We start from the raw sequence: 72,089 nt of genomic DNA on the forward strand, positions 1-72,089 counted from the left end.
AATCACTTGTTGCCTGTCAATGACACAATGGGCCCTATTTTAACGATCTGAAACGCAAGTGTCAAAGCGCAAAGCGCAATTAACTTTGTGGGCGGGTCTTGGCACTGTTGCTATTTTCCCGGCGGGATAAATGACTCTTGCGCCAGGCGCAAATCTAAAATGGGTTGGTCTGAAGTAGCTTCATTACTCATAGGTGTGGTTTGGGCGTAACGTGAAATAAACCAATCAGAGCGTCATCTCACATTCCCTTTAAGAGCAGGCGCACTTTTTCTAAAGCGGATTCCTATTATAACGGCGGATTTGCCAGGCGCGCGCCAGGATCGGTTCACAGCCGAGGAGAGCAACGCTCTCATCAGGGACGTTGGGGATGGAGAAACCCACCCAAATTAACTTCGGTTAAAAAGGCGTATGATAATTTGGGTAAATGTGTAAGCTAGATGTGTATGCTTTTATAATAAATTGTCTGTCTATCTATCTATCTATCTATCTATCTATTAGGGCTGGGCGATTTAAATCGCGATATTGTTATGCGCATCTCGTCAGTAAAGCCGGTTCCTTGATTAGTAGTAAATCACCATCACCTGCTTTCAGATGGAGCGGCATTTACTACAAAGAGCCGTAGTTAACTGACAAGCTGAGCCAAATCACATCAATATCGCGGACGTATCGCCAGCGATATTTAATGCGATATGGCTCAGCTTGTCAGTTAACTACGGCTCTTTGTACACAGCGAAACATCCAGTGTTAAATTAACACTCCTGGGAGTGTATGAGTCCACACTCAAGAGTGTTTAAGTTAATGAGATAACTAAGTGATTAATTTAGTGATGATTGAGCATTATTGAAGACACCTGATGTTAACAAGCAGAATCACAGAAGGAGAAAATCACAAATTGTAAGTTACCATTATTGTGATGGGTAGTTGCTTTAGTTGGGCTCTGACCCTTTTATGTGTACTTTAAATTTTGTTTGGCGGTTGTAACTGAGTTAAAACTGCCAGTTGAATAAAGAATAAAAAGTGACCTTATGATGTTGGTTCTATTATGACAATCATCATTTGAACTTGATCACTGAACTCATTAATATCCATCTTGCTGACTTCGATTTATGTTGTTGGTTATAGCATAACTGAATCTGAATAAATGGCCAGAATTTTTGTAAATCAAAGGATTTCTTAAAAGACGATAAAAAAAATCAGTATTTTAGGCACACACAGATGTCAAGATTCAGTCTATGCATCTCAACAATGGTGAGGAGCAGAATATTCAATGAGGAAAAGTAAATTACATAGACAATTCAGATCATAATTTATTCATACCACAATGCATGATGGGAGCCATTAATGAGTTGTGAATGGTGGCAGCCACTGCAACATGCTTTATTATTGTCACCATTGTTGAGATTCACAGGCTGATTATTGATGTCTATGTTTTAAATTAATATGTCTGAATGTCTTTTTGATCAGAACAATGTTTATTAAATTTGAATTATAAGTAAAGTACTGATAATCATAGGCTGAAGAATCACTAAGCTGCTGCTAACAAGTTGAGCCAAACTATCTCAATATGTTTCCTTTTTCAGATCACAGCATGATTATTTCAAAACGTAGCCAACACTATAAGATAACATTTTACTTTGGTCAGTTAAGTGTTATAAAGCAATAACAGCAGACGAACAACAGTAAAAATAAAAGTAAACATATAATGGTCTAGAGCCCAACTAAAGCAAACACCCATCACCTTAATGGTAACTTACAATTTGTGATTTGCTCCTTCAGTGATTCTGCTTGTTATCATCAGGTGTCTTCAATAATGCTCAATCATCACTAAATTAATCACTTAATTATCTCCTCAGCCCTAAATGCCGCTCCATCTGAAAGCAGGGGATGGCGATTTACTACTAATCAAGGAACCGGCTTTACTGACGAGATGCGCATAACAATATCGCGATTTAAATCGCCCAGCCCTACTATCTATCTATCTATCTATCTATCTATCTATCTATCTATCTATCTATCTATCTATCTATCTATCTATCTATCTATCTATCTATCTATCTATCTATCTATCGTCATAATGTATGATTTGCAAAAATGAAAACTGCTGCTTCTGAGAGAATCAAAGGTGAATTCGCATTGTGCAGATGCTACATTGATTATGGCCAAGCATGCGCCCTTAAAATAGCATATGAATAACATGCGCAACGCGCCACTGACTTTAAGCTATTTTTTCCTGGTTAATGGCGTAATTGTTTTCTAAACCTGCAAAATAGCATGAAGGAACGTTTGCGCCGGAACACGCCTCCTTTTTTGCGCTGAACCGCCCAGGGAGCGCAAGTTCACTCCCTAGTTTAGCGACGTGCTTCTGTGGAGGGAAAGCGCGCTTTGCGCGGGTGCAAAATAGGAATGACACATGCGTCGGTGTACAAAGTCAATTGCGCTGGATGCAAGATAGGGCCCCATATCCGCGTTAGCCCAGGATTCCGCTCGTTCTGCCATAATAAACATGGCGACAGACGTTGAGAACTGCGTTACGTCTAGCGCCGCTCTTGTTTTGTTCATACATTATGGACCATGGCAAGCGGACTTTGGGACAAAAGGAGAACTAAAACGAGGATCAATATCAGCGTGGCGTTTTCGCGATGGTCGGCGACTTATATTGTACACTCAAAAAAATGCTATTTTGGCTTTAATTAACTTTTTTATGTCAACATGAACATGAACCAAATATGTTTTTGGTTGAATGTAAAAATATAAATTTTCGGATAATTGAACTTAATTGTTTTGGATAAAATGTATACTGTTAACCTTATTTAACTAAACAGTATTGGATTAACCTTATGTAATTAACTTAAGTTATTTGAAATAAATAATGCTACATAAATCCAACGTAGTTACTGTTGACATAAAAAGTTAATTAAAGCCAACATAGCATGTTTTTGAGTGTAGTTTTATGTCACATACTTTAACAGTCACCCACACAATCTCACCTGCTTCTCTTCAGTGTTGATAATGATCAGATCAGCTCCTCGATCTCTGCAGAACTTCCTGCTCTTAGACCAGCTCATCGGCTTATTGGACATGAAGAAGCCATCTAAACTACACAGATATCCTAACAGAAACACACACACTAAAGCTGTGTACATGAAAGATAAAGAAAAGTAGGAATACAAAAAAAAATGGATTCTAACCTTCTTTAAAAACTTTTGTCATTTCCTCACTCAAAGACGCGACTCTGGTCTCCAGTTCCAGTTTCTTCTGATTCAAAGCATCAGCACTTCTCTGTAACTGGCCTTTCTCAGCGCTGAGATCATTGACTCTGGTCTCTAACTCCAGTTTCTTCTGACTCAAAGAGTTGAAGTTGACTTTTTCAGTCATTAGATCAGTGTTCTTGTCCTGTAAGCTGATGATAGTGTGATTGAACTCTTCAACTGTGTTCTTGTATCTCTTTAACAGGTCTCTCTCTGCTGTGATGGTGATGTACCCACCCATGGCCGTAACCAGGGTTTGAAAATTAGTGAGGTCCGGGGTGAGGTGCAGGGCCGGATTAAGAATTCGGAGGCCCCCCTTAGGCAGGCCAAATGTATAGTTTGTCGAAGGATATTTGAATTTTGCATTAACAGTTTTAGTTTACTGACTTAAAAGGAACTTTGTTGTACTATGCTGGAGTAAATTTCATAAATGATCGTTCTTTCCCATAGGATTTTGTAAAACTATGATGGGTGGACCTCTGTCCCTCTAGGGGGGTTCGGGGGCATGCTCCCCCGTAAGAAAATTTTGTACATTTTAAGGCTAAATGCATCAATCTGGTGCTCTTTGAGAGCTCAAAATTAAGAGCTTCAACGGGCTTCAACCCATGAACTGTGCAAAAAGAAAAAACATTGACTTGTACCTGGACATTAAAGGGGGCTCAAACTTATTTTTTAGTTATGATATAGAGTTTGTCTACATTACATTATCACTGGTGTTTTAGTATGCCAAACAATTAGTGATATATATATATATATATATATATATATATTATATGTATATATATATATATACTGTATAAGAATATGACACATAGGCCTACTGATGATGAATAAAGTATAAGGCTATTAAATAGCAGTTCCAAAATAGTTTTTGTAAATACAAATAAGTTGGTATGTCAGACCACAATCATTTAGAAATATAGTGCAAAAACACAGTGAAAATAAGTGGCATTTTTGGGTTAAGGAAACAACAGTAACCATGGTAAATACACAATACTAACATGAGCTGTTAATGAACATGACCACTGATCCTGATGAATAGAATGAAAATTGAATGAACATAAACCTGCATGTAAATCATTCCAAACATGAAGTAAGTTGCGGAATTTATTGGCACTTTTTGGTAATTTCATGACTTACAAATTGACATCAACTACGATGTTGTTGCATCATGCTTGTAGTTTCTTTTGCGCTTTATTTATAATAAAGTGACATAAAGCGCTCTGCCGCATTTGCGCGTGTAATTGAAGAGGACGCGCAACGAGACTGACGGGACAGGAAAGTACGTTTTTTTTAGGTGAGAGACTTTTTATTTCGTAACAAGTTACAAATAACGTTAGAATAATGATACAGATCTGTATTATGCTATTGTTTTTGATAGTGTTGTAGCCTACATTTCTTACAGATAATCATGATCATTGCGTTTGTCTTACCGAATTTGGTATCTTCCTGTCAGCAATTACAGTTTGTCTAAGCTTCTTCTTTTTATTAATGCCACGAAAAACATTAAAAAAAAAAAAATAATAATAATAATGAGAAAAAAGTTCAAAGCTTGTGTTTTGGAAAAGAAAATTAATATATCACTAGCCCTAACATTCAACTTTCCACTTTATTAACGTCCTAAAGTGTCACAATAAATGGGAAAAACGAGTCCAAAAGACGTATAATAGGTGGATCTGGCAACACAGAGGCTGCACCCGCGCCCTCACTCACAACCATAGACTGTAAGCTCACAACGCGCTCTCAAGCCCCGTTCACTGTTCCTTCTCTCAGCGACATGAATTGCAAACACACATATGACGTAGCTTAAACGGCTAATTAATCATTCAGAGAGCTTGAAATTTTATTTTTGAATATAAAAAAATGACCGAGGTCCGGACCTCGGTGACCTCATAGCTGGCTACGGCCACCCAACACGTTTATCTCACAGTGATCTCTCCATATGACCACAATGTGAGTTCACAGTGAGCTAAAAGTGTAACCGCACTGTGCACTCACTGTGTGCTCATATTATGGACACTAGGGCTGGGCGATTTAAATCGCGATATTGTTATGCGCATCTCGTCAGTAAAGCCGGTTCCTTGATTAGTAGTAAATCACCATCACCTGCTTTCAGATGAAGCGGCATTTAGGGCTGAGGAGATAATTAAGTGATTAATTTAGTGATGATTGAGCATTATTGAAGACACCTGATGTTAACAAGCAGAATCACTGAAGAAGAAAATCACAAATTGTAAGTTACCATTAAGGTGATGGGTGTTTGCTTTAGTTGGGCTCTAGATCATTATATGTTTACTTTAATATTTACTGTTGTTTGTCTGCTGTTATTGATTTATAACAGTTACATGAACAAAGTAAAATGTTTTGTTATAGTGTTGGTTATGTTTTGACATAATCATGCTGTGATCTGAAAAAGGAAACTTATTGAGATAGTTTGGTTTAACTTGTTAGCAGCAGTTTAGTGATTCTTCAGCCTATGATTATCAGTACTTTACTTATAATTCAAAATATTTAATAAACATTTTTCTGATCAATAGACATTCAGATAAATTCATTTAAAACACAGACATCAATAATCAGCCTGTGAATCTCAACAATGGTGACAATAATAAAGCATGTTGCAGTGGCTGCCACCAATCACAACTCATTAATGGCTCCCATCATGCATTGCGGTATGAATAAATTATGATCTGAATTGTCTATGTAATTTACTTTTCCTAATTGAATATTCTGCTCCTCACCATTGTTGCGATGCATAGACTGAATCTTGACATCTGTGTGTGCCTAAAAGAATGATTTTTTTTTTTTTTTTTTGAACAACTTTTAAGAAATCCTTTATATTGTCATAACATAATCAACATCATCAGATCACTTTATTCTTTGTTCAACTGGTGATTATAATTCAGAAACAACAGCCAAACAAAATCTAAAGTTAATAATATATGGGCCTAGAGCCCAACTAAAGCAACCATTGATCGTCATAACGGTAACTTACAATTTGAGATTTTCTCCTTCAGTGATTCTGCTTGTTAACATCAGGTGACTTCAATAATGTTCAATCATCACAAAATTAATCACTTAATTATCTCATTAACTTAAACACTCTTGAGTGTGGACTCATACACTCCCAGGAGTGTTAATTTAACACTGGAGTTTTTGCTGTGTACAAAGAGCCGTAGTTAACTGACAAGCTGAGCCATATCGCATTAATTATCGCTGGCGATACGTCCGTGATATTAATGCGATATAGCTCAGCTTGTCAGTTAACTACGGCTCTTTGTAGTCAATGCCACTCCATCTGAAAGCAGGTGATGGTGATTTACTACTAATCAAGGAACCTGCTTTACTGACGAGATGCGCATGACAATATCGCGATTTAAAGCGCCCAGCCCTAAGACCAAAGAGCCCAACTACAGCAAACACTGACCTCTACAATGGTGACCAAACTCTTCAAACAAACTTCAACATGTAAACCTCTTAAACATAATTTCTAAACATCGAAACTTCCCGCTATAACTGTCTAAGAATGTTAGGGGGGATAATGTTCTATCAATGTCATCACTAAACATGTTTGAAATGTTTATAGAGAGTGTTATCCTACCTTTTAGGAGAACATTCTGGTTACAAAAATAAAATTAACTACAGAAAATATTATAAGAACATAACATAATGCTCTCAAAACATTCATAGAACAATAACATTTCTAGCTGGGATGAGCTCATATTGTGGTCATAGTTTGAGCACACAGTGAGAGCGCTGTGCGGTTACACTTTTAGATCACTGTGAACTCAGATTGCAGACGTTGTGACCACATGGTGACATCACTGTGAGATCATAGTGTTGACTGGGTACATTGTGATGAAGACCAGCAGAAGAACACACATGAGCCCGAGACACACTGTCATCAACACCAAACACCTGCGTCCTCCTGACAGAGAAAACACACACATATCAGTGTACACAGCAAAAACTCCAGTGTTAAATGAACACTCCTGGGAGTGTATATGAGTCCACACTCAAGTGTGTAAAGTGTTAAAATTAGAGGTGGGCATAGATTCATTTTTTTAATCTAGATTAATCTAGATTCATTTTGAAATGAATCTAGATTAATCTAGATTAAAATGGCTCATTTGAATTCTGCCGAAGGCATTCAGAATATGTGTGCTACCCAAATAATGACTATAAAAGTAGGCTAAGTCTTTGAGAACGGGTTTCTCAAGCCAGGTGGCGCATTAGACCAGGGGCTCATCTCCTGTTTCCAAAATGCATCACAAACTGCTTGAGAAAGCTGTTCTACTCATAGACTGTAAAAGTTACTACTGTACTGTTACCGTCCGTAGGCAACATTAGGTAGGCCTATGTTATTATCAACTACTATAGGCTATCGATTAGGGATGGGCGATATGGCCTTAAATCCATATTGTGATATACACTGCAGCCTCTTGCCATAACAATATATATTATAATAAAACCATTTCAGAACAGGTTACACAGACCCTGCTAAACAACTGCTAAATGTATTTTTTTAAAGGGTGTATGTAGTTTTGAGAACATATATTGTGCAAAACTGTAAGTATACAACATAATTTTGCAGATAAATAAAATTTAAGTACACTAGCGGCAGAGACTTAAGTGGGTCTAATGTTTATTATGGCTTGGAGCTTATGAAACCCCAAATTTAAAATTAGAATATTCTAACTGATGTCTTTTCAGTTAAAAAGAAACACAACAACGATTCTTTAAATCGGGCGCAGACAGAGATTATGTTCTACACCACTAAGACATGTTGGGAATAATACGCGCGCGCTGGTTTTCAGTGATATGTTTCGTTTTGAATTTGAGGTGGTAGAACGGATTAGTCGTGTGTTAATTTACCGAACTGTTACACCACACAGTCTGCGTCGGACGGCTTAAATCCGAACCAAGTCCAAATAATGGATGTTGTTCTGATCTTTTACACCAACTTTAACTTTCAGCCGTGTTTACTTAAGATGACGACGAATATGATGCGTTGCAGCCGGGTGTAGCTCGCGGCCACGGGTAGATTGCGTCATCATAGCAGCTTGTGTAGCTCCAACTCAACTTGGAGAATAGATTAACGGCGAAATTTTTTTATCACCCGATAATAGACCCTTTTACAGTTGGTAAACACGGTGACGTATTTGTGTGGGCGGAGCTTAGCTGGAGGCAGAAAGATCTCTCTGGCCGCTTCACTAACGTTAGTTTGCAAGTTTTGTTAGCTTGTTTTTTATCAATGACTGGAGAAAATCCGATTTTGTCTTAATGTGCAAGGTCACTCACTGTCCAGGACGCCGATTGTTATTTGCAAAAGTTAATTTTAACGGACGGAACCAGATGACGGTACACGCTCAGTCAATGGACGAACTGACAGGATTAACGTTAACGCTACCCCCGGTTGAGTGGCCTGACTTCTACACCTGCCCGATAGAGAAACCGAGGGTAAAGAGAAAATGAGGACATATAAATATATTTAGATGCCTATAATATAACTATGTGCTGAATGGTCATGTAAAGACTTGTGTGGTTCAATCCGCAGTTCTGCCTAGCCAGCGCCAAGACGACAATGTAAAGAGTGACATACGGTGCAATTTGAATGATATGAATATTTTCTAGAAATAAAAATTCCAGATACAGCATACTCATTTTTCATTGATTCTTGCACCCAAGAACACAACAAGATGACTTTTAATAATAAAAATAATAATTTAAGCTCCTTATTATGTAGCCGAATCTGTGCTGGTTTGTATTGGCCGCCTCCAGTTTTCCGTTTGTTTTGCCTCCAGCTAGCGCCGTGACGTAGGCGCAAAAGGGGTCTATAGTCTCGCGTTAACGCAGCACATTGAAGACACCTGGTGTTAACAAGCAGAATCACTGAAGGAGAAAACCATAATTAAAGTTACCATTGTGGAGATCAGTGTGTGTTTTAGTTGGGCTCTTGACCTTAAATTATTAACTTGAAGATTTGTTTGGCTGCTGTGCATGAGTTCTAACAGCCAGATGAACAAAGGGAAATGGTGATCTGATGGTGTTGGTTGTGTTTTAACATAATCATTAATTCACAATCATTTGACCTAAATCACTGAACTCATAGAGTCCAATATATGAGTTAGGTGTACTTTATTAACTATAGCAGCACTGGCCTTGTACAGCATAATATTTTTTAACTTTTACAATGTAAGGCAAATAATTTCTAAAAAGTTTATCTGACATAAAAAGAAGACACACAGACATTAATAATCAGCCTGTGAATCTCAACAATGGTGACAATAATAAAGCATGTTGCAGTGCATTCTGGGTTCCACCAATCAAAACTCATTCATGGCTCCCATCATGCATTGCTGCATGAATAAATAATGAGCTTATGTTCAGAGGTGATCTGTTTGTCACCATTGCTGAGATTCATACGCAAAATCTTGATGGGTGTTTGTGCCTAAAAAAAACCCAATAAAACATTTATTTATTTTTTAATATTGAATAGATCATTTGGATTTCATTGACAAGGCTAAAAATATTACACTGCTGTAATTAATAAAGTTAACTTAACTCATAAATTGGACTCTATATGAGGTTCAGCGATTCAGGTCTAATGATTGTGAGATAATGATTGTGTTCAATCACAACCAATACCATCAGATCACCTTTTCTCTTTGTTCATCTGGCTGTTATAACTCAGGTACAGTAGCCAAACAAAACTTAAAGTTAATAATTTAAGGGTCAAGAGCCCAACTAAAACACACACTGATCTCCACAATGGTAACTTTAATTATGGTTTTCTCCTTCAGTGATTCTGCTTGTTAACACCAGGTGTCTTCAATGTTGGCAATAAAAGATATTTTGTAAATTTTACTCATTTTAAATGGTTAACTTTTAAGGAATTCATTTGATTAATTATTACTCAATTCTAATTTGTTAAATTTAATTAATAATATTGCTTGTAATCTGTTGCCTCATTTTTATTAATTAGATATTAATAAAATCAATGTATTCTTTTTTACAGTGTAGTTATTTTAGTCGATAAAGTTTTAAATATGGATTTTTTTTTTTTTTTTTACAAAAAACGCACTTTGGCACTTTATTCACTTCGGAAGGCTTTTATTAACCGCCGGTGATGCGTGGAACACTTTAATCATGAATGGATGCACTTTGATTGTCTTCAGAAAATATATGGCCATTCACTGCCATTATAAAGCTTGGAAGAGCCAGGACATTTTTTAATATAACTCTGATTGTATTCGTCTGAAAGAAGATGGCTTCAGGGTGAGTAAATCATGGGCTAAATTTAGAGCTGCTGTACAGCCAAAATGAGCTTTGTTGTATTCTTTTCCTGTAAACAATGTAAAGCTTCTTTATAACAATCTATATTGTAAAAAAAAAAAAAACTAAATAAAGGTGTCTTGACTTGAAATAAGTTTAGTGTTTTGTTCTTCCCTCATATTTTAAAATATTTAAAAAATATAAATCTAAAAATATTTTCCACATAATTTGATGGTTTTAGCAAACTTCATTTAAATTATCACTTAATTATCTCATTAACTCTAACACTGCTTCAGTGTTACTTTTAACACCCTGCTGGTGGTTCCCATATGAACATTGAGCAGTGTTAATTTAACACAGGGGAATTTACTGTGTACAGTATGTTTGCTGTGGTTAGTGTCACAAAAGCAGAGGTGTAAAGTCCAGGTTCAGAAAGTAAAAGTCCTCCTCAGTATTTTGTTCCAATCACCTGGATTTGCTAATTAGCACAGTTTTCCAGCCAGGAGACAGGACTAATTAGTGAAATCAGCTGGATGAGTTCATGGGTGGAATAAACAAATGGCAGGACTTCTACCCAGATAGCAACATTGTTTCGGCCCGGATCCGGCCCATATCTGGCACTTGTGGAATGCGGATCTGGCCCACATGCAGCGTGGAATGACGGCCCTTGGGTGGCCCACTCCTGTTTGCCAGATCTGGGCCACAAGCAGGCCATAGCAATGCCACATGTCAGCCAAGAGCAAAGAAATAAACCACAACTGGTCCTTATCTGAGCCATAAAGTCTGTGTATATTAAATACAGAGTCATCTCAGCCTTAATAAGCCTGTTAACAAGCAGAAACACTGAAGGAAAGAAGAGAACAGAAAAAGAGACGAGCAGAAACACAAGAACTACAACTGACTTCAGACACAGTCTTAGATGAAATCAACTGAAGAGAAAAGAAGACATTAAATCTGTGAAGATCTCAGCAGAGGAGGATTAAACAACTCCACAAACAACATTACCAGCTTCACTTATTACTAACCAGACTGACTTTATTTCTGTCAGACGTCTACAGAAGTTCTTATTGAGAATTAACAGAGGTTTAACTCTAATGTGTTTCATTTGAAGTCACCATAATAGTGAATAGTGTTTCCATTAGTTGGGCTCTTAACTCTTAGGATATCTAAACTCCTAGTCTTTTTTGGCCGCTGTGGCAGTGTGTTAGTCAAACACATTTGCAGCAGCAAAGAAAGCTAAAGTGAAATGAGATCAGGTGATGATGGTTACCTGTTGATGATTTTGTAATCATCATGAAATAACCTGTTTCACTGATGTCTTTGTAATCTAACAATTGTGTTGATCCATTAATACTTTCACATCACAAACCCTGTGTTACTGCAGCATGAGATCCACCAATATTATAACAGTTAGTTTAAAGCTTTTATCAAACATGAGATAAAAAAAATTAGCTTTTGTTGACACACACAGATATCAACAATCAGCGTATGAATCTCAACAATGGTGACAATCACAAATATTTAGATAAACAGATAAATTCAGAACATCACTGAAAAGCTACTAATTCACAACAAAACCAACAGCAAAAAATAAAAGCAAATATTTAGAATCAAACAAAATTATAGAACAATTCAGCTGCATAATTTATTCATGTTGCATTGCATGCTGGGAGTTTTGTAATATGCTGGTACCCAGCATGCATTGCAGCAAAGTACTTTTGATTGTCACCATTGTTGAGATTCATACGCTGATTGTTGATGTCTGTGTGTCTCATCATAAACTGACTTTTTTGTGCTCATGCTTGATAAAGTCTTTGAACTTATTGTTATAATATTGCTGTATCTCATGTTGCAGTAACACAGGGCTTGAAAATATTAATGGATCAACACAATTGTTAGATTCCAAAGACATCAGTGAAACATGTTTCATTATGATTATAAAACCATCAACAGGTAACCGTCATCACCTGATCTCATTTCACTTTAGCTTTCTTTGCTGCTGCAAATGTGTTTGACAAACACACTGTCAGAGCGGCCAAAAAAGACATAATATATAGTCAGAGTTAAGAGCCCAACTAATGGAAACACTAATCACTCTTATGGTGACTTTAAATGAAACACATTAGAGTTAAACCTCTGTTAATTATCAATAAAAACTTTTGTAGACGTCTGACAGAAATAAAGTCAGTCTGGTTAGTAATAAGTGAAGCTGGTAATGCTGTTTGTGGAGTTGTTTAATCCTCCTCTGCTGAGATCTTCACAGATTTAATGTCTTCTTTTCTCTTCAGTTGATTTCATCTAAGACTGTGTCTGAAGTCAGTTGTAGTTCTTGTGTTTCTGCTCGTCTCTTTTTCTATTCTCTTCTTTCCTTCAGTGATTCTGCTTGTTAACATGCTTATTAAGGCTGAAATTACACTATTTTTAATATACACAGACTTTGTGGCTCAGGTAAGGTCCAGTTCTGGTTTATTTATTTGCTTTTGGCTGACATGTGGCATTGCTATGGCCTGCTTGTGGCCCAGATCTGGCAAACAGGAGTGGGCCACCCAAGGGCCGTCATTCCACGCTGCATGTGGGCCAGATCCGTATTCCACAAGTGCCAGATGTGGGCCGGATCCGGGCCGAAACAATGTTGCTATCTGGGTACTTTCTGACCCCTGGACTTTACACCTCTGCACAAAAGTGCTATTTAAAACCCTGCTTACTGTGGACTGATGAGCTCAAGTCATCACTGGTGGTGCACTGCTGCAAGTCGCCAACAATGTTATTATTACTTTAATTTATGTAGTTAGTGCACTGGTTTGTAGAGTGGGAGAAGCTATTACATTTCTTAAAGGTGTGTTACAAAAAGAATACCTTGATGATCAAACTTTTATCATTTGATCAATTCATCATCATTTAACTCTAATACATTATATTTTCATTGAAAAGTGTGCGGCCTCCTCCTCTCTGCTGCCTTCTTGTTACACTTAAATAGTTTAGGAGCTGAGACCAAGTCTCAACACGTAAGAACCTTTATGAATCACACTTAGTTTAGAAATTATGTGATTCTTAGAATTTTGACAGACTAAAATATTACATACGGCCCCAGATGTTTTTCTTCCTCAATTATCACTTCAGTCCTCCCTACAGGCCTAGCGCTGTCCCTGGTCACAGACACGGAGATGTGCCTTTAATTTCACCAAGCTGACTGCACACACACTTACAGGTTGTATTTTCAAGTCATTTGGCTGACACCGCCGTCGGTGTATGAATGAGTGAATGAATGGGTGATTGCGAGGCAATATGTAAAGCGCTTTGATGGCCTTGGGTCTTGTGAAAACGCTATATAAATGCAGTCCATTTACCATTTCAAGTGAATCTAATGTGAATAAAGTGGTGATATGGGTGAGTTGTTTACTTCTTAATTAGTATTCTCATTAACACCATTATTTATACCTATTAAGTCAGACCGATTTGATGCGCATGAAAATGAGAGGCGGGATTTGCGTTGTTTTATTCTTGTACTGTGGATTAATTTCTTATTTCAGTTTTTTTTAAGCACTGCTTCCTTTGCCTCCTCGAAGGGAAACCCCAAAGACAAAATAAGAGAAAGAGCTAAAGCAGAAGTGAAAATGCAGAAAAATAAAAATCCCCATTGTTAAATTAATACTGTTCGGTGTGAACACATTAGTAACAAGGAAAAGTAACAATGAAGCAGTCAGTTCAACTGAATGCTTCAGTAACTGAAGTTAATTATATAATTAAGTTCTTTAAGCAGATGTGATGAGTTCGTTTAGATGCTTCTTTCTTTAGTTCATCAAACAACGTGACTGTATTATAACTCCAGTTTCTTCTGACTCAAAGAGCTGAAGCTGTTCTTCAGTTGGTCTTTTTTCAGTCATTAGATCAGTGTAATTGTCCTGTAAGCTGATGATAATGTGATTGAACTCTTCAACTGTGTTCTTTAACAGGTCTCCAGAGAGATCACAAGGTTTACCGCAGTCCGCCGGATCCAGGCCGTATCCAGATCGGATGAAGGACCTGCGCCTGGACGCGACGACAGCCCAGTCCTGAAGTGTCAACCAGTCTCTCCCCTGTGAAGGCCTCCCTCCCTCCCTTCCCTTTACCTCTCTACAGATAAAATGTTTTCGGGATAATTCCGGTTCGTGTGGCTACCAGTCCCGGCTCCAGGACAAACTACTTGGGGGGGCTTTTACAATTTTTAGGTGGGCTTGCGTGACGACGGGGGGGGGGGGGGGGTGTGTGTTAATAAGACGTGCGTGAAATGTGATTGGAAATATTTCGTGGGGATATCGCGGCGAAATGTGATTGTTGTCCATCATTCTGCGCAATTGTTGAAAAAGAAAAACGTCACGTCGCAACATTTGACATATTTGCGTTTTAAACTATGAAGGCGAGCACTTTGAGCGAAGGTGAGTTATGTCGGTGGAGAAGTAACGTTACTATCAAATCCCATTCAATTTTTCACTATAGAAAGTGAAACTAAAAACTGACCGATGAGAGCTGAATCTACTTAACATGTGCTGATAACGTATAGGCCTAACCATAGGCGCCGATACCGTAGGTGCTCCGGGGCTCGAGCACCCACGGAAAATACTGAGCACCCACGGAAAATACCGAGCACCCACATGTGCCAGACTGTCATTTAACATTGCAGTTGGTGCTATGTGAAGTGTTTCTCGGATGAAAACGCCTATTTAGTGACCCCGCTCTGTACGCAGAGACGTTGCTCCCATAGTCAGTATATCCTCCTGAAGAATTAACCGCAATGGTGAGTCAACAAAAATTTTGCTCAAACGGGTGCGGGTCGGACACGGGTCTAAACACGGGTTTAAAACAATCACGTACAAACGTAAACATATATGCACATTTTTAGGAACACATCTACAAAAATATGCCTGTATTTCAAGTAAATAAAATAATTTAAAATCCACATCAGTTGTGCCCACGCCCTCTCAGGAGTCTCTATACCTCCCACTAAGCAAAATGATGTCCGAAAGACGTCTTTTCAACGTCAAATCGGACGTTGAAAAGACGTCCACTGAGGGTCTAGAATGAAAGTTGATATGACATCTTTTTTCGACGTGTTCTGCACGTCCGATATACAGGTAGACGTTCATCGAACCTTCGTACAAGGTTAAACACTAGTTCAGATGTGGGCATTGTGGACATATTTCAACATCATTTATGGTCTCATTTAGACATAATTACTTTGACTATTGCTGTCAGATGATCTTAGTGAGAATTAACAGAGGTTTAGATGTTGATATTTGTTTCATTTGAAGTGTCACCATTGTGGTGATCAATGTTTGCTTTAGTTGGGCTCTTGGTCCCCTTTCTTTATACTTTAACTTTTCTTTGGCTGCTGTAACAGTGTGTTTGTGTAACACAATTGTTGTGGCAGAGAAAGCCTAGAAAAAGTTTGAGTGTTATCAGCTCAATGTTGATGATGACATAATCATCACAAAATGGGCATCTAATATTGTTTAAAGTTTTGTGTTTATATTTGGGATTAATAACCACCATCCTTGTGGAACTGCAATATTGGTTCCAAAAGCATTAAAATTATCACTTATTTGAAGGTGGATAAAAATCATGTGCACATGATGTTTTGAGCAAATGTATCATATAGTCACACACAGACATCAAGATTTTGGATATAAATCACAACAACGGTGACAAAAAAAAAAAAAAAAAGCTTCATCCTGCAATGCATGATGGGTAGCTTTCATAGTACAAAACTCATTCTTGATTCTCAAGCTTTTTTGTTTTGATTGTCACCGTTGTTGTGATTCATAGCCAAAATCTTGATGTCTGTGTGTGACTATATGATACTCTTGCTCAAAACATGTGCACATGATTTTTATCCACCTTCAAATAAGTGATAATTTTAATGCTTTTGGCACCAATATTGCAGTTCCACAAGGATGGTGGTTATTAATCCCAAATATAAACACAAAACTTTAAACAATATTAGATGCCCATTTTGTGATGATTATGTCATCATCAACATTGAGCTGATAACACTCAAACTTTTTCTAGGCTTTCTCTGCCACAACAATTGTGTTACACAAACACACTGTTACAGCAGCCAAAGAAAAGTTAAAGTATAATGAAAGGGGACCAAGAGCCCAACTAAAGCAAACATTGATCACCACAATGGTGACACTTCAAATGAAACAAATATCAACATCTAAACCTCTGTTAATTCTCACTAAGATCATCCGACAGCAATAGTCAAAGTAATTATGTCTAAATGAGACCATAAATTATGTTGAAATATGTCCACAATGGCCACATCTGAACTAGTGTTTAACCTTGTACGAAGGTTCGATGAACGTCTATATCGGACGTGCAGAACACGTCGAAAAAAGACGTCATATCAACTTTCATTCTAGACCCTCAGTGGACGTCTTTTCAACGTCCGATTTGACGTTGAAAAGACGTCTTTCGGACATCATTTTGCTTAGTGGGCTACTTTCACTTTTAAAAAGTCATCATAACCGCGCGCGCGATCTGCTTGCAGTCATCGAGATGGATGCTGTCTGAGGAGTTGAAGAAAAGAATAGCTAGTGGAGATGGTAAAGTTGTCGACAAAACTGAAGAAAACAATGTTGGGAAAGGCTTTGCTGCATGCATTTTCGTGTTGGATAGCCACAAATGTGGAACTTCATCGCTGAGAAGGAAGCACGCAGATAACTGTTACTGTAGTAACAAACCAAGCAGTTCTATCGAACAGTATTTGTCAAATTTAACACTGTTACATTTTGTAAATTTCCCACGAAGCTGATCGCGGTTACGTGTCAGTTAAACTTTCCATCTCCAATCCTGTCTGTATTTGTGAGAAGTGGCGCTGTCCTTGAAAGATTACTTTACGGCTGTATTATCAAGTAGGCTAAATATGGTGTGTGTGTTCGTGTCGGCCGCTGTCCATTTCCTAAGGTTTTGAAATGCAAACATTTTTTGACTACTTTTTTTTTTTAAAGGGCTTGCGCCCATGAGCACCCACGGAGGAAAACATAAATCGGCGCCTATGGGCCTAACCTTAATTTATTTTCTTAATATTTCTCTTGTGGCCCATGGTAAAAAAAATGAGAATTATTTCATGTTAAACACGTTGTTTTTTAAATGAGGACTAATATAACATCTTCATCGCTGCGCGTCGGTTATGCAGTGATGCGCTATGAGATTATTGCGGGGCTAATTAATTGTAGCCTAATATTGATTTGATAATAAAAGTAGCCTAATAATTGTAACAGACCTTATGTTTGATTGTGTATATGCACATTAATTCTGGATGTGCTGGCGCTCGTTCTATGTGTGCAATGCATTTTAACCTCGGGGCTAGTAGATAGGCAATTAAGGTCCTGCATTGCGTACTTGGGGTGTCACGGTCTTCGGATTTTCCTCTCACATGTGTGTGAAAAGACGTTTAATAGCCTAAAGTAAAGAACAGTTCAGGCAGTTCTCGTTTATTGTTATCTTATTCATAAAGTGTTTAGGCGAACCCTGCACGAACGCTCAGTCACATAATCATCATTCAGATCACCGCAAGGGGGGGCTTGAGATCATCTTAGGGGGTAAGCCCCCCCAAGCCCCCCCTTGACGCCGGGCCTGGTGGCTATGCGGACGTGCCAAACAAATTCTGTATTATAAATGTTAAAGGCCAGACAAGTAGTTTATTGAGGGTTGATTTGTAAAGAAGGAATCACGCCTACACGTCTGCGCACATATATATTTAAACGCACATACATTTGGACTGAACACGTAATGCGCGACATCTGCGTTTCGCAGGTTTGCGTTTTGGAGGTTTGAGGTTTTCGTTAGAACGGTGTCGTGTTAGCGGCCAGTCGTGTTAGCGGTAAGTTAACTACTAATGATCTTCGCAACGGAAGTACATCAATCAATCAAAACTAACTTTAGCTGGACAATAACTTTATCCTACACAGCAAAAACCCCAGTGTTAAATCAACACTGCTCAGAGCACATTATGGTCCCACTCTACATGGTGTTAAAGTAACACTGAAGCAGTGTTAAAGTTAATGAGACAATTAAGTGATTAATTTAGTGATGATTGAGCATTATTGAAGACACCTGATGATAACAAGCAGACTCACTGAAGGAGAAAATCACAAATTGTGTGTTAGTCAAACACATTTACAGCAGCAAAGAAAGCTAAAGTGAAATGAGATCAGGTGATGATGGTTACCTGTTGATGGTTTTATAATCATCATGAAATAGACTGATTCACTGAGGTTTTTATAATCTAACAATTATGTTCTTCCACTAATCACATCACAAACCCTGTGTTACTGCAGCATGAGATCCAGCAATATAACAATCAGTTTAAATCTTTTTACAAAAACGAAACAAAAAAAGTAATTTATGCTGTCACACACATATTAACAATCAGCATTATGAATCTCAACAATGGTGACAATCACAAATATGTAGATAAACAGATTAATTCAGACCATCACTGAAAAGCTACTAATTCACAACAAAACCAACAGCAAAAAATAAAAGCAAATATTTAGAATCAAACAAAATTATAGGACAATTCAGCAGCATAATTTATTTATGTCGCAATGTATGCTGGGAGTAGGGCTGGGCGATATATCGCATGCGATTGTTATGCGCATCTCGTCAGTAAAGCCGGTTCCTTGATTAGTAGTAAATCGCCATCACCTGCTTTCAGATGGAGCGGCATTTACTACAAAGAGCCGTAATTAACTGACAAGCTGAGCCATATCGCATTAATATAGCGGACGTATCGGCAGCAATAATTAATGCGATATGGCTCAGCTTGTCAGTTAACTACGGCTTTTTATACACAGCAAAAACTCCAGTAAATTAACACTGCTGGGAGTGTATGAGTCCACACTCAAGAGTGTTAAAGTTAATGAGATAATTAAGTGATTAATTTAGTGATGATTGAACATTATTGAAGACACCTGATGTTAACAAGCAGAATCACTGAAGGAGAAAATCACAAATTGTAAGTTACCATTGTGGTGATTGGTGTTTGCTTTAGTTGGGCTCTAGGCCATTATATGTGTACTTTAGATTTTGTTTGGCTGTTGTATCTGAATTGTAACTGCCAGTTGAACAAAGAAAAAAGTGATCTGTTGCTGTTGGTTACATTATAACATTCATCATTTGAACTTGATCACTGAACTCATTAAGATCTTTCATTCTGACTTCGATTTATGTTGTTGGTTAGAAAATCTGCATAAATGGCCAAAATTTTTTATATAATTTAAAGGATTTCTTAAAAGTTTTTTTTTTTTTTAAAAATCGTTCTTTTAGGCACACACAGATGTCAAGTTTCAGTCTATGCATCTCAACAATGGTGACGAGCAGAATATTCAATTAGGAAAAGTAAATTACATAGACAATTCAGATCATAATTTATTCATACCGCAATGCATGATGGGAGCCATTAATGAGTTGTGATTGGTGGCAGCCACTGCAACATGCTTTATTATTGTCACCATTGTTGAGATTCACTGGCTGATTATTGATGTCTGTGTTTTAAATGAATTTATCTAAATGTCTTTTGATCAGAACAATGTTTATTAAATGTTTTGAATTATAAGTAAAGTACTGATAATCATAGGCTGAAGAATCACTAATTTGCTGCTAACAAGTTAAACCAAACTATCTCATTAAGTTTCCTTTTTCAGATCACAGCATGATTATGTCAAAACATAACCCACACTATAAGATTACATTTTACTTTGTTCATTTAACTGTTATAAATCAATAACAGCAGACAAACAACAGTAAATATAATAGTTAACATCTAATGGTCTAGAGACCAACTAAAGCAAACACCCATCACCACAATGGTAACTTACAATTTGTGATTTTCTCCTTCAGTGATTCTGCTTGTTAACATCAGGTGTCTTCAATAATGCTCAATAGTCACTTAATTAATCACTTAATTATCTCATTAACTTTAACACTCTTGAGTGTGGACTCATATACACTCCCAGCCCCAGGAGTGTTAATTTAACACCGCTCCATCTGAAAGCAGGTGAAGGTGATTTACTACTAATCAAGGAACCGGCTTTACTGATGAGATGCGCATAACAATCGCATGCGATATATCGCCCATCCCTAGCTGGGAGTTTTGTACTATGCTGGTACCCAGCATGCATTGCAGCAAAGTACTTTTGATTGTCACCATTATTGAGATTCATACACTGATTATTGATGTCTGTGTGTGTCAAATTGAACTGACTCTTTCGTGCTCATGTTTGTTAAAGTCTTCTAACTGACAGTTATAATATTGATTGATCTCATGCTGCAGTAACACAGTGTTTGTGTTGTGAAAAAAATATTAATGTGACAATACAATTGTTAGATTAAAATACCTCAGTGAATCAGTCTATTTCATGGTGATTATAAATCCATCAACAGGTAACCATCATTACCTGATCTCATTTCACTTTAGCTTTCTTTGCTGCTGCAAATGTGTTTGACAAACACTGTCACAGCGGCCAAAAAAGACAAAAGATATAATAATATTATTTATTATACAAAGATTATTTTGGCTACAATAAGGTCCAGTTCTGGTTTATTTCTGACATGTGGCATTGCTATGCAGAGGTGTAAAGTCCAGGTTCAGAAAGTAAAAGTCCTCCTCAGTATTTTGTTCCAGTCACCTGGATTTGCTAATTCAGCAGGAGAGAGAACTAATTAGTGAAATCAAGCTGACTGAGTTTATGGGTGGAATAAACTAGGGCTGACTTCTAATAGTCGAGGATTTGACGATTCGATTCGGAGAGGTCTGATTCGACTATGAACCTCATAGTCGAATACATGGGCGTCAGTTTGGTTTGAAATGTGCTGGGGACAGAGACGCATTCGCATTTTCAGAAGGGCTGGGTACCATTTTTATTTCATTTTTTCAGGTCATGTTTTGAAAGACGATGTCCTGTAGCTTACTAATGTAAATAAATTAAAATGTATTCAAAAATCTGCTTCACATTTTCAGCAGGGCTGCGGAGCGGCTGTGAGTTGACTCCACACGGTTCTCATGTGCGTTAAAAAGCTTTTACGTGGTTTAATGTACCTAAACAGTGATTACCAAATTCCCCTCTCATGTTGCTCCACATAACCACTTAAAATGATAAAAAAAATCGAACCCAGAGTCCAATTATTATGGACGTTATCTGATATTAAGCGTTTCTGCTTCACATTTTCAGCAGGGCAGCGGAGCGGCTGTGACGGTACGTTCACACGGGGCGTCAGCGTCAACGCTTGACGGAAGGCGTGGCTGAAGTTTGGCACTGACGCCATGGTCATAGCAGCGTCAGCCAATAGGCCTATGTCACGAAAAAATTGAAGACCGGAAGTACGTCTTTTAGTAGGGATACGACTCTTCCGGTTAGCTTTTTACAATGGCGAGTCTGATAGATATCGCGGGACCAAATATCTCCGCAACCTGCCTGAAGTCACATATGACGATGTGGTTCGGATGGTAAATGAAAACTCTCGAGTGGAAAAGCGTTTAAGCTGAGGAATGGCTGTCTATGTCCTGACGCAGAGCAACCCGGTGCACTACAACAACAGTGGCGGGCCGTTCGTCAGTAAGGTAAACGTTTCTATGGTTACAGCGAGTTGGACCAATCAGCAGATGTTGCTGCTACGCTTAGGATTGTGGGTAGCGTAGTTTTTCTTCATAAGATCGCGGATAAAACATGTTTTTCTTAAAACAAGGTTGATTTCATACGAACTTAAAGCTTCTACAGTAGCAAAAACATTAGTTTCAAAACCTCATAGCCCGTGGTCAGTCTACCTCGGATGGTTTTGTCATTATGGCTGATAATCTAAATCCTTATGGACAAATACTGTTGACCGGAAGTTCTGAATCCCTACTCCGCGTTCCGGAAGCAGGAAGTGTGACATAGGCCTATGAAATTTAAAATGTATCCTCAGTTTGCTGCTCTTGAACAGGATGAACGTGATTGGCTGCCGCCTGGCTACTGTATTTGCATAGAGCGATCCTATTGGCTGACGCTTCCGTCTGCGGCGCTTCACTGGCATTGCTTGCGGCAGAAGTTGAAAAATTCTCAACTTCTGCCGCGAGCCACGCCAGTGAAGCACCGCCGACGGATCCACAATTCTTTTCAGCAACGCTTGACGTCACCCATTCAAAGTCAATGGGAAGCGTTGCCGCTGACGCCCCGTGTGAACGCACCGTGAGTTGACTCCACGCGGTTCTCATGGGTGTGAAAAAGCTTTACGTGGTTTAATGTACCTAAACAACCATCACCAAATTTCTCTCTCATATTGCTCCTCATGTTTATGAAATGGTATGATATATGTGTAATATATATGTGTTTTTTAGCTCTTTTGTTTGAAATGGAAAAAATCTAGCTGCTATCTAAAAAAAAAAAAGAAAAAGAAAAAAGGTTTGACTATCAGTCGACTACGGCAAAATCTAACGAATCAGATTCGACTATGAAAATCCTTAGTCGAAAACAGCCCTAGAATAAACATATGGCAAGGACTTTTACTCTTTGGCCCTGGATTACCCACCTCTGGCCGTAAGTCCACGCTGCATGTGGGCCAGATCATCTTTCAATGTGTGCCAGATGTGGGCCGGATCTGGGCCGACACAATGTTGCTATGTGGGTAGTATCTCATTTTGAGGAATATTACTGAATAAAAATGCAATAACCAGCAATATTAACTTCTCCATTGTTCTTCAGTTGATGTATAAGAAGAATGATTGGTTGGTGTAGTATTTGTCCCCCCCCCCCCTCCACTGTGATTGGACGGCTGGTTAAAAAGTGACAGTGACGAGTGCTGCGTTTTACCCAATGGCTCTGTCCCAAATAACACTTCATATGCGCTTTCGGTCTTGTGGACTTACAATGCGCGCGCTTCCCGACAGTCAAAGTGGCGGAACGTCACGAAAGTGTGGACTCATGGAAGACCGAGAGTTTTTAGGGTGCCAGTTGGGATAGGGCCAAAGTTTAACAGTTTTCAACTCTTACCTACAAGAAAAATATATATATAAAAAAAATGGCAATGAAAAAACAATTACATTACATAAAAACACAAATTAAGTTTACTATGGTAATCATGGTTATTATTTTACCATTTTATTGAAAACGAAAGCAACACAACATAAAAGCAGTTTCACACTCAATATCAGAATCTGGGACACTTTAGACTTCTACATTTTACTGTGATTGTCAGCTCAACACTTCAGACTAACAAACGAGATGCATGACAACATCCAGAAGAACACCTGCTTATAATGGAGCAAGACATACACACATAAGATGTAAAGTGTGCAGCATTACATTACACATGAAAGCAGTTAATGCTCGATGAATTCAACTTGCATTGTTTTAAAAGACGGGACTCTTAATAATGAATTATGTGATCACTATTGATTGATTCCATAAGGTAACACAAGTTTAAGGATGAAAAAACAGGATGATCCCTATTTCTCACAAATCCCTTTTCTCTTCTCAGAGCATCTGAGATCATTCCAGTTGTTCAGGGTGTGTTTTCCAGGATTTAGTTCAATACAGTCCTCACGTGCAGCATTATAGTTATTCGGCTCACCATCAGCCCAAAACCTGAATAAAATGTGTCAGATTTTTAATTATTCATAACCTCAACTAAACAACAAAAAATTTACGAATGTCACACACAACAAATACATAAATTAACAGTAATCTCAGCACTACATTTCTAGAGTAAACATAAAGCAGAAGTGAAAGTGCAGAAAAGTAAAAGAGAGAAGGTTTTTTTTTTTAATAGAATGTATTTATAGGGACCGCCTTTTGTGGTTTTGCTATATGTGTTTGTGGCAAAAGCTGTCTTCAGAAATGTAAAAAAAAAAGAAGTATTTTTGCACTTACCCTTTTTTCAGTGGTGAATCGTCCACCCATTTCATGATCCCCTCGTTCTCAATCTCAGACAAACCAATCCACACTTTCTCCTTGACTAATGAAGATATGTGCCTCTTTGTGTGAATAAAGACAGGAATAAGTGTGATTCCTCTCATTGATTAACAGTCACTCACACAAACTCACCTGCTTCTCTTCAGTGTTGATAATGACCAGATCAGCTCCTCGCTCTCTGCAGTAATGCCTGCTGTCAGACCAGCTCATCGACTCACTGGACATAAACAAGCCATCTGGACCCCACAGAAATCCTGAAAGAAACACAACTTGTTCAAACAGTTTACACAAAAGAAAAAAATGGAAAAAAGAAATGTACGTACAACAAACCTCGTTTAGAAGAGCACTGAAATTGCAGCAGTGTGATGGCTGTAATCAGAAGAAGACAAAGGATCCCGAGACACACTATGATCAACACCAAAGAACTGCTTCCTCCTGACAAAACACAGATATCAGTGAATAATATTGAAATTGAAAATTGTCAGTTCTGTCATGACCCGACAACAGCAAATGATCTAGGCAAGTATTTGAATGTTGACCAAAAAGCTTGGTGGCTACAGATACAGCAGGAACCAATCAGCTGTGCCCTGTAGAGATGATGTCATTGCAAGTTATGGACCATATAGAGTTTCATCACAGAACTTCGTGTATAAGGTTTAAAATCAACATTTGTAAGTAAAATATTAAATCTAACAGTTCTCATTTCATGAACCCAAATTAAACTCTGCTTACTGCGCTTTCGGGCTCTTCCTTCATCCTGGCAGTGTCTTTGAGGTCCAGGTGTGTCCATAATATTTCTGCGATTAGGATTTTCATAGTAGTCGTCAAATTCCATTATTCGTTCTTGTGTCTTGCTGTGCGTCTATACAGATGAGCTGTGGTCCTCAGAATGATGACTACTTTTAATAATCCACCTTATATAGTGCAAAATTTACACAGGAAGTGATCTCATTTGACATTTGCCTTTAATGTAAATATAGACTTCCTAAAACTCTCCTCAGACCCAAACTCTATGATTGTATCCTCTTGTACATCCAACCACATGTGATGAGCAAAATCCCCATCAAAATGGATTCTTTCCAGATCAGAAAAAGTCACTCATTAGTCGAAACTTCTCTATTACTGGCATTTGTCAACGGATATAGTCACATAACCTGTTTTCATAGAGTTGTCCTCATTTTAAGTACACAGTAAATTCCCCAGTGTTAAATCAACACTGCTCAGAGCACATATGGTCCCACTCTACATGGTGTTAAAGTAACACTGAAGCAGTGTTAAAGTTAATGAGACAATTAAGTGATCAATTGAGTGATGATTGACCATTATTGAAGACACCTGATGATAATAAGCAGAATCACTGAAGGAGAAAATCACAAATTGTAAGCCACCATTATGGTGATGAGTGTTTGCTTTAGTTGGGCTCTTGACCCTTACTGTGTCTTATTAACTTTAGACTTTGTTTGTCGGCTGTTATTGATTTATAACAGTCAAATTAACAAAGAAAAAGTGTGATCTGATAGTGTTGGTTAAGTTTTGACATAATCATGCTGTGATCCGAAAATGAAACTTATTGAGATAGTTTGGTGTATCTTGTTAGCAGTTGTGTGATTCTATTGTATATGATTATCAACATTTTCCTTATAATCCAATATATTTAATAAACATTGTTCTGATCAAAACACTTTCAAATGTATTAATTTAGAAACACAGACATCAATAATCAGCCTGTGAATCTCAACAATGGTGACAATAATAAAGCATGTTGCAGTGGCTTCCACCAATCACAACTCATTAATGGCTCCCATCATGCATTGCGGTATGAATAAATTATGATCTGAATTGTCTATGTAATTTACTTTTCCCAATTGTCACCATTGTTGAGATGCATAGACTGAATCTTTATGTCTGTGTGTGTATAAAATAAAGATAAAAAAAAAACTTTCAAGAAATCCTTTATATTATATCTGAAATTCTGGATATTTATGCAGAACCACAGTTATGCTGTAACCAATGACATAAACCAACAACATAAAGTTCAAATGATGATTGTCATAACATAACCAACACCATCAGATCACTTTTTTTTCTTTGTTCATCTGGCAGTTGTAAGTCAGATACGGCAGCCAAACAAAAATTAAAGTTATTTTTTTGTATAAGGGTCAAGAGCCCAACTAAAGCAAACACCCATCACCATATCGGTGGCTCACAATTTGAGATTTTCTCCTTCAGTGATTCTTCTTATTATCATCTGGTGTCTTCAATAATGCTCAATCATCTCTCAATTAATCACTTAATTTTTGCATTAACTTCAACACTGCTTCAGTGTTAACTTAATTATCTCATTAACTCCAACACAGCTTCAGTGTTAATTTTAACACTCTGTAGTGTGGACACATATAAACACTGAGGAGTGTTAATTTAACACTGGGGATCTTGAAGTTTCTTCTGACTCAAAGAATCAAAACTTCCCTGTAACTGACTTTTCTCAGCAGAGAGATCTTTGTCTCTGGTCTCCAGCTCCAGTTTCTCCTGACTCAAAGAGTGGGAACTGTTGTGTGACTGGCCTTTCTCAGCAGCGGGACATTTTATTCTGGTCTCTAACTCCAGTTTCTCCTGATTCAAAGAGCTGAAGTTGTTCTTCAGTTGGTCTTTTTCAGTCATTAGATCAGTGTTCTTGTCCTGTAAGCTGATGATAGTGTGATTGAACTCTTCAACTGAGTTCTTGTAACTCTTTAACAGGTCTCTCTCTGCTGTGATGGTGAAGTGCTGGAGTGTGATGAAGACCAGCAGAAGAACACAAATGAGCCCGAGACACACTGTCATCAACACCAAACACCTGCGTCCTCCTGACAAACAGATAGAACACATATATTTATTTTACTTTTGTTACCATTGTTGTGTTTTGCATGCTGAATGTTAACGTCTATGTGTAACACAACCCTGACCAATTGCAAGATATTGTCACAAATCTTGTAAAAATATAGCGAGATTGTATCAACCCAGTTAAAACTTTCACAAGGTGTTTATGACATAAGTGTTGACAATACAGTTTAACAAGATTATTAACAAAATTAAAAATAAACTAGTTGATGATTTAGTTTGGTCACCTTTTAAAAGCAATCTATTTATTATTTACTTTTCCTTTGAAATCAACTATCTGTGATTTCTTGTTACATTGCTGCATTAATTGGAAGTGAATTACAATAATACAAATGAAGGTCCAAGTGACCAACCAACGGGAACACTGATCGTCATAATGGTGAGTTCAAACTAAAACATTTTAGGAAAATCAGCGTGTTTAACGTTCTCTCAAAATTTTTAGTTGTATTGACAATTCAACATTCAAGATGACTTTAGGAAATGAGTGAATGCAACTAAAGAAAGATAACTGCAGTGGAGGAAATGAGTGAAAAGTCTATTAAGAATTACCATTTAAGCCTTGTTTATACTTTCGCCTGGCTCCGCAGCGCGAGTCTCCGCAGACTCCCCAAACGGACGAGGCGTTTACACTTGACGCACTCGCCATTGTACTATTCTTTGAAACGACAGGGGACGACTCGAGCAATTGTCCTCTAAACCATTAGGATTCAGCGGTGAGAAGAAGAAAGCTATACACACGTGACAATGTTTATTTTAGTACACCAGTAAACCCTGAGATTATTACTCATGACAATAAATCAAAGTATATGGATATGAGAATGTGTATACAATATAACTAAATTAACGATCTCTTACATATTTTCTAATTTCACTATTAAGTTTCGTGAACATTTTTATTAAACATGGACCTATATGTTCATTAAAATACGTTTTATGCTATTGTATGCTCATATTTTAAATGTAAGCAACTAATTTAGACATGCAAACTGGGTGCCGGTGTGTTGAGAAGTTCGAGCTCGGACAGATTCGGCTCGAAGTCGTTCGTCTTGGGATGCGGAGCCACGCGCGCTGTTACAAAAAAAGCCGCGCACGCCGCCAAGCGAAATGGGGTCTTGTGCACCCAACGCGCACGACCTTCCACACCGCAATGACGTAATTTTTGCTGCGCGCACCTTCGTGCTTGTGTGGACGTGCCGAGTATAAACCTAGCTTAAGTCTATTACATTTTTTTTTTTTTTTTTTTTGCCTGACAAAATTGCACACAAGTCAATCAATCTTAACTGAATAACCAAAGCATAGTATGTGAATAATAAAGATTACTAGATTTTTACAATTAAGACATTAAGTAAAGTTAACTAAAAAGTGTTAGTTAGAACAACTGTTGGATTTTTCAGAGGAAAAAAGGAATGATTGAAATTTTATGTAACAGTTTTCAGTTCCTCAAACATTATTGCTCCATGACCAACTCCATCTCTACGTCAGAATAAAATTTCTACTTACTGCACATTGGAGCTTTTCCTTCATCCTGCCAGAGACTCTCTGTTTGTGGTCCAGTTGAGCCTTCGGTAACTCTATTTAGAATATACCTGCCTGATTTCATTATTTGCTATAACTCACAGTCTTACAATACAGTAGTCTATGTGTTCACAGATGAGCTGCGGTCTGTACTGTAAGACTGGGTTTCCTGCTAAGAAAGAACATGAAATCAAACATCCTGCATTAAACAATACAAATAACTAATCTGGAGATTAGAAGAAAGAGCATAAGAACCGCCTTGCCCAGACTTCTCTCCTCTCCCCCTATGAGCCCCCCTCTCCCTACTTCCCTCCTTTCACCCTGACTCAAGTCACTGAAAGTTCACTAGAATATCAATATAAAACACATGATGTATCTTGTGAATATATTGTTGTTTCCCATTCAAATTTGGTGTAAGTCTCAGTGCATTTGGTAAAATGGTCTCAATTTCACAACAGTCACTTATATAATGTGCAAGACTGAAAAGTCTGTTCTCCGTTTTGGGTGGTGTCTCTTCAGGATATATGGTAATCATGGCTCCTTTCCCCCAAAACCAAATCCAAAAATATTTATGTAAATATTTACAACTCTTCTGTTCTGGGTATTTAAGGTAAACTGGCAGAACAGTCTTTGGAAATCTGTAACCAGGAAACCCCCACACAGGGCTGAGTACATCTACACTCCACACCTGGGATGGGCAAACTCAGTCCTGGAGGGCCAACACTGTCCTGCAGAGTTTAGCTCCAACCCTGATAAACTCTCCTGTCTGTAGCTTTCTAGTAATCCTGAAGACATTGATTAGCTGATTCAGGTGTGTTTGATTAGGGTCACAGATAGACAGAAACCATCAAAATAATGTTAATGTGTCAATGTTAACTGTATTGAATAGACATCTCTTTTGCTCCAGCAATTAATGTTGAAAAAAATTTTGATCCATAAATCAATGGTAATGGCACTGAGTCAATGTTACAATGTGATGTTGGTTCAACACCATGCATACTCTCAGAAAATGAGTAGTGTGACACTGGCAGTCTGAATGGCAGTCTGACACTGAAGCTTTGATACGTGTTTCAAACCATTAACTACAATTCCATTTGAACCACTGCTCTGAAGGTAAGGTGCGTGCACTAGATTTATTGTATTTCACTCGTCTTAAAGCCTGTCCACTATCTAGCGGGAATCATTTAGATGCAGCCTTGGCTTTTCACCAGGCGAGGGCGCTGTTACTGAAGCTTCGAGTAATGAACCCATTTTCAAAACAATTATTCTAAGTGGTTCAGTGCTTCACCAAAGCTTCATTTGCCCATCATTATGGAAGCATAACATCAGTGTTTCTCTGCTCATCTTTGACTGAAGCACAATGGTGACACACACAACTAATAAATTAAACAAACAGATCTCTCCTGTACCATCTTGCTCAAAAACACATAAAACATTAATCAAATTTATAAAATTGTATATTTACTCTCCTTATCAGTTATTGACTCAGTAGGATATACAGTGTTTGTTAATAGTCACAATCATCACCTAGTGGCCTGATTTACTGATCTAATTTATTGTCTAATGTATTTTTATGGGTGATGTTTCGTATTTTTGATTGTGGTATCACTGAGATTTTACAGATGAAGATCTATCAGAGTTTTGACAAACAGAAGACATGAAGGATTTAAAAAACAGTAAACAATCGGCGTATGAATCTCAACAATGGTGACAATCAAAAGTTTTATGGTGCAATGCATGTTGGGTGCCATCAGTTTGTTGAGGATCAGTGCCGATGGCTGTCGTGTTGATGAGGCCTTCACAGGGGAGTCTAGTTGTAAAGTGAAAATATACATAAATCCGTTAGTCGAGTTGCAAGTCGACTTACGCCACAAGAGTAACACTTGACGACGTGTGATGTAGGATGTAGGAGTAGAGTAAGCTGAACTAAGTGAACTAAAATGTCCATTGATAAGCTTTTTATTTAGAGGGAGATCCAGACCTCACCAAACTAATTTTACAAAACATTTTAAAGTCTTGTGTTTTTACCTAATTTTTAGTTTGAGCCAAAATAATTGTTTTTTTTTATTCAAAAATGTTCATACCTGGAATATGAAGTGCTAAATTTATGTAATTACATTAAAGTTATGCTGTGTGTTTACTATGGTAATAATGCCAATTGTCCAAAGCAAAAGCAATTCAACTCAAATGCAGTTTCACAGACACTCAATATTAGAATAACTGATGAATTAGGACAATCTGGGACACTTTAGACTTCATCGTGAGAAACTGGATGTTGTGAGTTTATTATAATTTTACATTTCCTTTAATCTGAATATCAGCTTGTGATTTTGTATATTACAGAAAAGTATGAAATAAAATGTATATTTAAGAAGTTTATATAAAATGAAGCAGACTGTTTTAAAAAGCAGAAACCTCAATTAGAAATTGGGCATTCACAATGAGATGATTCCATAAAATAATGGAAGTAAAACCACAAGAAGACGGGATGAAGCCTATTTCTCACAAATCCCTTTTCTCTTCTCAGAGCATGGGAGATCATTCCAGTTGTTCAGGTTTGAAGATGAACACGAAGATATAATTTCAACACAGTCCTCAATTCCTTTATCGTCATTCGGCTCACCCTCAGTCCAAAACCTAAATAACGTATTAGATGTTCAGTTATTCAGAACCCCACATTTTTTGATCAGGAATACAAAATAAGCAGATGCTTTTGAATTTATTTATAGGAAGTATCATTTATTGTGGATGCTGTCATGATTGTGTTTGTAGAAAATATATTTTCAGTTGTTTTCTTAAAGTTATGATGGTCTCATTTCATTTAATGAGATTACAAAAGACCAACCTACTAAATCCTGGTTTTCTGTGAGTGTTTTCTATCATCACTTACCCTTGTATCAGTGTTGAATTGTCCACCCATTTCAAAATGCCCTCGTTCTCAATGTCAGACAAACCAATCCACGCTCTCTCCTTGAATGAATTTATGCACCTCTGTGTGTGAATAAAAACAGGAATAATTGTGATTCCTCTCATTCATTAAAGCTACAATATGTAAGATTTTTTAGTAAAATATCAAAAAGTGCGATATATTTCCTGCAACTGATCCCAAAAGTTCCCAAAGATTTTTAATTTTAGAGAAATTCCAATCACGTGTCGCCTGTCAATGACGCAATATCCGCGTTAACCCAGGTTTCCGCTCGTACTGCCATAGTAAACATGGCGACAGACGTTGATAACTGCGTTACGTCTAGCGCCGCTCTTGTTTTGTTCATACATTATGGACCATGGCAAGCGGACTTTGGGACAAAAGGAGAACTAAAACGAGGATCAATATCAGCGTGGCGTTTTCGCGATGGTCGGCGACTTATATTGTACACTCAAAAAAATGCTATGTTGGCTTTAATTCACTTTTTTATGTCAAGAGGTTCAAATATGAACCTGAACATGAACCAAATATGTTTTGGTTGAATGGAAAAATATTAATTTTAGGATAATTGAACTTAATTAACTTAATTGTTTTGGACAAAATTTTTACTTTTAACCTTATTCAACTAAACGGCATTGGATTAACCTTATGTAATTTATTTAAATAAATAATGTTACATAAATCCAACGTAACCTAGTTACGTTTAACCTGTTGACATAAATTTTTTTATTAAAGCCAACATAGCATGTTTTTGAGTGTAGTTTTATGTCACATACTTTAACAGTCACTCACACAATCTCACCTGCTTCTCTTCAGTGTTGATAATGATCAGATCAGCTCCTCGATCTCTGCAGAACTTCCTGCTCTCAGACCAGCTCATCGGCTTATTGGATATGAAGAAGCCATCTAAACTACACAGATATCCTAACAGAAACACACACACTAAAGCTGTGTACATGAAAGATAAAGAAAAGTAGGAATACAAAAAAATGGATTCTAACCTTCTTTAAAAACTTTTGTCATTTCCTCACTCAAAGACGCGACTTTGGTCTCCAGTTCCAGTTTCTTCTGATTCAAAGCATCAGCACTTCTCTGTAACTGGCCTTTCTCAGCAGTGAGATCATTGACTCTGGTCTCTAACTCCAGTTTCTTCTGACTCAAAGAGTTGAAGTTGTTCTTCAGTTGGTCTTTTTCAGTCATTAGATCAGTGTAATTGTCCTGTAAGCTGATGATAGTGTGATTGAACTCTTCAACTGTGTTCTTGTAACTCTTTAACAGGTCTCTCTCTGCTGTGATGGTGATGTACAGTGTGATGAAGACCAGCAGAAGAACACAAATGAGCCCGAGACACACTGTCTTCAACACCAAACACCTGCGTCCTCCTGATAAACAGAGAGAAAACACACACATATCAGTGTATAACCTTTCATATTATTAGAAATTAAGTTTCAAATCAACCCTTTTAAGTAATCTATACATTTGTCTTTAGAAAGCAGGGCTTTTTAAATAGTATGTTATCTTATATGACAAACATCTGGAATTGCTTTGATAAAATATCACAATAAGTTCATGTTGATAAAAAAACAAAACAAAAAAACAAACAAATCCATGTTAATCACCTTCATATAAAAGCAGAAACATTGACCCAATTTTCATAGAAAAAAATGCTTGAAATTGTACATACTGTACTTTCGAGGTTTTCCTTCATCCTGGCCAGTTGTCTCAATACCATCTTCATAATTTGCATAAATAGCATCAAATTCCATGATTTGCTCTTGTTTCTTATAGTACGTCTTAACAGATGAGCTGCGATCTTCAGAATGATGAGTAGCGTTTTCAAGTTAGTGCTAATCCCAAACAGGAAGTGATTTCATTTGACACTGCATTTAATGACAATATAGACTTCCAGTCTGAAACTCTCCTCAGACCCAAACTATGACTATACTCTACATTCAAACATGGTGATATAAAAGGCAACAAGAGGAATCTGTGACCACAAATGAACAAACTTACAGGACAAGTTTAACTGGACATCAGTGTGGCATCCAGGGACAGGCGATGATCCCTACAGCTATTAAACACAAGGGAGTTACAACATTTTCACAGTATATATGAAGGTGTTTGTGTTCTGCATTTTGCATTATCTGTTTGCTGTGTGCAAAACAGCAGAAAACATTTTTTAATATAACTCCAATTGTATTCGTCTGAAAGAAGAATGTCATATACACCTAGGATGGCTTCAGGGTGAGTAAATCATGGGCTAATTTTCATTTTTGGGTGAACTATCTAGCTGGACAATGAAACTAATTTATTCTAGAGAAAATAAATTAGCTTTGTTGTATTATTTTCCTGTAATCAATGTAAAGCTTCTTTAAAACAATCTATATTGTAAAAAAAACCTATATAAATAAAGGTGCTGACTTGAAATAAGTTTAGTGTTTTGTTCTTCCCTCATATTTTAAAATATTTAAAAAATATAAATCTAAAAATATTTTCCTCATAATTTGATGGTTTAAGCAAACGTGTACACTGTTAAAAAAAAAAAAAAAACTGTCAAATTTACGGAAAAAAAAACGGCAGCTGTGGTCGCCAGTATTTTACCGTGAAAAATATGGTAGCAACCTTACTTTGAAAAAAAAAAAAAAAAAAAAAAAAGAAACTTCAGCAGAATTTAAATGTGTGGTAAAAAAAATATCAGCTGTGGTTCCCAGTACTTTACCATAAAAAATACAGTAGGAACCTTTTAGTTTTCACGGGACAACCATTATATTACATAAACCGATAAATGTTATCATTCAATTTCACTGAAGTATTAAAGTCTGCTTTATATCTTTGTAATATACTGATAACCATCATAATACACAAGTGGTAAAAAAGAAAAACACACAATGATTTAAATATACCATTAGTTTTCCACAAACTGAGGCACATGTTAATAATGAGAAGGTGCACAGTGTCATACACACAAACACAAAACACCATCATGGTGACACACACACATGACTCCAAATAATGCCATAAACATTCATTAAACAATATATGATGTAATATAAACCCCAAATGTATAAAACTGATAACAAAAACCAAGAAGAAACATCATTATTTAAATGAAATAGCATCAAATTTGAAGTGTCACACAGGGAATTCTGGGAATGTCCATTTAGAGAAACAACAGGAACAGAAAAAAGAGACGAGCAGAAACACAAGAACTACAACTGACTTCAGCTACAGTCTTAGATGAAATCAACTGAAGATAAAAAACGTTAAATCTGTGAAGATCTCAGCAGAGGAGGATTAAACAACTCCACAAACAGCATTACCGGCTTCACTTATTACTAACCAGACTGACTTTATTTCTGTCAGACGTCTACAGTTCTGTTTGAGAATTAACAGAGGTTTAGATGTTGATGATTTATTGTTTCATTTGAAGTCACCATGATGTTCAGAGAGATTGCCTTAGAAGGAACGGACATTAGATCTGGTCCGCACACGCTTTTACTGGCCAAGGATGTACTCCGATGTTGAACGCAAAGTAAATACCTGTGAGAGGTGCATCAGGAGGAAGGCCAGAGCCGAAAGAGCATTCCCCTTAGTTAATATAGAAACCAGCAGGCCTCTGGAACTTGTCTGTATGGACTATCTCTCTCTCGAGCCAGATGGACGTGGTACAAAGAACATCTTAGCTATCACGGACCATTTTACTAAATATGCTGTGGCAGTTCCAACAGCCGATCAGAGAGCAAAAACAGTTGCCAAAACTCTGTGGAATAACTTCTTTGTGCACTACGGGATTCCAGAGCGCTTGCACAGCGACCAAGGTCGTGATTTTGAGTCTGCTGTGATTAAGGACCTTTGTCTCTTGCTGGGGATAAAGAAGACTCGAACAACTCCCTACCACCCACGCGGGAATCCCGTAGAACGTTTTAACCGCACGCTCCTTCAAATGCTGGGAACTCTCCAAGAGGAAGACAAAGTGAGATGGCGGGACCACGTTCAACCACTGGTACATGCCTATAATTGTACCAAGAATGATACAACTGGGTTCTCTCCATATCAGTTAATGTTTGGGAGACAGGCAAGCCTCCCAATAGACGTGGCTTTTGGTATCAAACCAGAAGGGGAGAAGAAAGTTACCCACACAGAGTACGTCAAAAGGTTGCAAGAGAGTTTGCAAGAGAGTTACAAGATTGCTGTTGAACACAGTGAGAAGACAGCTCTTCGTAACAAACAAAGGTACGATCTGAGAGTGAGAGAGTCTACCCTGCATGTTGGGGACCGTGTCCTTGTCAAGAATGTGGGAATAAGAGGTAAACATAAGCTAGCTGATCGATGGAGCAACACAATCTATCAAGTGGTCAAACAGATAAATGAATCTCCTGTTTATGAAGTGAAGCCTCTTAAGACGAATGGTCCAGAAAAAACACTTCATCGAGATTTGCTTTTGCCCTGTGGATTCTTGACTTCCACCAATTCCACTGATGAAAGTGACAGAGAGGAGAGAAAGGAGAAGATCTCTTGTCCCAGGGAAACCTTGTTAGTGAATGAATGTCTTAACCCAGATGTTATTCAAGAACCTGTCACTGACCACGGAGCAGAGGTAGATTATTATTATTTCCCTCAAACCACACAAGACCCATATCCTACCGTAACCATTATCAGAGAAGTGCCTTACAACAAACCCATGATTGAGAATGCCAGTGGGACCACATTGGATCCTAATGCAAGGCCATTTGAACCTTCTGGTAGTAAGGAGGATGTGCTCTTACCTGGAGAAACCCTGACAGATGAAAACTTACCTAAAGAAACCCTGACAGAGGAAATCTTACCTGGAAAGTCCTCGGAAGAGATGATGAATAACTCACCTGTCAAGGAACTGGATTCAAAGTCCATGGATCGCTGTGATGATGAGTCCGATCAGGAGTTGCTTGTTAATGACACTGAACCTGTCGAGAAAAAGAATGAAGCAAGAGAAAATAAACAAAACAACAGCGGAACTGTGAATGAGGATTGTGATGTAGGAAATGAAGATATACCTGTTCAAGAGATTTCAGAGCTCAGACGTTCTACACGACATAGGGAACAACCTGATAGGCTGAACTATAAGTCATTAGGAAATCCTTTAGCATTAGTTATGCATTCCCTATTTGAAGGTCTAAACCAAGCTTTCACACGAGCTCTTGAAGCTGCTACTTTCCCTCAAGTTAGAGCACTAGCGCCTGATACATCTGAACTTTTATAAATGCACTACATGCAGGGACCCCTAGAGTTTAACACTGTTTTAATTTTAGTTGTATGCAGTACCGTAGTTTCCCTGTAGGGGCCGCTATACAAACGAGTGAAGCCGGCCGCGTGCCACCATCTTGTAGCAGAACTTCATCTGCAGTTAGCATCCCATTGACTCCCATTCATTTTGGCGTCACTTTGACAGCGAATAACTTTACATCTGAGGCGTTTGAAGACTCTATTTGTCCATTATTTATTTCTAAAGAAACACGACAATTTATAAAATGCTCCATTACCTTGTATCTTATGTTATGGCCCCGTAGAAGCAGTTTTTGTAAAAGTAGGCTAACGATTGTGTCATAACCACGCGACTCTCTGTCGCACAGTAGAGAGATTACCGTATGGACAGGAGGAGAAGCTCGCGGGCAATCGGGGGGACGTGGAGGCAAAATGACAATATAATTAATCAGAATACCTAGCAAAAGTTGCTCCTGCTCCTAGTTCATGGACAATTCCTACTCACACTCTCCGTCTCTGCAAGATTCGGAAGGGAATGATTCAGATTTCCCTTGGCACAGCTACTAGAAGACAGACGGGTTGCTCACGTGGTCCGTGTAACGCTTTGCTTGGTTTGAGTCTGCGCGTCAGGAAAGGAAGTGCTAAGAAATCGCTAAAAATGGGCTTCACTTGTCTCAATTGAGTTCCAGTGGGGTCGCTGTGTCCATTTCTTTTACTGTCTATGGATGAGCACGAGGTGATCAAGCGCTGCTTTTGAATTACTGAAAAGGGTGTATTTTTCTGAACAAAAAGAGTTTAAACTTTCCATAAGTCTTGTGTAGTATGTTCGTGAGTCCAAAAGGAATTCCATTTGATTCTAGTGAGAATTTTCTGCGAACTCTGGTGAGTTTCTGTGTTTAAAGAAATGTTTAGTTGATGTGCTTTAACTGATTAACGTTCAGAATTGTATATATATGTTATACTGAATAGAAAAAAAAACAGTCAGAGTTAAAATGTGATGTTTATTGAAAGTCGAAATGTTTTTTGCATTTGAATTCACGTTATACAAACGTGAATTCGTGGAGATCGGGGAAACTGATAGATTTGATTCTTGATACATTCATTTTATGATGTTTCCTGTACACATATGGAGGACAAATAATGTATTTATACATGAAAGTGTATTTTGAAGTTGCAGATGATAAATCTGTGCGTTGAACAGACTTATTTGTGCTTAATTAGTATGCTCACGTGTACTGACGTTAATCTCACGTGTACTGATGTTAATTAGTTGAGCTAACACGTGTATAAACATGTGAGTGATGCTGTTGCGATCTCATAAGGAGTTTATTGAATGAAGAAAAGACATACTTGAATTTTGAGAGATGTTAACTGTGAACTGTAAATTGTGTTTTGTGTAGACTGTTTTTTTTGTTGCCTGATTCCATCCTGTGAAAAGATCTGTGAAATGAGCCACGAGCCAAGGCGAGCCAGTCCATGATTTAGAGAAGGTCCTACTGCATTACTTGACGTCCAACCCGGATCAGTTTGCATCTGTTTGCATCGTGGGATTCTGTGCAATTACAGCTAAGCTGTTGCTTTATACACACACTACCCGGGTAGTAGTACAAAAAGGCCTTAAACACAATTAACTTTACACACACACACTCATTTTCCAAGGAACGAGGAGAACTTTGGACATTTTTTTTTTTTTTTTTTTTCCTTTTATTCTCAGACTTTGTGTACACAACCTAGACTAAATACTGCTTTTCCCTTTGTCAGAGTGTTGTGACGAGTCCTCAATATATATATATATTTTTTTTTTATTTCATTTGTTCTATGTACAATAAATGTGCTGGCTGTTGCTGATCTACACTATTTGGCCTAAACTTAATTTCTATCCTCCCAAGAGTCGAACCTAGTCCTAAATATTCAGTGATACAACCCTTATGGTATTTGGTTGACTTTGACAGTGTTACACAACATTTCTCATTTCCTCCAACATTAGCGACACATCTGCTACACCATTTCTGCTTTAAAGTCATTTTCTGCTTACTGCGATGAAAAACATGTTGAGTACAGAAAAATAATTTGATGTAAATACACGTCATATAAAAGCAGAAACTCTGACATATTCATAGGAAATATAGTGCTATAATAGTGCTAACCCTAAACAGGAAGTGGTTTTATGCTGGCTACTAAGAATTTCTGTGCAAACCAATACTAACTTTGTGTACTATACATCTACCACAAAAGCCATCAACTAATACAATAGCCTCATTTAAGGAAATGTGTATGTTGTTCACTTATTCTGGCCAGTTGATAATACCTAGAATATCAAAATCGACTGCTGGCGGTAGATCCTTTTCCTTTTTAGCACCAAAACTTTGGAACAGTCTTCCTACCATTGTCCAGGAAGCAGACACACTCTGTCAGTTCAAATCTAGACTAATAACACATCTCTTTGACCTATCATACACATAACACATTATAGACTTCTTTAATTCAACGTTAGGCTGCATAGATTAGGTCAGCCGGAACCGGGAACACGTCCCATAAATCCTGATGTACTCGTTACATCTTGAGAAGAATGGCGTCTACGTTAATATTAGATCCAAAATATCGGATCCAGGCCGTATCCAGATCTGACGAAGGACCTGCGCCTGGACGAGACGACAGCGCAGTCCTGAAGTGTCAACCAGTCTCTCCCCTGTGAAGGCCTCCCTCCCTTTACCTCTCCACAGATAAAATGTTTTCGGGATAATTCCAGTTCACGCGGCTACGCAGACGTGACAAAATATTTCTGTATTATAAATTTTTAAGGTCAGACAAGTAGTTTATTGAGGGTTGATTTGTAAAGAAGGAATCACGTCTACACGCCTGCGCACGTATATATTTAAACGCACATACATTTGGACTGAACACGTAATGCGCGTTTGCGTTTTGGAGGTTTGAGGTTTTCCTGTTAGAACGGTGTCGTGTTAGCGGCCCCTAAGTTAATTACTAATGATCTTCGCAACGGAAGTACATCAATCAATCAAAACTAACTTTAGCTGGACAATAACTTTATCCTAGAGCTGTTGTAAAGCCAAAAAAGGATAATTTACTATTATCACTGTAAAGCTGCTTTGAAACAATCCATATTGTTAAAAGCGCTATATAAATGAAGGTGACTTGACTTATAATGGTCACCAATTTTATGTGAAAGCAGGGCATTGTCATTTGTTGATGTTATGTGGGCCAATAAACAGGAATACATCTTCTCAATGTGTAGTATATATGTTTTTGTGTGTGTGTGTGTTCTGTTAAGCATGCATATATTCATGAAATTCATCGACAACTTACTTAAATACACTCTTTCACACCTTCAAAGTACATGATGCCCACTTTACACTCAGAAAAAAAGCTGAGGACTTTAATATTTTGTTAAATAAAACTTAACATCATGGAGTCACAATAACATCTAGTTGAACATATTATATTTGCATTTCAACAATATTCCATATATGAGAAATATATACAATAGGCTATCAGTTTTTTTATATTCTCTTTCAGCTAGGATATATAAATATAAACTCACACAGGATCAGGTAAAATGCTCAGAAGCTGCGTATCATGTTCTTGTCACTTAACTTGCAAATCAAGCTCTTTAAGTCGTATAGCCAATTTAAGGTCTGATGTAGACCTATCAATGGATTTGTCTCTACTGTTGGAATTTGAACTGCCTCCTCTCCTAACCCATCCGTCGCATAAGCAGCATTGACATCCCGTACCACCAGTTCAACTTTCAACTACCCATCCAACACCAAATTCTCCTGTACCACATCTTGTATTACCTGTTTAGTGGCCACTTTAGATATAGATATATCATAATATTCTGCAACAAGAATCAAGTCAGATTTACGGCATGATTGTAAAGCCTCTATCATAGGAGACTGTTTAAAAGCCTCAAAACTAAATTCCATAATTATACTCAGCACAAAAAAATCCACCAATCAGACAATGAAATACCTACTCACCAGCAAGTTGTCATGATAGAAACACGGAAGCAAATGCAAGTTAACTCTTTTCTCTTTATTGTAAACAAGCTGATGATAGATAGTGTCCAGGGCGAAACAGGATAGTGGCGCAGGGACTTCGATGGTCAGATGTGCCGTGATGAAGGGTGATGACGTGACGTGACAAATCCAGGGTGAACATCCACGGGGACACGAACAGGAACGAGGAGACACCGAGACTGGAACAAGACGAGATCACACACCGGGAACCACATACAACGATCTGACAAAGGAGATGAGAATTGAATGAGTATATATAGGTGCTGAGATGAGCTGTAGCTGGTGACGGAGTGATGAACTTGATTGTTGATGAGTGCTGATCAGCCGGCACGCCCACACAATCAGCACGCAACATACAACAACAAAAACACGAGACAAGAAAGAGGCATAGGATTTATGAACCGTGACACAAGTCAAATCATAGGCCTACTTACAAACGAATCAGATGAAATGGACGAGCCCCCATTTTATTACGTCCGCTAGGTGTAAAACGCAATAAACTAAAAAATACGACCAGATTCCAGCAGGCCGTCAGATCAAAAGAACCGAATAATGAATACTAAAGAAGGCAAAAACCATACATTATAATATAAATGTATTATGAATCACAGAAGTAAATTACAATAAAGTAGAATTCATTAACAAAAAATGAATAGAGAAATAAATCAATAGAGTGGTATTCTCGTCAGAGAGACCCAAGACCCAAAATAACAAACAAAACCCAATCTAACGAAATTAAACAGCAACTTAATTAACACAAAGAAAAGAAAAGAAACTACAATAAAGCTTATCTAACTACGCTTATTAAAAACATAGCATAAATAAGTTCCAAACAACAAACACACAACCAAAAGAAACACGAGAAAACAACATTGTGTTCTATCTGAGCCATTGCGACCGACCCGAAGCCGCAACAGGCCTCTTCTGTCAAGCGGAAGAGGACTTTTAAAAGCTGCCGTCGGCAACATTTTTTTGATCATATTCAGTGAAATCGACACTATAATCCGACAGAACAACATAAATAAGGTGGTTTTAGTAAAAAACCCGAACTTCTAACTCCACCTGGAGTGTGTTATTTGTTTTGCAAAAATCCACCGCTCCCTGATCATCGGGTCAGCGCAGGGGGGTGAGCGATCTGACTGTTAATCACAGGTCGTGCACACGCCACAGATCCCCTCTCCCTCGCACACGTTACAATATCACATGCACACGACACGCCTGAAGTTCGCCTGAAGATTGTAGGAAGTGTGATGGAGGATATAAAATCTACTAACAAGCTTCCAATTCCTCGGTTATTGCTATCTATGTATAGATTAGCCAGGGCAGCCTACCTCCAAGTCCATGGTGTTGATCGATGCTGAACAGACGGACACGTTCACAGAAAATCAGGTACACACGCACTGACGATGGGCGGGTGCTCGTTGGTAGTGGGGGAGGGGCATGAGAGTTGTAAACATTCAAAATTTTGGCTAAGTCGACCCAATCTGCCAGACTTGCCGACTGCAGCTTTAAGGACCGCCATCTGATCATCCAATTACCGCTGGCAGGTGGCAGCACTGTTTGCAAATCACCAGTGATCTGAAACTCAAACTGAACATCAAAAAGCATACACAAATATAATAAGGACACAAAGAAAAAATACACATAACATAACAGAAGGATTGGGGAAACATTTTGATGAAACATTTTATAAGCCTCTCTTCACAAAATGTTTAAAGGGGCAATTCAGAATCCCTTGTTATTAAAGGGGTCATATAATGATACATGCACTTTTACAAGTTGATTGTACTGAAATGTGTGTTGGCAGTGCCTGTACACAACCATCATAAAATGATAAAAATCCATCCAGTGTTTTTTTTTAATCTTATATGTTTGACCCTCTCTGAAATCAAGCCGTTCGATTTTGTGACGTCACAATATCGACGCCCATCCCACGATGGTTGATTGACAGCAGCGTTTCAACACAGACCCACCCTCGTGAGCGAGCTGTCAATCATAGCACGCGCCGACGGTGCGTTCATTGCTGATAGCTGGAGTGCTGAGTAGAATGGCGTCTAAAGATTGTGGTGTTCTGTTCTTGGGTGTAATAAGGAACACAGCAGTCATGTTGATGATGTTTCTAAATCCGAACCGCTGAAGACGCAGTGGCTGAGTTTGTTTTCGAAGGGAATATTCCCCAAGATCAACGTCAATGCTCTCATGTTTGCGCGAATCATTTCACCAGACTGCTTTACAAACGAGGGTCAGTATAAAGCTGGATTTGCTAAGAAGCTGCTCCTGAAAAAAGGATCAGTACCAACTATTCGTGTTCCTGCTGCACCTCCAGAAGAAGTGAGTGAGTGTAACGTTTTATTGACCTTTATATTAATCTTTAATCTTAGCAAATAGCTTGCACGCTTCACGATGAATGCGGCTATTTTTACACTCAGGGTACATTATGGCATGTTTTCTATGTACAACGTTTTCAATATAATTCATAATCCCACGTTTATAATGAACGACGCGTTATTGTGTTAGAAACGATGTACGCACAGAACAGAGAGGCGGGGTGAGGAAAGCTCATTATCATTTAAAGACACATGCACTTAAACGGCGTGCTGAAAAGAGAGCTGTTTTTGACCAGGTAAAATTAGTGTTTTCTTACAATACAAATGAGAATTTTTAATTAAAGTATATTACAAACTTTTAATTTAGACCCTAAAGAATCATATTAGCTTGTACAAAAATTACATTATATGACCCCTTTAACAACACCAGTGGCCGTTAAGTGAACTGCAGCCAGCAGCTTATTGAACGCACAAGAGACTGAACATGATTCAATGTCTCGAAATACTCACGGCAAAGTTCTTTTTCATTCTTCGTTTAGAAGTAAAAAGTGTGAAATACCTTTTCAGCGATGTACTGCTAACAAACATCCAGATGCCGTCCACACTGCTGAGAGCAACTTTAGATGAGTAAATAGTACAAATTCCTCCCAGTAACAAAATAAACACAAAAATGACAACGGTGAGAAAACAGAAGTTCAGAAAGTATCTGATCGTAATGATGTGGATATGCTTGCATCGGCTCTGTGATTCACCAGCATCATGTCGACAGATGAGGATAAAATTACACTGTTATAATAGTTTGATTATGAAGTATATTTGAGACAATCTAGCAATATGAGACTATAGTTTGAATTGATCCCTTTTCTTTGCATGACACAATGGGCCTCATTCATTAAACTTTGTAAATATATAAGTAAATTCAGAGTAATTTGCGTGTAAAACAGACCTTCTCTAAAAATCTCATAAACATCTGATTTGATGGTAAAATGTGTGTATATTAATGAATTCCAATCTTTCATAAATAAGATACTCATGCACGCTCATTCAGCATGTCTTTCTGTGATTTTTTGTTTTTTTGTCTTTCTATGAATTACAACCGAAGTCCTTTTAAGACAAGTCATTTCACTAGGCGGCCATCTTTGAAATGCCTCTCAGGCGTGGAAGTGCAGCTCCTCTCTCTTTGAATGGGGAAACATCAAATTCTCCAAAACTGTTTGCCAAGCTTACGAATAAATTTCATATTTGAAATCACCAAAGAAATCTGACAACAACTGTCTCATAAATTGTATTTATAAATGCTCGAATCATGACAGAAAATTATTTTTTTCCACCTGGATCAAGCCAATGCGCAGTGGAAGATGACTTTAACAATCGTGATTGGCTCTTATTTAGAAGGCGGGATTATTACATCATATTGTGCGTTACACTTTTCCCCATTCAAAACAACATGAGTGATGCATCTTGTGTTATTCTATATTACGTGCCCAGGAACGCTGTGGAATCTTCTGGACTCCCTTACATTGCATAAATGCAAAAGAGACTAATAGGCCAATTGCCTAACAATAAATATTCAATTAATGTGTGTCCACCAAAGCGTTTTCAGCCAGCTGAAAAAATGTCTGATGCTCTTCTGAAAACAGCCAGCTGGTGGCGCTAGAGAGCGATTTGGTGGCACTGTGTTTTTCTAGATGAGACGCTTTGGCTGATTTGGAATATCAACAGCAGAAACGTGTTACTACAAGTATCTAATTTTGAAGAATATTACTGAATAAAAATGCAATAACCAGCAATATTAACTTCTCCATTGTTCTTCAGTTGGTGTACAAGAAGAATGATTGGTTGGTGTAGTATTTGTCCCACCCCTCCTCCACTGTGATTGGACGGCTGGTTAAAATGTGACAGTGACGAGTGCTGCGTTTTACCCAATGGCTCTGTCCCAAATAACACTTCATATTCGCTTTCGGTCTTGTGGACTTACAATGCGCGCGCTTCCCGACAGTCAAAGCGGTGTAACGTCACGAAAGTGTGGACTCATGGAAGACCGAGAGTTTTTAGGGTGCCAGTTGGGATAGGGCCAAAGCTGAACAGTTTTCAACTCTTACCTACAAGAAAAAAAATTAAAATAAATCGGCAATGAAAAAGCAATTACATTAAATAAAAACACAAATTAAGTTTACTATGGTAATCATGGTTATTATTTTACCATTTTATTGAAAATGAAAGCAACACAATGAAAATGAAAGCAGTTTCACACTCAATATCAGAATATGGGACACTTTAGACTTCTACATTTTACTGTGATTGTCAGCTCAACACTTCAGACTAACAAACGAGATGCATGATAACATCCAGAAGAAGTTCTAATTAACAGCTGCTTATGATGGAGCAAGACATGAACACATCAGATGTAAAGTGTGCAGCATTACATTACACATGAAAGCAGTTAATGCTTGATGAATTCAACTTGCATTGTTTTAAAAGACGGGATTCTTAATAATGAATTATGTGATCACTACTGAATGATTACATAAGGTAACACAAGTTTAAGGATGAAAAAACAGGATGATCCCTATTTTTCACAAATCCCTTTTCTCTTCTCAGAGCATCTGAGATCATTCCAGTTGTTCAGGGTGTGTTTTCCAGGATTTAGTTCAATACAGTCCTCACGTGCAGCATTATAGTTATTCAGCTCACCATCAGCCCAAAACCTGAATAAAATGTGTCCGATTTTTAATTATTCATAACCTCAACTAAACAACAAAAAATGTACGAATGTCACACGCAACAAATACATAAATCATAAATTAACAGTAATTTCAGCACTGCATTTCTAGAGTAAACATAAAGCAGAAGTGAAATTGCAGAAAAGTAAAAGAGAGAAGTTTTTTTTAAATGTATTTATAGGGACCGCCTTTTGTGGTTTTGCTATATGTGTTTGTGGCAAAAGCTGTCTTCAGAAATAATCTGGAGGTTTTGATGTTCTTATTTTTAAAATGGGAATTAAAAGGACTAAAATAAATAAATACACATGAATTTCTGTGAGTATTTTTGCACTTACCCTTTTTTCAGAGGTGAATCGTCCACCCATTTCATGATCCCCTCGTTCTCAATCTCAGACAAACCAATCCACACTCTCTCCTTGACTAATGAAGATATGTGCCTCTTTGTGTGAATAAAGACAGGAATAAGTGTGATTCCTCTCATTGATTAACAGTCACTCACACAAACTCACCTGTTTCTCTTCAGTGTTGATAATGACCAGATCAGCTCCTCGATTTCTGCAGTAATGCCTGCTGTCAGACCAGCTCATCAACTCACTGGACATAAACAAGCCATCTGGACCCCACAGAAATCCTGAAAGAAACACAACTTGTTCAAACAGTTTACACAAAAGAAAAAAATGGAAAAAAGAAATGTACAGACAACTAACCTCGTTTAGAAGAGCACTTAAAGTGCAGCAGTGTGACGGCTATAATCAGAAGAAGACAAAGGATCCCGAGACACACTATGATCAACACCAAAGGCCTGCTTCCTCCTGACAAAACACAGATATCAGTGAATACACTCCTTTTTTTTTTGCCAAGATGGCGTCGCGAGTACAGCGCGAGGCTCTGCGTCTCCCCAGTTTTTGGGAATTATTGAGTGTTTGTTTATTATTAGCAGCGTTTTTCCCTCGATACAACCATGGGAATATATTTTACAGTAGACAAGAACTTCTTGACATCCACGCACTCTGGACGAGTAACATTTTAGAAAATCTTCAACTTCCACCGGAGATAGCCAGGACGCCGGGCTCTAACTTATCAGCTCTCCCAGGTAGGAGGGCTCGGAGGGGTCGTCAAGACCGTAAACAGAAGCGGGAAAAGCGCGGTGGCCTACGAGCTAGGCTAAGGCTAACCCCACATAAGCTACCACTACCAATCTTATTCCTAGCCAATGTGCGGTCACTGGCGAATAAACTAGATGAAATACGACTCTGGATTACCTCTCACAGACGGATTATGGACTGTAATATCATGATTTTCATGGAAACCTGGTTAAATGGCCGTGTTCCGGACGTCGCGGTCGAACTGGAGGGGCGGACTATGTTCAGGGCTGACAGAACAACTAAAGACTCCGGTAAGACCAGAGTCTGTGGTTTGGACATTTATGTCAACAATGCTTGGTGTACGAACGCTGTCATGACCGGGAGTCACTGTTCTGAGAACTTGGAATATCTGTCTGTTAAATGTCGGCCTTTTTACCTACCCAGAGAGTTTACATGTACTGTTATCACGGCCGTTTATGTACCCCCTGACGCTAATGCTAAGCAAGCAATGAAAGAACTATATGCTGCCATTAGCAAACAGCAAACCACACACCCAGGAGGGGTGTTTATTGCTGCTGGGGATTTTAATCACTCAAACCTCAAGTCTGTACTCCCCAAGTTCCACCAACATGTCTCCTGCCCGACCAGAGGTGACAGAACTTTGGACAAGGTGTACACAAACATACCAGAGGCTAGGGCTGGGCGATTTAAATCGCGATATTGTTATGCGCATCTCGTCAGTAAAGCCGGTTCCTTGATTAGTAGTAAATCACCATCACCTGCTTTCAGATGGAGCGGCATTTACTACAAAGAGCCGTAATTAACTGACAAGCTGAGCCATATCGCATCAATATCGCGGACGTATCGCCAGCGATATTTAATGCGATATGGTTCAGCTTGTCAGTTAACTACGGCTCGTTGTACACAGCAAAAACTCCTGTGTTAAATCAACACTCCTGGGAGTGTATGAGTCCACACTCAAGTGTGTTTAAGTTAATGAGATAATTAAGTGATTAATTTAGTGATGACTGAACATTATTGAAGACACCTGATGTTAACAAGCAGAATCACTGAAGGAGAAAATCACAAATTGTTAGTTACCATTATTGTGATGGGTGTTTGCTTTAGTTGGGCTCTTGACCATTAAATGTTTATTTTAGATTTTGTTTGATTGTTGTAATTGAATTATATTCACCAGTTGAACAAAGAAAAAGTGGTCTGATGGTGTTGGTTATGTTATGACAATCATCATTTGAACTTGATCACTGAACTTATTAAAATCCTTCTTTCTGACTTCGATTTATGTTGTTGGTTAGTGAATCTGCATAAATGCCCAGAATTTTTTATATAATATAAAGGATTTCTTAAAAGTTGTTTAAAAAAAGAATTATTCTTTTAGGCACACACAGATGTCAAGATTCAGTCTATGCATCTCAACAATGGTGAGGAGCAGAATATTCAATTAGGAAAAGTAAATTACATAGACAATTCAGATCATAATTTATTCATACCGCAATGCATGATGGGAGCCATTAATGAGTTGTGATTGGTGGCAGCCACTGCAACATGTTTTTTTATTGTCACCATTGTTGAGATTCACAGGCTGATTATTGATGTAAGTTTTTTAAATAAATTAATCTATATGTCTTTTGATCAGAACAATGTTTATTAAATATTTTGAATTAAGTAAAGTACTGATAATTACAGGCTGAAAAATCATAAAACTGCAGCTAGTAGTTTAAATTAAACTATCTAAATAAGTTTCCTTTTTAAAATCACAGCATGATTATGTCAAAACATAACCAACACTATAAGATAGCATTTGACTTTGTTTATCTAACTATTATAAATCAATAACAGCAGACAAACTACAGTAAATATTAAAGTAAACATATAATGGTCTAGAGCCCAACTAAAGCAAACACCCATCACCTTAATGGTAAGTTATAATTTGTAATTTTCTTCTTCAGTGATTCTGCTTGTTAACATCAGGTGTCTTCAATAATGCTCAATCATCACTAAATGAATCACTTAATTATCTCCTCAGCCCTAAATGCCGCTTCATCTGAAAGCAGGTGATGGCGATTTACTACTAATCAAAGAACCGGCTTTACTGACGAGATGCGCATAACAATATCGCGATTTAAATCGCCCAGCCCTACCAGAGGCCTACAAAGTCAAACCACTCCCCCACCTGGGTCATTCTGACCATCTCTCCCTGCTGCTGCTGCCCACATACACACCCCTCATTAACAGGGTGAAACCCACAGTGAGGAATGTGAAGATCTGGCCCGAGGGTGCAGAGGCCGCACTACAACTTAGGTTTCAGCGCACGGACTGGAGTCTGTTCGCCACCAATGCCATCTCTGACTCCCAGCTGGACATTGACACATATACTTCTTCTGTTCTGGAATACATCAATACAAGCGTCAATGATGTCACAACTCACAAGCAGATCAAGTTATACCCCAATCAGAAGCCTTGGATGAATAAGGATGTCCGTCTACTGCTAAAGGCTCGCGACATTGCTTTCCAATCTGGCAATGCAGAAGTCTATAGCACATCCAGGGCTAACCTGAAAAGTGGAATTCGGAATGCCCAACATAGCCACAAACGCCTGATTGAGGAGCACTTCAATAACTCTGACCCCCGACACATGTGGCAAGGGATACAGGCCATCACAGATTACAGAAGAGTAAGCTCAACCCCTCTTACCACCACTACCTCCTTTGCTAATGAGCTTAATAACTTTTATGCCCACTTTGACCGGGACAACAACACTATGCCTGTCAAAACTACCCCCCCACCTGACGACCAACCCCTTAGACTGACTGTCTCTGCCGTGCAGTCAGTACTGAGCAGGGTGAATATACGGAAAGCAGCCGGCCCGGATGGAGAACATGTGCTGAGCAATTGTCTGGAGTCTTTACTGATATATTTAACCTGTCACTGGCCCAGGCTGTTGTTCCTGTGTGCCTCAAGACCACCATCATCGTCCCTGTGCCCAAGCGATCAAACCCAGAGTGCCTGAATGACTATCGACCGGTAGCACTGACCCCTATCATCACCAAATGTCTCGAGAAGCTAATCCTAGCTTACCTCAAGCCCAGTCTTCCTCCTGCACTAGACCCCCACCAGTATGCATATCGTGCCAACAGATCGACTGAGGATGCCATATCCACAGTCCTCCACTCTGCCCTTACCCATCTAGATAATAAAAATTCATATGCAAGGATGTTATTCATCGTTATTCAGTTCAGCTTTTAATACAGTCAAACCATCTGATCTGATCATGAAATTACACAGGCTTGGCATCAGCATATCCATTTGCAACTGGATATTGGACTTTCTGATCAACAGACCCAAGATGGTAAGGTTAAATAACCTCTTCTCCACTACACTTCCTCTAAACACTGGTGTGCCACAAGGGTGTGTGCTCAGCCCATTACTGTACACCCTCTTCACCCATGACTGCTCCTCCATTCACAACACTAACTCCATCATCAAATTTGCAGACGATACAACGGTGCTTGGCTTGATCAGGGACAATGATGAATCAGCCTACAGGGAGGAAGTGCAGCATTTGGCTGCATGGTGTGCAAATAATAACCTTGCGCTCAACACCTCCAAAACCAAAGAGCTCATTGTTGATTTCCGGAAAGCAAAGGTAGGCACCCACACACCCATTTACATCAATGGGGCTGAAGTAGAGCAGGTCACTAGCTTCAAGCTCCTGGGTGTCCACATTTCACAAGACCTCTCCTGGTCACTCAGTACCTCCATTATTGTCAAGAAAGCTCAACAACGCCTCTTCTTCCTCAGGAAACTGAAAAAAGCTGAACTGTCCCCTCAGATACTCCGTAACTTCTATCGCTGCACAGTTGAGAGCATTCTCACTAACTGCATCACGGTGTGGTATGGAAACTGCACAATGGCTGACAGGAAAGAACTACAGCGAGTGATGAAAACTGCACAAAAAATCATTGGCACATCACTCCCAGCCATTACTGATCTACATCACTCACGGTGTTTGCGACGTGCTCACAATATCATCAAGGACCACACACACCCCAGTCTAGGACTGTTCTCCATCCTCCCATCTGGGAGACGTTACAGGAGCCTTAGAAGTCGCACCAGCAGGCTCAGAAACAGTTTTTTTCCCTACACCATAACGCTGCTCAACATCAAGCCCCAACACTAGCCCCTGTTCCTGTGCTGCTCCGCCATTTCTCTCCTTTGTTTATTTCTTGCGCTCAGATTGTAGATTATCTGACTACCTCTGATCACTATGCACTTTACCAATACATCTCAATTATTATGCACTATATGAAATTTCTACTTATATGGCCTATGGACCGTCTGAACTCTATACATCACATTTGCAAAATATATTTTTAAATAATCATACTGCATTCTGTATTTTTATACATATATATATATATATATATATATATATATATATATATATATATATATATATATATATATATATATATATATATATATATATTTTTTTTTTTTTTTTTAAGCATTGCTATAAAAAGCACTTTAATGATTGACTGACTGGTTAGATGTAAAACTGCATTTTGTTGTACAGGTTGTACTTGTGCAATGACAATAAAGTTGAATCTGAATCTGAATATTGTCAGTTCTGTCATGACCCGACAACAGCAAATGATCTAGGCAAGTATTTGAATGTTGAGCAAAAAAGCTTATTGGCTACAGATACAGCAGGAACCAATCTGCTGTGCCCTGTAGAGATGATGTCATTGCAAGTTATGGACCATATAGAGTTTCATCACAGAACTTTGTGTATAAGGTTTCAAATCAACATTTGTAAGTAAAATATTAAATCTAACAGTTCTCATTTCATGAACCCAAATGAAACTCTGCTTACTGCACTTTCGGGCTCTTCCTTCATCCTGGGAGTGTCTTTGACGTCCAGGTGTGTCCATAATATTTCTGCGACCAGGATTTTCATAGTAGTCGTCAAATTCCATTATTCGTTCTTGTGTCTTGCTGTGCGTCTAGACAGATGAGCTGTGCGTCTAGACAGATGAGCTGTGGTCCTCAGAATGATGACTACTTCTAATAGTCCACCTTATATAGTGCTAAATTTACACAGGAAGTGATTTCATTTGACATTTGCCTTTAATGTGAATATATAGCCTTCAATGTAAATATAGACTTCCTGAAACTCTCCTCAGACCCAAACTCTATGACCATATCATCTTGTACATCCAACCACGTGTGGTGAGCAAAATCCCCATCAAAATGGATTCTTTCCAGATCAGAAAGTCACTCATTAGTCGAATCTTCTCTATTACTGCATTTGTCAACGGATATAGTCACAGAACCTGTTTTCATAGAGTTGTCCTCATTTTAAATATCTTCACTCTTCTACACAATGGAAATGGGAATTAGTAAAATGTTAGATCTGTGCCTTTGTAACAGGCTTTTTCTTAAAGGAACACTTCACCCATTTGCATTAAGCTTTGCATGGTTAGAAACCCAGTCATACTATTGAATGGTCGTGCAACACTCTCTCATTTTCCCCTGAGACGGGAGAAATCCGTATTTACCTCTTACACTTCCTCCCACAATAACGCAAAAATTGTCATTTTGCGTCATTGTCGAAAAAGAGGATGAAGGAAGTGTAAGGGGGGGGGGGATTTCTGTTGAGACTACAAGCACTAGTTCCCACCCTTTCAAACCCACCCATAGGGGGTTGGACCTAATGCGCTAACAGACCTATCACAGATCAGTGCCAGTGCGTTTGATTTCCAATGTCATCCTCTTTTTCCCGGACATGTCCAGCCGTCGAGATCGTCCAAAATGTCCAGGATTCGGCTTTTGCTTTCTGCGGTCGCCATTCATTGTTTACATGCACAGCTTTTGTTTCAATCTAGCTGAATTCATTCCGATTGGTGAATCTGAATGTAGTGTTTACATGAACGCTAAACAAGTGATCGGTTGATGTGCGTTTTAACATTGTTAAGAAAACTCCCGCTCCTCCGTGGGAGATGCGAGACCGGCGCGTCTCAGTAATGACGCCACCGGCCTCACGCCGTTCTCCCGCGGCCGTCGTCCTGCTCGCCACAGTAAACATAATGAATGGCGACTGTAGAACGCAAAAGCCGAATCCCGGACATTTTGGGCGATCTCGAAATCCAGGGCAAACTCTTCACGGAGACTCGCTAGTAGCTTAGCTTTGTTGTTTTCAACTGCCCTCTCTTACCGGTAGGCATGGCTTGGGAGTGGCCTCGTAGGGCCTAAGTGCATTCTGGGAGTTGTTGTCTTTCATCCACATAAGCCAAAAATAAATTTTCTGGCTTTTCTTAGTCTAGAAAGCTCCAAATTCAAAAATAATTTCACATTTCTTCTACATAAATGACCTATTTGAAATACACATTCATCTTTCCAGAGGTGAAGTATCCCTTTATAATGTTTTATACTGCCTCAAGTGACAAATGTAAAACTTTCTGAGAGATAAACAGATTAATTAAGCTAGAATTACAATTCCTGCAAGTGCACAAGTTCTCGAATAGACTGTCCACAGTGTGAGAATGATCTTTAGCCCCCTCTAGTGTATAAACATAAGCACACTTTCTGACATTCGGCTTTAACCGTGTTTCTTTTATGAGACACATGAAGTCCTTTACATTTCTTAAACTGTTTTAAATTTAGTTGCAATACTGTGGTGCTCAGTGACAGAGAGGATGATGATCAGAAGAACAGAGACATTGAATTGAAGCCTTCATGTTTACATCTATTAAAGGGGGGGTGAAATGCTCATTTTCACTCAATCTCCTGTTAATCTTGAGGACCTATAGAGTAATATTGCATCCTTCATATCTCCAAAAAGTCTTTTGTTTTATTATATTTTTAATTGAAAGATTGGCTGTACCGAGTCTTTCCGGAAAAAAACGAGCGGCTGGGGGCGGGCCGTGTGGGCGAAGCTAAAGCTGTGCTAACGCGCCGAGCTAACAACACACAGAGACATTTGTTCAACAGTTTTACTCACCGTTCCAACGCACGACCGCGAACCTTTATCATTGTGACTGCTCGATCCTTAAGCATTAGACGATCTGGGCTTTGTTTATAAAACAATCATCGTCGAAATGCAGGGAACAACAGTCTTAACAGTTACACAACTCTGTTTATGCTCAGGAAAACAAACTCCATCCACGGGTTCCTTAACGCTGGGTTCTTTGGGAATCTGTGCAGGGTTGTCTTGCCCTGGCAACCAAAAACACACTTCTTTGGTGACATTGACTTCCCAAAAGCCGGGCAGGGCGCTTTGATGGCGAACTGCTTTCACTCTCTTGCTCTGTTTTACGAGTGCGCGCGCGCCCGCAATCTTACCGGAGAAGTGCCCTTAGGACCCATATAAGGAAATTCCGCTCTATCTTACGTAAGACAGAGCCATACTCGAAAAAAACTTTCCGAAACTTGTGACAAACCGGAAGGAATATTTTTGGAACAAAAATACTCCTTCAAACGTACAACTTAACTTTTGAAACTTTGACCATGTTTAGCATGGGAATCCAACTCTTTAACAGTGTAAAAAACTCAGTATGCATGAAACAGTAATTCACCCCCCTTTAAACACAGAAAAGAAAGCAACAGCAACAAATTATAGTTTCGGCCCAGATCTGGACCACATCTGTGCTGCATTGCGCTGGGCTGGAGGAAATATCTCGCCATAATCACACATGATGTACACCTAAGTAAATGTAAAAACGAAATATGAAAAAAACTTTTAAAAAATCCTTTGGTAATATTGTTATTGACCATTTTATTATATTTACATTATATTGACAATTTAAAGAGAAAACAATTCAACTCAAAAGTTTCAAAGGCATACAACAATACGGTGAATTATTGGGACACTTTAGACTTCCGTAGTTTATTGGCTCATGATAAAAGCTAGAATAAGATCATATTAACAACAACCCAGACAACAAGATAGTGTCGGCCCAGATCTGGCACACGTGTATTCCACACAGAACCCGACACTGTTGCTTTCTGGGAAGACATGAACACATTAGAGGTTTACCCAATCTGATGTTATAAGTTTATTAAAGCAATACATTTTTTTTGGACAGTTTTACATCTTTCTTCTATGCATTTCAATTTGTGATTTTTTTATGTTATAGAAGATTATAAAATTAAATTGATACCAGTTTGAATAAAATTAAATTAGCAGACTGTTTTAAAAGATAGGAACCTCAATCAGAAATTATATATATGTTTTTTTTTATATTTTATATAATATAATCATTATAATTATTATTATATAATTATTATAATAATTATTATTATTATAATTATTGTTATATATTAATATAATTATTATACAATTAGAAACTTGACAATATACCCTATTTCTCACAAACCCCTTTCCTCTTCTGAGAGCATGGGAGATCATTCCAGTTCTGGATGGAGTCTGAAGGCATCGGTTCAACACAGTCCTCGTCTCCACCTGCACTATTTGGCTCTTCTTCATACCAAAACCTGAATAACATGTGGCAACAAGAGTAAATTTAGCACAGAAGCAAGAGCAAAAGAGAAAGTGCAAAAACTTAACAGAGAGAAGAGTTTTGTTTAGCAAATAATCTTTGGTTGTGGTGTTTGTGGAAGAGTGTGTGTCTTCAGTTATTTTTTAGAGGTTGTGAGTCTCATGTTTGAAATACATTTGCACTGGTTTAATCTCTTACTTTTGCTCCAGTGTTGAATTATCCACCCATTTCATGATCCCCTAGTTCTCAATGTCAGACAAACCAATCCACACACAGCAAAAACTCCAGTGTTAAATTAACTCTCCTGGGAGTGTATATGAGTCCACACTCAAGAGTGTAAAGTGTTCAAATATGAGTGTTAAATTAACACTCAAGAGTGTTAAAGTTAATGAGATAATTAAGTGATTCATTGAGTGATGATTGAGCATTATTGAAGACACCTGATGTTAACAAGCAGAATCACTGAAGGAGAAAATCACAAATTGTAAGTTACCATTATTGTGATGGGTGTTTGCTTTAGTTGGGCTCTTGACCCTTATATGTTTACTTTAAATTTTGCTTGTCTGCTGTTATTGATTTATAACAGTCAGATGAACAATGAGACAATGTGATCTGAGGGTGTTGGTTATGTTTAGACATAGTCATGTTGTGATGAAAAATGCAATTTATTGAGATAGTTTAACTTGTTAATTTCAACAGCTCTGTGATTCTACAGCATATGATTTTTAGTATTTTTCATATAATCCAAAAATATTTCATAAGCATTGTTCTGATCAAAAGACTTTCAAATGGATTTATTTAGAAACACAGACATCAATAATCAGCCTGTGAATCTCAACAATGGTGACAATAATAAAGCATGTTGCAGTGGCTGCCACCAATTACAACTCACTAATGGCTCCCATCATGCATTGCGGTATGAATAAATTAGGATCTGAATTGTCTATGTAATTTAATTTTTCCTAATTGAATATTCTGCTCCTCACCATTGTTGAGATGCATAGACTGAATCTTGACGTCTGTGTGTGCCTAAAAGTATGATTTTTATTTATTTTTTTCAAAACAACTGTTAAAGAGCAACTTGCAGGTAAAAAAACAATCTAAATGAATATATAACCGTGTATGAAAATACCATATGAAAAGATAATGCAGCATTTAAAATGTTTTAAAACGACATAATGACACCAATTTAGTAGATAAAGTGAGCGTTTCTTTGACTGCTCGTACAAACCGCTTTTTTTTCAACATCGCGTCATTTTACGTCACACGAGGGAGACGTGTGCTGTGCTCTGCCGCAGCTCAGTGCAGAGTAGGCTGGTATTCAGTAAGAGCGGTCGTGAGTCAGTGTGTTTTCAGTAGTTTTTGTATTTCAATTTATCATCGTCATGGTAAATTTATGTGTTTGTGGAGCTTGCAAAAACTCCAGCCTGTCAGGACATCGAGTCCACCGGTTTCCTAACAGGAAAAAGGACGGTGCTATCTTTCGTGCCTGGGTGCGGGTTGTGCAGGTGAAGAGACGGGATTTCTCTTCCGCGTCGGCTTCGGAAAACGCGGTTGTGCGTAGCGTTCACTTCAGATCGGAGGATTATCTTCCCGGCGATATGAAGGAGTTCAACATGGGATACCGAAGTAAGAACCGGGTGAGACTCAGAGCTGGTGCGGTTCCTTCAGTGCACGCATCTTCGGGTTCTCCCGCCGGATGTAGGCGCGAGCACAACATCAACTGGCAAACGCAATGTAAGCGGAACGAAACTGAGCTAACAGTTACTTGTTATTGTGTTTGTGTGGACCGTTTATCAGTTTGGACCAGTGCAGCGTGAGCCTGATCAAGCAACACTGTAGCCTAACTGCGAGATCCAGTAAATAAAGAATTCGCCACTGAAGTAATAACATCGCTGCGAGATCTAGTGAGAAATATTCACATTTCTCCGTTATTAACGGATCAAACAGCGCTGACGTGAAAACCAGGAATAAACATTGTGCAATGAATGAACGAACTATCCAGTGTCCATAGATCAGCAACATTCACCATGGCTTTACTTTAGTAACACTAACTGCAACCATGGAAGTTTGGCATTTTCCACTAAGGCCCAGTATGCATCCACCTCCCTGCAACACTGACTTTCCTCAGCTGTAAACATTGCCTCGCATTTCCCACACAAGCACCTATGGAACAAAAAATGTATCAGGAATAAATATCTCTCTGTCTCTCCATGAGAAACTGCTAAGTTATATCACGTAACGTTAGTCTGGGCGGATATTAATGAGCATGACAAACGCCTGATCAAAGCTTAGATTCTGTTATTGTAAGTTCCAATATGTTCTGTCTAACATTAATCCTGGCCTGTCTCTGCTCTCGTGGCAGCCTAGCAGGCTGATAATTGTATGGCTGTGGTCCGTAAACAATTTCCTCAGCGGCGAAATGTCATTGCAATCCATATTTCCCTGTTGTTTGAATCGACCGCTCTCCCTCGTGCTACGTCACGACTCTCGCCCGTCACGCCCATTTTCAGATGCGGAAGTAAAATTTTCTCACAAAAACGACTCCAGAAGCCACTGTAGCATATTTATAAGTTTTTTTTTTAAAGAAAATCTAGTTCCTACATTATTTTTCTATACATTGACTTGTTGGGTCTTCTAACCTGCAAGTTGCTCTTTAAAGGTCCCGTTCTATGCCCCTTTTCACAAGATGTAAAATAAGTCTCTGATGTCCCCAGAGTGTGTATGTGAAGTTTGAGCTCAAAATACCCAACAGATCATTTTTTACAGCATGTTTAAATTGACATTTTTTGGGGCTCAGAAAAACGAGCCGTTTCAGTGTGTCCCCTTTAAATGCAAATGAGGTGCTGCTGGACGACACAGGGGGCGGAGCTTCATGAGCTCGTGCTCAGTCTGTCAGGAAAAATTCATCTCACGGAATGATGATAATATCAGAAACTCTCAGTAACGGTGTTCATTTCGAGTCGGACAATAATGCCTACAGAGTCAGAGTGCTGTATAGAGATGAAACAGGTATGGTTTAGTAGTTTAATTACGGTTATTATAACGTATTTGTCATCTGCTTGTAGGCTATGTATCCATTATTTATTAATAGCCTACAAGTCTGCTGTCTGAATGATGATCAAACATGTACTGATGAGTTTAATAAAGTTTATTGTACATCACACAAAAGATGAAGCGTCAGTTTTACTTCAGAAAATCACCGTAAGAGCTGAGTAAACACAGTAGGCTAAGTTATAAGAAGTGCGCAAGTAGCCAGTAGAGTTGAGGGAGCATTCCTGTGGGCGGAGGTTAGTCAAGAAACGGTTCTGGTGATGTCACTAATGCAGGATGTAGAGGGGTGTAGTCCAATCGAGCCGTTTTTTGTAGTCAACTTCTGTTAAATAAAATATCTCGCTTGGCATTGAACTTTGAGCTTTATAATTTTACAGATATTATTTATGCTCTAACAGCAACATTACACACTAACTAAAGTTTGAAACATGGAATCGCATACAACGGGACCTTTAAGAAATCCTTTATATTATATCTAAAATTCTGGATATTTATGCAGAATCACAGTTATATTGTAATAAAAAACATAAATCTACGTCAGAAATAAGGGTCTTTATGAGTTCAGTGATCAAGTTCAAATGATGATTGTCATAATATAACTAACACCATTAGATCACTTTTTTTCTTTGTTCAACTGGCGGTTATAACTCAGATACAGCAGTCAAACAAAATCTAAAGTAAACATATAAGGGTCAAGAGCCCAACTAAAGCAAACACTATTCTCCATAACGGTGGCTTACAATATGTGATTTTCTCCTTCAGTGATTCTGCTTGTTAACATCAGGTGTCTTCAATAATGCTCAATCATCACTCAATGAATCACTTAATTATCTCATTAACTTTAACACTCTTGAGTGTTAATTTAACACTCATATTTTAACACTTTACACTCTTGAGTGTGGACTCATATACACTCCCAGGAGTGTTAATTTAACACTGGAGTTTTTGCTGTGCACTCTCTCCTTGATGAATGAAGTTAAGTGCCTCTGTGTGTGAATATAAACAGGAATAATGGTACATTTACACTGCAATGATGTACTAAAAATGAAAAAGAACAGCGATACAGATTTTTAGTCGTTTTCACTTATCCGTGTGAACAGGGATCGTTTTGACAACACGGATAAGCAAAAATGACTAAAAATCTGTATCGCTGTTCATATTGGCGATGTCACTTTGTGAATAAATACTACACACCTATAGACAAGTAATACGTATGCGTATTTACACATTTTCACAAATTTGCGTTTTTTTAGTTTATACTAACTACAAAACTTTCACTTTGAAACCTGTTTTCAAAAGTTAGTGTTTTCAGGCCTCCAAAAAGCAGTAGTCATGTAAATAAACACCCACAATGCATAATAACTCTCCCGATTTTAGTTGAAAACGGTGTGTCGTGAAAAGAGTGTGATTCCTCTCATTGATTAACAGTCACTCACACAAACTCACCTGCTTCTCTTCAGTGTTGATAATGACCAGATCACCACCATGATCCCTGCAGAACTGCCTGCTCTCAGACCAGCTCTTCGACTCATTGGATTTGAACAAACAAACAGGACCACACAGATTTCCTAAGAGATTGTTTAAAGTCCAATTTTTTAAAATCGATTAAGATAAAGAACATTATGGAAAAATAATCTACTTAAAAACAGATTCGTACTGACCTTGTTTAGATTTTTCCTTCTTCAGTTCTTCACTCAAAGATGTGACTTTGGTCTCTAACTCCAGTTTCTTCTGATTCAAAGCATCAGCACTTCTCTGTAACTGGCTTTTCTCAGCAGTGAGATCATTGACTCTGGTCTCTAACTCCAGTTTCTTCTGACTCAAAGAGCTGAAGTTGTTCTTCAGTTGGTCTTTTTCAGTCATTAGATCAGTGTAATTGTCCTGTAAGCTGATGATAGTGTGATTGAACTCTTCAACTGTGTTCTTGTAACTCTTTAACAGGTCTTTCTCTGCTGTGATGGTGATGTACAGTGTGATGAAGACCAGCAGAAGAACACAAATGAGCCCGAGACACACTGTCTTCAACACCAAACACCTGCGTCCTCCTGACAAACAGAGACAAAACACACTAGGGGTTGCACGACTACTGATTTCTGCTAGTCGATTTCTTATCAAAACAATACTCGAGTTACTCGACTACTCGTCGTTTATGCTACTGTAAATGAAAAGACATGAAATAGCTAGATCTTATCAATAAACATTTATTAATTCATAGCCTAATGCAACAATTACATAAGTAAACTCTCAAAACATTAAAATTATGACATTTCATTTTTAAATTTTCATGTAACAGTCTAAAGCCAAATAAATAGCCGTTCTTGCCTTTCATTTCAGACGTCTGCTTCTAGGGGCCGTTCACATATCGCGTCTTTTCCGCGCTCAAGGTCGTTATTTCAAATGTAGGCGCGCAGCGAACCCGCTCATAATGAAAGCAACGGACGTGGTGCGCTAGTTTTTCCAGGCAGGTTTTTTCTTCTCATCTCCAGAAATATATCTAATAGTAAAGCTAATGCAAGGGCTACAAATAAATTAATCCTTTGCTGAATGATACTTCGTCATCATCATGGAGAGCGCAGTTTGGTTGCATAGCAACGACAGACGCCACGGGAGCGCAAGCGCTTGTAGGAGACAGCGGCACGGCCGGGCGCGCTTTCCACACGTTTTTAGAAGCAATATGTGAACGGCCTCTTGCAGAGTTGGCCAATTACAATATTTTTGTCATCCTTTATGAAATACTTCCACACATCTGACGCGTGGTGTCTGTTGGTGACGTTCGCCATTTTTAATTAATTTATGGTTAATGGACGCTCGAGTAGTCGATTGTTTCCGACAGCGTCGACTAGTGGTTGAAGTAGTCGATCTATCGACTACTCGACTAGTCTATGCAAGCCCTAAAACAAATAAATTAAATAAGTAAATAAATAATCCTTTAACTTTGAGTTCAAATATGAATGGTAGAAGCTTAGAAGATCCTACATGAATGGCAATCCACAAAACAAATGAAAAAGTGCTGGCAAAATGCATTCCTGATAATGGCTTAGGTCCTAAAGCAAAATATAGTCCATAAAAAAAAAATATACAAACAAGGAAGTCCAAAATATTAAAAAAGGACAAAAAAGAAAAATGAAAAAAAATTCTGGAGCAAATCACATTTTACGCTATCACAAGAAAAAAAGCTAAAAAGATATGAATGTTTAATTAAATGTTTTAAGTTTAATTAATCTGTAAATATATTGATATTGATGAAACTTGCACATTTTGTGGTCTTGTTGAAGAAACAGCTGTGACTGTAGTATAACCAATACATTTTGGGTTAAATACATAATACATAATATATATAAAAACACTACAATAGAGTAATTTTACTATAATATACTATATTATTTTTTATGTGGGTCTACAATCAACAGTTTTATCCTTAAAGATATTATGTTTTGTTACGAAAACCCAAAATCGTAGTTAATTTCTTAATTATTTATGCAAAATTTTTCCTCTAAGCAAAAGTGGCTTAAACCCAGATAGCATCATTGTTTCTGCCCACATCTGGCACACGTGGAAAGATTATCTGGCCCACATGCAGCGTGGAATGACGGCCCTTGGGCGGCTCACTCCTGTTTGCCAGATCTGGGCCACAAGCAGGCCATAGCAATGCCACATGTCAGCCAAGAGCAAAGAAATAAATTAGAACTGGACCTTATATGAGCCACAAAATCTGTTTATATTAAATATGGAGTCATCTCAGCTTTAATAAGCCTGTTTACAAGCAGAATCTTACTTTTCAGATTTTCCCTTTTTTCTTTTTTCACACGCCGCCATCATCTGTCCTTGCAGGCCCACCACAAAAGCTCTGCAGCAAAATGCATAGAAATCAAGAATAAGAAAAGTGCTGTAATAACTCTGAAATCACAATGATTAAAATAAATCAAATAAAATGAATTATGTAATATATTATTAATATAATATAATAATTATTAATTATATTAAAATAAATTACAACTTGTAGTATACTCACTCAAAGGCTTTGATGGCAGCACTCCGCTTCATTAGCCTCTTTCCACCGGATAAAACACACATGGTCAGTTGCAGGAAGGTTTTTTCAAGTGTCTTAGAGATGTTGCCACAGTTTCTTCATGTAATCACAGACAGACTCAATGATGGTGAGATCAGATCATACCGGCTGTTGGCATACTCCTTGTACATAAAAAAAAAATCACACTGGATTTTTTTTTTTTTACAATTAATGGTAAAGGTAATATTTGGAAATTTAAACTGATATTTCCTACTGACATATGTAAGGGAACTTAATTGTAAAAATCTATATGTTCAAAATCAAATGCTATGCCTTTTTTACTCCGAAAACCCAAGTTAAGATTAATTGATTGGTTTGAGTACAATTTTGTCAAGCAACAACAACAAAAAAGTTTTTGCTGCAATGCAATTCTTAATAGACTTTCACTCATTTCCTCAACTTCACATTTATTCTTTTTGAGAATAAACAGAGTTTTAGATGTTGATGTTCTATTGAAAGTGTTTCTTTTTAGTTGGGCAGTTATACTAGTTACAGACTCTTAATATTTTTTTTGATGTTGTCTTTGTAACAGTGTTGTCAAAACACATAATTTGTTGAACAAAGATTGCAGGTGATATATATTGTTTCATCATAAAGAAAAACGTTTGACAAATGTCATCAATGACCAAAGGAGGTTACTTGTTATAAATAGGTTTTTATCATCAATACTTTTGCCAAAGATCAAACATTCAGAATTTAATTTCTAAATACATTGCGAGAAAAAAAAGGAAAAAGATAAAATTAAAAAACATAGATACACAAACACTAACATCAAGAATCAGCTTATGAATCTCAACAATGGTGACATGCTTCATACTGCAATGCATGCTGGGAGCCATTAGTTTTATAATATGGTGGCTCCCAGTATGTAAAAACTCCAGTGTTAAATTAACATTCCTGGGAGTGTATATGAGTCCACACTCAAGATTGTAAAGTGTTAAAATATGAGTGTAAAATTAACACTCAAGAGTGTTAAAGTTAATTAGATAATGATTCATTGAGTGATGATTGAGCATTATTGAAGACACCTGATGTTAACAAGCAGAATCACTGAAGGAGATATAAACAAAGATATAAAGCAGACTTTAATGCTTCAGTGAGATTTAATGATAACATTTATCGGTGTATGTAATATAATGGTTGTCCTGTGAAAACTAAAAGTTTACTACTGTATTTTTTATGGTAAAGTACTGGGAACCACAGCTGGTGTTTTTTTTTTACCACACATTTAAATCCTGCTGTTTTTTTTTTTTTTTTTTTTTTTTCAAAGTAAGGTTGCTACCATATTTTTTATGGTAAAATACTGGCAACCAAGCTGATGTTTTTTACCGTAAATTTCACAGGTTTTTTTTACATTGTGTTTTTTTGCCCGTGAATTTAAATCCCGTAAAACATAAAAGGTTGCTACCTTATTTGTTACGGTAAAATACTGGCAACCACAGCTGCTGATTTTTTACCGTAATTTCACAGTTTTTTTAACAGTGTAAACAAATGTGAAAAACACCCTTGTTCACCTTATGAGAAACTGGATATTGTGAGTTTATTATAGAATAATCTCAGTATAATAGCATTTTCACATTCTCTTTCTAACAAATTTCATCTAAACATCCACATTTGGTACATTACAGTCAATTATAAAACAAAACTGATATCATGATGGAGATTAATATACAATAAAATCAGACAACAGTGACATGACTGAAACCTCAATCAGAAATTATGTGAGTACAATAACAATGATTCCATCAAATAAAACATAAAAGTGAACAAATTTTCATATCATCAAGGTTTGGAACTGAAAGTCTCACAAATCCCTTTTTTCTCCTCAGAGCATGGTATATCATTCCAGTTGTTCAGGACTGGATATATATGTATCAGTTCAATACAGTCCTCATTTCCACGCTGGTCATTTGGTTCACCTCTGATCCAAAACCTGGATAACATGTATTAGATTTTCAATTATTAGGACCCCCAATTACAATAGCTCCAACCCACATAGCAACATTGTGTCGGACCGCTCCTGTTTGCCAGATCTGGGCCACAAGCAGGCCATAGCAATGCCACATGTCAGCCAAGAGCAAAGAAATAAACCACAACTGGACCTTATCTGAGCCACAAAATCTGTGTATATTAAATATATTAATTATATAAATATTTAATGCTCAATCATCGCTCAATTAATCACTTAATTATCTAATTAACTCTAACACTGCTTCAGTGTTACTTTTAACACCCTGCTGGTGGTTCCCATATAAACACCGAGCGGTGTTAAATTTATCACCGGGGAATTTACTGTGTGCTTTGGGGACAGTCTAAAATTGTGGGAAAACACCTTCTGTACTGAAATTGGAGGACCAAATTCAGTATACAGTGCACCTTATTTCAGTGCGTGACTAAAGCTCATTAATAAACAAAGTTTTTTGATTGATCTTTTTCATACAACCCACCTTCATTTAGCAAGTGCACTTGTGCAAAAACATTTTTCATGTTCAACTTTTTTTTTTTGTGTGTGTGTGTGTGTGTGTGTGTGTGTGTGTGTGTGTGTGTGTGTGTGTGTGTGTGTGTGGATGCTGCTGATAAAACAGCTTCGCCGAGACTACAAAGAGACATGCATTTGTTTGTGTGTGTGTGTGTGTGTGTTTTTTTTTTTTTTGTAAAAGTTTCCAAGATATAACTTTCCCTATTTAATGCTTACAAATTATAGTATCAGCATTACAATTTGAGTAAATGTAACTGTTAAATGTAAGGGATGATGCCCCCCTTCTAAAACAATCTGCATTTACATTTAAATTGTAACATATTTAATGGCATGGAATTACAGTGTAGTTAGTGTTAGCTCACTATCTTAGCCTTTTTTCAGTGCATTAGGTGAGGTAAACTGATAATTTAAGTGATTCTCATTTATTTATCAAAACACTAAAACTGGTAACGTTTTAGAGAGAAATTGGGTATTTTTTTTTATCTCTCTATTTAACGCATCACATGGTGTGTGATGCTGAACTATTGCATGAGTTTCTAAAGATTTTTGAATTCTTTGTACAGTTATGAACATTGATATTTTATGTGCAACAAGCATGCTCAGGCTTGGTGGCCTTACGCCTAATTTGAAACGCTTTTTTTTTTCAAACAATATGATTTAATTGGTGATGAGTGTACTGTTTTGATGCATTTTAAAAAGATGGATGATAGATATTCTTCAATCTTTAAAAAAGACAGAGAACAAAAGATAATGTGAATCACAGCAGAGGTGGAGAGTCCAGGGGTCAGAAAGTAAAAGTCCTGCCATATATTTATTCCACCCATGAACTCACACAGCAAAAACTCCAGTGTTAAATGAACTCTCCTGGGAGTTTATTTGGCTCCAGACTCAAGAGTGTTAAAGTTAATGAGATAATTAAGTGATTGATTGAGTGATGATTGACCATTATTGAAGACACCTGATGTTAACAAGCAGAATCTGTGAATAACACAGAATGTGTGTATATCAGCAAAATATTAAAGGGGGGGTGAATTGCTGTTTCATGCATACTGAGTTTTTTACACTGTTAAAGAGTTGGATTCCCATGCTAAACATGAACAAAGTTTCAAAAGTTAAGTTGTACGTTTGAAGGAGTATTTTTGTTCCAAAAAAAACGATAACTTAACGTTAAGCCAAAAAAATTCGTTTCTGCTATGATTTTAACGTACACAGTAAATTCCCCAGTGTTAAATCAACACTGCTCAGAGCACATATGGTCCCACTCTACAGAGTGTTAAAATTAACACTGAAGCAGTGTTGAAGTTAATGAGATAATTAAGTGATTAATTAAGTGATGATTGGCCATTAGTGGTGACACCTGATGTTAATAAGCAGAATCATTGATGGAAAGATAAAAAACAATAACAGAAAAAAGAGAAACACAAGAACTACAACTGACTTTGAGTCATTACACATTGTTGCACTTATTATTACCAGTTTGACTTTATTTCTGTCATACATCGACAAAAGTTCTTGAGATTCAACAGAAGTTTAGACGGTAATGTTTTATGGAAGTTTTCTTTTCAAGTTACCATTATGGTGGTCAGTGTTTGCTTTAGTTGGGCTCTTGACTCTTTTCATTTTGTTAATATAAGTTTTTCTCTGACTGTTCCATCATTGTGTTTATAAAGCACATTTGTTACTATAAGAGAAAACATGATCTGCTCAGAATATGTTTTGATGATAAAAGCATTATCATCATGTAGTGACCTGATTCACTAATTCAGAGTCTAAATTTTTGACTATATGCTTGATGTCTCGTTTTAGTATTGGTGATTCTAGTCCTGAGATTCTACAGTTTGAGATCCAACAGCAATAGGACAATTTTTGAAAATACTTTGTGCTAAAAAGTTATTGTGTTTAAACGCACAGACATCAAGAATCAGCATATGCATCTCAACAATGGTGACAATACACAAACTAGTGACAAACAGATCTACTCTGAACATCACAAAACAAGCTACTAAAGTCAGAACAAAACAATAGCAAATTAAAAGCAAACAATGGAAATTACAGGACAATTCAGCTGCATAATTTATTCATGCTGCAATGCATGATGTCAGCCATTGATGCGTTCTGATTGGTGGCTCCCATCATGCACTGCAACATGAAGCATTTGTTTGATTGTCACCATTGTTGAGATTCATACGTAGATTCTTGATGTCTGTGTGTGATTTTAAAACTTCCAGATCATCAAAACATTGCTAGAAGTAACTACTGTTGTGAAAAATTAATAAAACATGTGGATAATCAGTTTATAATGATGGATGCCATCATTGAATTAGGCCACTAGTAATTTCATCATCAAATCATAACCAGGACTGCATTTCCAATAGCATCTTAAAGGGATAGTTCAGGATTTTAGACATGAATCTCTATAGCTTCCCCATAAGCAGTGTGGTGCATTGACCATGACTTACCCCCGACAGCGTCCTGTGAGCCGGTCCAGTTTTGGTCAAGATGAAATTAGTCCGGCAAGTTTGCTGGGGTCACGGCAATAAAGCTTTTTTCTTCTCAAATCAATATGTGTTCAAAAGAATGATATATTTGCAGCACAAAACCGCTGTCTATGGAGAGGTCAGACCTCGTTATGGCTTGGCACTATTTTCTTCCCCGTCATATCACTGCGCGATGCCGCTACCTACAGCCAGCTGGGAGCCGCGCACGTGTCACTTTGTTTACAGCTCGTAAAGAGAACGATAACATGTCTGACTACAGCAGCGACGATGACAACATTGACTTCGACACACAGCCAAAAGTATATCTTTACGAACCTGAATACACAGATGACGAGTTACGCCAGATGGAGTTACTAAGGACAGAAAGAGAGAGGATGGACAGAGTCAAAGTCGCCTCAGAGCAACATCTGCCACAGGAAATCTTTAAATTGTGTGAGGAGAAAGCGCCACATCTTTGTTTGTACAGTCCGGATAGTCACAAGTCCGCACCATTTTCTACAAAGCTTGTACAAACTGATCGCTCTTGGTGAGTAGCTATGTTAGCTCATTCGTGTAGCTGTTCTGAGCACGTAAACACTGCTGTAAACACTGCCGAACAACTGAAAAAGTGGTGTGCGCCCGCGCAGCTCGCAGCTGGCTGTAGGTAGCGGCAGCGCGCAGTGATATGACATGGGAGAAAATAGTGCCAAGCCATTACGAGGTCTGACCTCTCCATAGACAACGTTTTAGTGACGCAAATATATCACTCTTTTGAACACCATCCATTTACCATTTACCATATTGATTTGAGAAGAAAAAAAGCTTTATTGCCGTGACCCCAGCAATCTTGCCGGACTAATTTCATCTTGACCAAAACTGGACCGGAGCTCGGCTCACAGGACGCTGTCGGGGGTAAGTCATGGTCAATGCACCACACTGCTTATGGGGAAGCTATAAAGATTCATGTCTAAAATCCTGAACTATCCCTTTAAGCCTAACTTAATAACAGACCAACTGCAACAAATGGTCTGTACGATCAAATTAGGCTTGCAATACTTTCAGGAAACACAGCCAAAGTCACAGTTTTTCTTGCCACAACACATATGCTCTATAAACACAGAGTTGGAGCAGCCAGAAAAATACTAATGTTAAAAAGGAAAGGGTCAAGAGCCCAACTAAAGCAACCACTGACCACCATAATGGTGACATGAAACGAAACATTCCATAAAACATTACCATCTAAATTTCTGTTAAATCTAAATAAGACCGTGTGTAGATGTATGACAGAAATAAAGTCAAACTGGTAAAATAATAAGTGCAATAATGGCTCGAAGTCAGTAGTTCTTGTGTTTCTCTTTTTTCTGTTCTTGTTTCACTTTCCTTCAGTGAGTCTGCTTGTTATCATCAGGTGTCACCACTAATGGCCAATCATCACTTAATGAATCACTTAATTATCTCATTAACTTCAACACTGCTTCAGTGTTAATTTAATTACCTCATTAACTTCGACACTGCTTCAGTGTTAATTTTAACACTCTGTAGAGTGGGACCATATGTGCTCTGAGCAGTGTTGATTTAACACTGGGGTTCTCTTACGAGAGATACTCTCGTACTGCGTAGAATACGCTAGGGGAAAATCCTTTTCCACGAGAATACTGAAGCCAAAAAAATTATCCTTTAATTTTGCATTAATGTAAAACGCGTTGCGGCAGCATACAGACATAGGCGAGGCAGCTCGCGCGCCTATTGGCTGGTCTGCTGGCAACTGCTTAAGCCTATCGAGCGAGACCTAGAGTGACGTCAGACCCAATGAGGGCGCTTCGCGCCCTCTGCGTCACGTCCCGCCGAAACGGGCGTGGCTTAGGTCTATAAATACCGCTCGCAGGCATTATTTCTCTGATTTTTCATCCTTCAGCGAAGCAACTCACATCGCTGGATCCGAGAAGAAGCCGCGCTGTTGAAGGAGCACCTCAGCGGGACGAGTCGAAGAAGCTGCTGGCCGCGCCGCCTTCATCGCCTTCCTGCTGCGCTATCCAGCGCCCATATCCTTTTCATTACACTGTGTGTGTGTGTTCGCCGGCACGACTCACACTATCTAAAAGAGCTGCGTCTTTTTCAAGATGCCTGCTTGTGGCTCGTGCAGAGCCGCACTCAGCGACGGGGACCGCCATGTCATCTGCGCTTCCTGCCTGGGTCAAGAACACGCAGCTCTCGCGCTCGCTGATGGCGGCTGCCATCACTGCGAGCTGTTGCCTTTAGCGACTCTGAGGACTCGCTTGGCACTGTTCACCGAGACTGCGCCCACACCTGCTGTTGTGCCGCGCCGTAAGAAGCGCCGCGCTCAGCGGATCCCGGAGCCCTCTCTCAGCCGTCAAAGCTCGCCGGTGCGCCCGCCTGCTTCTCCGGTTTCATCAGCTTCGCTCACGGACGGACAGCGGCCGCGGTCTGCCGCCGCTTCTGTCGATGACGCTGATGAGATCGACGCGCTGCTTCGAGAGGAGGATTCCTGCTCTCTCATAGCATCAGGCAGTGAGGATTGGGCGGGCTCTGAGGACCCCACCCCTCCTGCCCGTGCTTCTACGGGAAAGAGAGCGAGCATTGAGGCGGAGCTCATACGCGTGCTCACTCAGGCCACGGCGAGCCTCGGCCTCGAGTGGACTACGCCTGAGCAGCCTGCTCATAACCGGCTGGACGGCTACTTCCTGCCTGGGGAGCGCGTTTCACCTGCATCCAAGCCAGCGCCCTTTCTTCCTGAGCTTCATGAAGAAGTCGCTAAATCTTGGGACTCCCCTTTTTCGGCCAGGACTCGGTCCTCTGTCTCTTTGGCGTTCTCCGCTGTCGACGACGCAAAGAACAGAGGCTACCACTCCCTGCCGCCGGTTGAAGAGGCTATCGCAGCGCACTTATGCCCGCCCTCCGCTGGACGGCGTGCTAAGATGGCGCTGCCCTCAAAAGCCTGCCGCACGACGTCAACCCTGCTCCGCCGCGCTTTCTCCGCCGCCGGGCAGGCCGCGTCAGCGTTGCACACCATGGCCACGCTTCAGATATACCAGGCCGATCTCCTCCGCCAGCTGGACGAGAAAGGACCTGACGCAATCTGTGTGCCGGACTTGAGGAGCGCTACAGACCTCGCTCTTCGCGCCACCAAGTCAGCAGCACAGGCCATCGGACGGAGCATGGCCTCGCTCACCGTGTCTGAGAGACATCTGTGGCTTACGCTCTCTGAGATGTCTGAGTCGGAGCGCACCGCGTTCCTCGACGCGCCGCTTTCCCCTGCCGGCCTCTTCGGAACCTCGGTCAAAGATTTCGCCGATAGGTTCGCTGAGGTGCAGAAAGCGACCCAGGCCATGAAGCACTTCCTCCCGAAGCGCTCCAGTTCTGCAGCAGGCCGTACGAAACCGTCTGCTCAGAGCTCACAGCCTAAGCCTCCGCCCGCTGCCTCCTCTTCTCAACGCCGCCAAGCCCAGAGCTCGAGACCGCGCTCTCGCTCATCCGGCCGCCGCCCCGCCCCGCGTGGCCCGCGGCAGAAGGTTGTGTTGAAGCCAGAGGCCCCGAAATCATCCTAGCACGCCTAGGAAAGCGACGGTGTCCAAGTCCCGCTGCGGCCGGACTTCCACCAAAGCTTGCCGCTCGTCCAGTTCCAGGAAATGTGACTGGTCCAGCGTATTTAGCAGCCAACAAGCCGGTTCCATTACCCGCTTGCCTGCACACAAAAGCCGTTTTTACGGCTACCCAGATAAATCCCTTAAAGAGTGTATTTTCTGGTGTCCCGGCCACGGCCGACGGTGTTTCATGTGTAGAAAAAATGCCCGCTACCCAGCGCCCATTCCTACACACAAGCACAGCCCTTCACACAGGGCGCGCGCACATAAAATCGACTCAGATCGATTGCGCTTCAAATGTAGCAAAAGTGCCCACTACCCAGTGCCCACTAACGCTACTTCCCACATGTCTCACGGTCCCTGTGAATACAGGACCCGTATGCATATGCTCTGCTCACGCAAGCAATGCTGTAAAGGTGGTGTACGTGCCCGCCGCTCCGCGCCCACGCCCACACACAGACATGAAACTAGCCCAGCCCTCCTCCTCTCAGCTAAACACTGCGGAGGAGTCGAGCGCGGGCATTCTGCCCGCTGTTATCAGCGCGCCCCCTGCCTCAGATGTCATGAGCGCGACGCTTATGTCACAGCACACAAAAGCCGCTGCATCGCGAGCCGATCAGAGCGCGCTTCGCATCCGGCCCCTAGCTACTCGCGCACCTGCGTGGGAAAAGCTTCCCGGGGTTTCGAGATGGGTG

At 38.8% G+C, this 72,089-nt stretch overlaps 3 protein-coding genes and 1 long non-coding RNA gene across 4 annotated transcripts in view; all 4 read right to left on the minus strand.

The window, feature by feature from the left end:
- LOC308688423 overlaps positions 1-3,109 on the minus strand; it is a 6,297-nt gene extending 3,188 nt beyond the window's left edge. The window contains exon 1 of the long non-coding RNA XR_014029895.1: positions 2,988-3,109. This is a non-coding gene — a long non-coding RNA (uncharacterized lncRNA). The remainder of the gene's footprint in view (positions 1-2,987) is intronic.
- Positions 3,110-7,025: 3,916 nt separating this feature from the next.
- On the minus strand, positions 7,026-25,684 carry LOC308687928 (uncharacterized protein; the record flags this gene model as incomplete). The annotated part of the gene is made up of 5 exons (XM_081360747.1): positions 25,190-25,684; positions 24,788-24,892; positions 24,590-24,711; positions 24,416-24,519; positions 7,026-7,176 (listed from the first exon to the last, which is right to left on the minus strand). The coding sequence occupies exons 1-5, from the start codon at positions 25,290-25,292 to the stop codon at positions 7,026-7,028; spliced, it is 585 nt and encodes a 194-aa protein (XP_081216873.1). The 5' UTR covers positions 25,293-25,684.
- Positions 25,685-31,113: 5,429 nt separating this feature from the next.
- On the minus strand, positions 31,114-33,594 carry LOC308688158 (uncharacterized protein). The gene is made up of 5 exons (XM_081361079.1): positions 33,463-33,594; positions 32,780-33,160; positions 32,581-32,702; positions 31,743-31,843; positions 31,114-31,489 (listed from the first exon to the last, which is right to left on the minus strand). Exons 1-5 carry the CDS (start codon positions 33,542-33,544, stop codon positions 31,348-31,350), a joined length of 828 nt encoding a protein of 275 aa, XP_081217205.1. The 5' UTR covers positions 33,545-33,594; the 3' UTR covers positions 31,114-31,347.
- Positions 33,595-64,348: 30,754 nt separating this feature from the next.
- Positions 64,349-72,089, minus strand: part of LOC308687929 (uncharacterized protein) — a gene marked incomplete at its 5' end in the record, with an annotated part of 19,117 nt that continues 11,376 nt past the window's right edge. Inside the window, one exon of the mRNA XM_081360748.1 lies at positions 64,349-64,769. Within this exon, the coding sequence (XP_081216874.1) occupies positions 64,619-64,769 (151 nt within the window). The 3' untranslated portion in view covers positions 64,349-64,618. The remainder of the gene's footprint in view (positions 64,770-72,089) is intronic.

This window comes from Scardinius erythrophthalmus (genome assembly GCF_964197995.2).
Source record: "Scardinius erythrophthalmus genome assembly, chromosome: 3".
Taxonomy (NCBI): Eukaryota; Metazoa; Chordata; class Actinopteri; order Cypriniformes; family Leuciscidae; genus Scardinius; species Scardinius erythrophthalmus.

What these genes read in the sequence shown, in the direction of transcription:
- LOC308688158 (XM_081361079.1), bottom strand. Translation starts at nt 33,544, where the DNA reads ATGGAATTTGATGCTATTTATGCAAATTATGAAGATGGTATTGAGACA. An exon ending in AGGAAAACCTCGAAAGTACA is followed by an intron (nt 33,161 to 33,462) that starts GTATGTACAATT and finishes TCTGTTTATCAG; the next exon opens with GAGGACGCAGGTGTTTGGTG. An exon ending in AATTCAACACTGATACAAGG is followed by an intron (nt 31,490 to 31,742) that starts GTAAGTGATGAT and finishes TACGTTATTTAG; the next exon opens with GTTTTGGACTGAGGGTGAGC.